At 38.7% G+C, this 72,089-nt stretch overlaps 2 protein-coding genes across 4 annotated transcripts; both read left to right on the forward strand.

Annotated features, from left to right (window-relative positions):
* The first annotated feature begins 9,928 nt into the window (after window positions 1-9,928).
* On the forward strand, window positions 9,929-13,705 carry LOC113310417 (actin). 3 transcript variants are annotated; one of them, XM_026559084.1, is made up of 5 exons: window positions 9,929-10,973; window positions 11,972-12,044; window positions 12,163-12,556; window positions 12,630-13,243; window positions 13,363-13,705. In XM_026559084.1, the coding sequence occupies exons 2-5, from the start codon at window positions 11,985-11,987 to the stop codon at window positions 13,426-13,428; spliced, it is 1,134 nt and encodes a 377-aa protein (XP_026414869.1). In that variant the 5' UTR covers window positions 9,929-10,973; window positions 11,972-11,984; the 3' UTR covers window positions 13,429-13,705. The 3 variants fall into 3 exon arrangements, with proteins under 3 accessions (XP_026414869.1, XP_026414868.1, XP_026414870.1); XM_026559083.1 differs by lacking the exon at window positions 9,929-10,973 and adding an exon at window positions 10,995-11,144; XM_026559085.1 differs by lacking the exon at window positions 9,929-10,973 and adding an exon at window positions 11,010-11,123.
* A 1,472-nt stretch (window positions 13,706-15,177) lies between these two features.
* On the forward strand, window positions 15,178-21,836 carry LOC113310416 (U-box domain-containing protein 33-like). Its single transcript, XM_026559082.1, has 7 exons — window positions 15,178-15,708; window positions 18,329-18,447; window positions 18,603-18,712; window positions 19,109-19,580; window positions 19,717-20,265; window positions 20,384-21,106; window positions 21,226-21,836. The coding sequence occupies exons 1-7, from the start codon at window positions 15,384-15,386 to the stop codon at window positions 21,406-21,408; spliced, it is 2,481 nt and encodes an 826-aa protein (XP_026414867.1). The 5' UTR covers window positions 15,178-15,383; the 3' UTR covers window positions 21,409-21,836.
* Window positions 21,837-72,089: the final 50,253 nt, after the last annotated feature.

Consider the following 72,089-nt stretch of genomic DNA (forward strand, 5'->3'; position numbering starts at 1 on the left):
CTTTATGAAGGAGGATTCTACTGGCCGACTATGGAGAGCGACACCGATGAACATGTTAGAAAATGCTTGAGCTGCCAAATGCACTGACCGGAGATCCCCACACCCAACTACACATCATAGTAACACCGTGGTTGTTTCACAGTTGGGGGTTAGATCTCATAGGTCCAATAAATCCATATTCCTCAAAGCGCCATAAATACATAGTCACCGCCACCGAGTATGCATCCAAGTGGGTCGAGGCGATACCTCTAAAGAATTACTCTAGGGAAACCATAGTCGCGTTTATCAGGGAATATATTATTTGCAGGTTTGGATCACCTATGATAATCATGGCAGATAACGACAATTCGTTTGTAAACAAAGACGTGATAGACCTACTCCGACAGTATAACACGAGGTTGCACACGTCAACCCCCTATTATCCCTAAGGAAACGGGAAGACAGAGGCTACTAACAAAACCCTCCTCCGGATCCTAAGTAGAACAGTCAATGATAATCACAGAGAATGGCATGACAAATTACCACTCTCATTATGGGCATACATGATTTTGAAGCGCTACAGGGGCATCGCCTTACTCGTTGGTCTACGACGAGGAAGCTATACTCCCGGCGGAGATAGCAATACCATCAACAAGATTAGCAATGGCTAGCCACACCACACTTGATGAAGTAAGTCGTTTCGCGCACCTGGAAACAATAGAGGAAACAAGAACGCGAGCAGAACGATTCCCTGAAGCATATCGGAAACGGATGGCTAACTACTACAACCAAAGTGTTAAAGAAAGGATTTTCAAAGTTGTCCTTTCCTTGATTCCATGTTGTCCTTTCCTTGATTCTTCTTACCTTGCTTCCTGGTTGTTTCCTGTCCTCTTCTGCCTTGTTTGTTTTTCGATTCAATACTCACTTTTTCTTCAATGGTGACCTCTTCAAAAATTCTGTTCTTGGTACAAACTCCCCTCCTACGTCTTCTTCCTAGAGATTCATGTAACCAAAATGTGTTAGATATAAACAGTTTATTATGAAATTAAGTAAATAGTTGATTAAACAGCAAAACAACAATATAGTAAACAGTTTATAGTTGATTAAAAATAATAAGTAGTACATAGTTGATTTGACATTAATAAAAATACCATAATAAAAGATGTTATGTTGCTTTTTTAAAAGTTTTAAAATACAAAATTTGTTTATATTTTAGGTACCAGGTTTTGTGAAATTATCTCCATCTCAGCAGCTTCATTATAGCCTTTTTCTTTTTCAGCATCTTGTGTGGCACCAGGAGTTAAAGGATTCTCAACCACCATCTCCTTATTTGCATCAACAACCATCTCAACAACTACTTGTTGTGGTTTTTCAGCAACTGGCTCTTCTGGTTGTTGTGGTTCTTCAGTTTGATGTTGTGGTATCTTAATAGCGGGTTGTTGCAGATTTTCAGCTTGCTTTTGTGGTCCACCAGCATCATCTTTAATTGCAGCAGCAGGTTGTGATAAATGCAGATTAAATGTGGGAACCACATATTCTTCTGCTTTCTTCTGAGTTTCTGGGAGAATGTCATCATCACCACCGGCCAAAAAGTCTCTTTCCTGTGTTTCAAGTCTTTCTTGTGTTGTTGCTATATTTGGTGTTGTCTCCAATTCCACTTGAGTTTCTGTTTCCTTGTCGTCGCTGGAGAGATTAACAGCTTTTTCCATGTCCATGAACTTGAAAGGTGAAGACTGGATACCTTGACTAGCCGTTTGGTCTTGGCTATCGAGTCTGATAACTTCTGGCACTGATTCTTTTGTAGGTGGTTCAGTTGAAGATACCATTTCAACAAGAGTCTCATTCCTTGGCAAGTTTTGGCTCAGTGGGTCGCTTGGCTCAGCTGATGATACATTGACACTAGGTCCACCTGACGACTCCTCCTGCACTTATATGTTGCCACAATCAACGAGCAATTCCTTCACGTAATTATACAAATTTTCATTGAAGTCTACTCCACTCTGTCTATTCCTCTCCTGAGTCTGCTTCATGTCTTTCAGCTTTGCTTCAATGATCTGCAACCTTGCTTCAGCACTATCGGGGGGACACGTTTCTTGTTCAATGATCTTAATTGCATCCAGAAATGCTTCTTCATACTTGTCTCTTTTCTCTTCAAGATTCATTGCGACGAGATCATATATCTCTTTCTTTTTTCTTGGTTTTCTTGGTTCACAGAATTCCATCTCCATTGCACTATAATCATCTCTAAATTTCTCATTATACTGCAACATGATTAATGACACTCATCAAGGGAATGCATAACAAATATAACAACATTTTTTATATGCAGAACCTGTGATGCAGCTAATCTAAACAATGCATAACTAGTCATGCATTTAATATTGGAACTGAATAATATGTCATGCATTGATTTGTTAAGGTGCATAACTTATCATGCATTTAAAAACACAACCATGCTTAACTCCTTTTCAATATTGAAAAATGCATAACCGGTCATGCATTCATATATTCGGCTGCATAACATGTTATGCATTGATTTATTAAGGTGCATAACTTATTATGCAGTTATCCTTTTTTGCTAACGTAACTTATTATGCATTCATTTTTAAGGAATTTAGAGATACTGTCATAGATGCATGAAGGTCAATTATAAATCATGAAATGTTCACAAACAGGTACCTTTAAGAATGTAATATTCTTCTTGAGCATTGCTTTCTTCATTGCTGCCAAGTCCCACTTCGCAGCTCTCGGTGTAGCATTGGAAATGACCTTGACGATGTCAGATGATATCTCATCTATGTTAGAATCCTCAGCCAACCAAAGCTGCAAAAAATAATAACTAATAAGATATTTTGTATCCAAGAAAGTAATATTTATTGACAGATGTTATGAAAGTAAAAAAAAAAACTAACTTACAAGAGAATATATAGTGCAACCACTGCAATTCCTGATATGAAGATTGTCTCTTTTTACAGTCTTGATTCCCTCAATCAGGTGTTCATGAATAAGATCAGGAAAAGAGACAGAGTCCATGGTTTCCAAATCCTTAACCAAACCAACATACGAAACGTCTAAATTGTCTCCACTTGAATGACAAAAGAACAAGACGACTAGCATGTAAAGGCAGATAAGGAAGACAACTTCCTCTTCATGACCTTTCTTATCAAGTTTTTCCAACACCAGCCTTTCAATATCATCTATCCACACCTTTGTTACCCGTGCTTTGGGATCTTTGCTGATAAATCCTGGCTTTTTTTTTGAATGGGAATTGCTTGACGAGGGGATGTGACTGAGTCAGCTCTATCTCTGCCTTCGAAGTCAGAATATCATCTCCTCTGTCTCCTTCAATTCTTGGAATCAGAAATGTAACAGCAAGCTCACTAGACGTTGATGCTATGGACTTGTTTTCAGACAACTTGAATGAATGTTGATTCAAATCTTCATGGTCATATGATAGAAAGACTTCATCCATCAGCTTGTTGCTCTTACCATCCAAGTATTCCATGTTTGCAGCATATAACCAGTTATAGAACTTTCCAAACACACACACATTCATCATGTTAGCCTGCAACGGATTCGAACAACCTCTATCTTTTATCTTACTAAACAAGTTACCTACCCTAAGGAAACCTGCTCTATAAGTACCTCCTTGAACTGCAGATTTGGTTTTAGGTTTAACTGCATAAACAAAAGAACAAAAAAAATGCATTTTAAAACTACTATTTTAGAACAACAAAGGAATTCATAACAAATGTAACAACATTTTTTTATATGCATAACCTGTGATGCAGCAAGTCTAAACAATGTATAACTAGTCATGCATTTAATATTGTAACTGAATAATATGTCATGCATTGATTTGTTAAGGTTCATAACTTATTATGCATTTAAAAACACAACCTTGCTTAACTTATTATGCATTTAACCACACATGCCTCTTTCTCAGGCATCTGCATAAACCATTATGCACATCTTTTACCATGCATAATCTATCATGCACTACTAGTTAATACTACATAAACAAACAGTTGACTGCATAACATATTCTGCATATTTTTTAAGAAGGCACAATATGTTATGCATTTGTTTTTTTAACAAGAATAATGTGTTTTACATACAAACAAGCAGGTAAATGATAAGAGAAGTTTATTAACTGATGCATAACAGGAACAGGAAGGAATTCAACGCACCTTGTTTATAGACAACACATTGCTTATTAGATTCTTCTTCTTATTCCTCTTCACTCTCGGATCTTTCGATTTCCTTCTTCTTCATCCTTTTCAGGTCTTTCGATTGTTTGGGTTCATGTCTTTTTCTTTTCTTCTGATGATCAACAACTTGCCTCACTGAAACAGGACAAATCATATTGAAACAAATCAATGACACCAATTAAACAATATATCATACAGAAGATACCACAAGCAAATCTTACCATCTTCGGCATCATTTGTATTATCATCCTCATTATCTGTATCATCACCCAATACTTCCTTTGGTGCAACTTTCTTTGCTTTCTTTTTTCCCTTAGTAGCTTTTTCAGGCCTAGGTGAACTAGGTGATACTTGAGGTGACACCTGATCTTTTAATCTCTGCGACTTCCTTGACGGGGTTGCTTCAGGATCTTTTCTAAACACAAATAAATAAGCTATTTAAGTTATGCAGTAACTTTGGTAAGCAGATGAAAGTTAAAATTTAAACAGATGAAAATTAAAAAGCAACACTTAAAAATAGGTGTTATGCAGTGTTTTTTTTGTAAGCATAACCTGTCATGCATCTGCATAACAAGTTACACACATTAATTTGATGTTGCATACCCTGTCATGCATCTGCAGAACAAGTAATGTAGATTTATTTTATGCAGAATCACACATGAGAACTAGTTATGCATACCAGAGCCTTTCTTACTCTTCTTCAGAGCATCTCCCTTTTCCTTGATTTGCATCTTCTTTAGTGTTTTGACATTATCAATTTCTTCTTGTTCATCTTCAACATCAGTAGGTAAAATCACATTGAGGAGAAAATTATGTTAAAATCAAAGAAGAATAAAGTGATAACTCAAAAAAAATTATGGGTATTCAAGATGAAACTCTCACCAGAAACAGTTTTCTTTTTAGGTTTACTCTTTTTTTTTGGTTCATCATCGGCAATTACTGTAACAAAATTTAAGATTAAAAAAAATAAATTAAAAAAAACAAAATCAAACACTAACAGATGAAGCTAATGATAAATCTCACCGGGTTTTTTTTGTTTCTTCGACTTCATTTTTCCTTCGGTTTTCCCTTCTTCATCTGAAGCATCAAGAACAAAAATTAAAATCGAAAATCAAATAAAATCAAATGTACCGAATACATGCAAGAATAAGATCGATTAAACTAGTTTTAGTACCTAATTTCTTCTCTTTTGATTTCTGAAGACGTGTTTTTGTTGGTGTTTCATCCATTTTGGTTCTACTGAATTCTAGGGTTAAGGTTTTTTAGAGTTTGAAATTGATTTTAGGGTTTGATCAACTTCAATCATCGGTTTGAAATGATTGATTTGTTTGAATGATGTAGAAGAAAATCTTTGCAGATCCGTTATAGTGTTTATGGAGGAATATGAATAGAAAAACGGATGAAGAATAAATGAGAAGAAGAGAAAAGAAATGGGTGAGAGGAATAAATGTTCTGATCATTTCCGGGAGTTAATAGAACTTCTCAGAACCGCTGAAGGGTAGTTGAGGAACTCTGCACGTTTTTAATAATTTTAAATAATGTTGGGTGCGACTGTAGGGAAAAGTTATTGTGGGCCTGGCGGTAAGAAAAAAAAAATCTGGGCCTGCGCCTAATTTTCCCAATAAACAAAAAAAAAAAAAACTATTCGCGTCCGGTCCGCTAAGAATTGGGTCAGGTGACGATTTGGGTCATCGGTTTTGCTCTAGAGACCATTCAACAAAAATGGGATTAAAATTCCTAGCTAAATTGGGGCCTATGCCACTTAATTGGGGCCTATAGATACATGACAAAATAGGGTCACTAACAAGTAATTTCTAAAAACCCCTTAACCACTATTTTGTTAATACCTAATATACCCTTATTAAATTAGTGATGATTAATTAAATTAGTATTAGTTAAATTAATTAGTGTTTGAGTTTTATTATAGTGTTAGGATTAGAGTAGAAATTCATTTCCTCTTTTAAGGTTTGGAGGGAATGAAGAAGAAGAGGGGAAAAGAAAAAGTTAGGGTTTGTGATTTTTGTTAGCAAAATGAAACTTTATAGTGATGATGAAGACTCTAGTAGTGATGAAGAAGTGGGTGCATCAGATTATCATGATTTCGATCCTACCGAATTGGATATTTTGTTGAAAGAAGAAGAGGATGTCAACCAAAGAATGCTTGAGGATATTATTCAAGCACAAGAACAAATTCGTCGAGAAGAAGAAGGTGATAATGCTTCTAATAAACAGGTATGAGTTGTAACGATCTACAAACATGCATTTGCACGTCTCGATCGCCCAAAAAGGGGAAAATTTCAAAATAATTTTCCAGAATCGGTTTATTCGATAACGCCACATAAACCGATTCTGTGTAAAATCCCCAAATTGGATAGCATAATCGGTTTTTGTTCATCACCATATAAACCGATTGTAGTAAATTTTTGGGGAGTTGGGTACGTGATCAAAATCGGTTTATGTTGGTGATGTGCATATTCCGATTCCTTAACTTGAATAATCACGTAAGTGGACAATCTGTTTATTTTCGTGTATATGTAATCCAATTCTTAAAGTTCCAGGAGAAATGTGAACAACAATCGGATTATATGACACGAGACGTGAACCGATTGTGGACTTTGAAATTTTCTAGACAAATCTTTAATCGGTCTTTATAGTTGCACATATAAACCGATTGTGGAAAATCGGCTTAATCGACTGTAACATATAAACCGATTTTGAATCATCAACTTGTTGATATTTGTTGTAGATTGTTGCGGCGTTCGACGAAGATCAGCCAAACCCGTAGGTGTTGATACCTCTTCCCACTATTTCACCGATTTGGAATGGGTAGATAGAAACGATGCAAAGCAATGGTTTATAGACAAGAGAATAGAGTTCAAATGCGCCTTAGTTTTAGGACGTCATTCAAGTCAAGATCGTTTGGAAATTGTTTGTGAGAGAGGTGGAAAGCAATAAAGTCACTGGGCAAAGAAAAGATTGTACGTGAAGAAGACGACAAGGGAATACATTACTAAATCAAAGAAGTATGGTTTCCCGTTTAAGATTATAGTTAATAGACCCAAGAGACCCGATGGTAGTAAGGTATACAAGTTCTCTACAATGATGAATGGTTGTCACAATCATGATGATCCGGAATCTCTTGTTGATTGTCCATTACCACCGGTAGATAAGTTAAATGAGGTCTCAGAGCTCACGAAGGATTGGCTTAAAAAATAAGATGCCAACACGAGGCGATGGGAGGAATTGATCGAGTGGGATCAATTCGAGGGTCTCCATTTGTTGGAATGAGTATTTTCCTTATATTAAAAACTTGATCTATCGGATGCTTATATTTTGTCGCTTTCTTATATTGTATTTTGTAAACTTGAACCAAGCTTAATGAATGAAAGCGGTTTTGTTTTTTTGGGAAACTTGGACTCATGAAATTTGTTCCAGAATTGGATTTTAAGTTTATTTATAAAGTCTGATTCTTGAAGTAGTTTGTTGTAGCTTTTTCAGAATCGGTTTATATGGAGTATAATGTAATCTGATTATTGGATACAAAGATTTTTAACTAAACAATCGGATTACATATGGTCCAAAATGATCCGAACATGAATCAAGAATCAGTTGATTTGTGTATTAACGTAATCCGATTATAGTTGATGTTCATCACATCAACTCAGAATCGGGGTATGTAGGTTCACACTAAAATCCGATTAGCTACAAAATCGGATTACTATGGTTTATATGTAAACCGATTCTAGGTGATTTTCAGATACCTTGATGAGCGAATTTCAAAGTTTTAGAGGTAAATCATTGTAGAGTATCTCTTAGAAGGAAGGGGTTAAAGGGATTTAACTCAATCACTTGAATTGTCTGTGTTTTGGGTTTTGTTTTTTTGTTTTTTTTTGTAAACCAAAAGGAAATTAGATTACAATTGTTGTTTGTGATTGATTAGGATTTAGTTGTAATTTTGATGGAAGTTGAGTTTTGATTAATAATTTTTGTATTTGTTAATTAAGTTATGATTTTGTATTTGTATTTGTGTTAGAATAATTAAAGTTTTTTTAAGGTTAATCTAGTAATTTTACAATCTTTAGACATCCCTTATCATTTTCAATTGGGTGGATGAAGAAATCCATATGCCCTAATTAAGTGGCATAGGCCCCAATTTAGCCAGGTTAAAATTATCCAACCAACTTTTGTAAATGAGAAAATTAGGTGCAGGCCCAAAAAAAATAATATTCTCATTGTCAGGCCCACAATTAATTTTTAGTTCCGCGACACCCATAATTATATGAAATTATTAAAAATGTTTGCATGACGGATTATGCATCTGCATGACGGGTTATGCATCAGGGGTATAATTGGCAACATAACTTGGATATAACATATCTACAAATCCGCGCCTTGGAATTATACAAATTTTATATCGTTGGAAATATTTTTAAGAGAGCTACGCAACGAGTACAAACAAGAATATCAAATTTTTGTTTTTCACGAAAAAATCGGAGGCAATCATCATTTTAGGCAAAATTTTCGAAAACTTGATACATAACCATTATGCAACCACCAAAAAAGATGCATAACACATTCTGCAGACGCATAACGAATTATGCAACAATTTTCTCCACTGCATAACAAATTATGCATTTGGATAACAAAGTTACGCATTTATAACAAGTTATGTAACCATTGTTTTGGTTGATTTTAGTGCGTACATAAAAAAATTGATGCATAATGCAGTATGCATCCATATTTACGGATGCATATCAGGTTATGCATCTATTTTCTCGATGCATAAAAGATTGTGCAACAATTTTCTCGATGCATAATGCATTATGTAGTCATATTTTCGGATGCATAACAGGTTATGCATCCATTTTCACGACTGCATAACATGTTATGTAGATATTATTGTAGGTGCATGACAAGTTATGCAACCTTATTTTTTGTTGGTTTCAATACTAAGAAAAAAGTAGCTGCATAACGTGTTATGCAACCGTTTTCTGGATTGTATATCAAGTTAGGCAATAACTTTTCAAGATACATAACAGGTTATGCATCTATTTTCATAGCTGCATAACAGGTTATGCATCCATTTTCAGAACAGAAAAGAAGGTTGTGGAGGGTTAATACAATTTAAACATTCATCAATTTACAGAGCAACATGTGGTGGTTTAGTAGTCACTATTATAAAACAACTGCATCCACTAGTGGTGGACCATCAACAGTAAGTAATGTTTGACAGTGAAGCCAAACGGTGTCTCTGATTTCTTTCATCCACATTCATTTCATTGCCCGTTCCAGCAGCTTACTTTTTCAAAGATGCCACCGCCTATAAAATAATGGGTTTAAGAACTCTTATGATTTTGATGTTTAACCATCAATAATACCCACTCCCATACTAAAATAGACGAGAATCTTAAATAGAAACATGAATTCATTCACTGATAGTAGCCTTTTTCAAAGACTCCAACAACTATAGTACTAGTAACAGCAGTAGTGGGTTTCAGATGAACTTGTGATTTTGATGTTCAACAATCAATAATAACTCCCAGACTAAAATTGATGAGAAATTTGAATTCATTCACTGTATGTACACACAATCAATCAATTTCAGTCCTCCTACTCCAATAAACAAAATGCATTATAAGTACCCATCTCTCTAGACTTCATCTTCTCCACATCACTCACAAAATACACTTCAACTTCGTTATAAAAATGCAGTAGCATCCATCTCTCTAAACTTCATCTTCTCCTCATCACTCACAAAAACGCTTTCAAACTTCATTATAAGAAGGCAGTAGCATCCATCTCTCTAAATTTCATCTTCTCCTCATCTTTCAGAAAAACATGGCTAAGATGTTGATGGTAGTCCGTGACTGTGAATCATTCAGATGTGATTTCTCCGATGTAATTTTTCCCTACCATCGCTGGCAGTAGATCTGCAACAACAAATTGTTGAAGTGATTAATCAATACGAAGCCGAGCTAATTCATATCGTATGAAATATGAAGGATACGTAGATGTTCTTTCAATTTCAACCACAGAGGGTAACCCAAATTAGGCTAAAACCACCATGTTTCTATTTTTCAGAGAAAATCCTTAAATGGGTTTGTAAAACAATGTTTGATAATCATAGATCTACAGCTAAAACTTGTTTTCAATGGAGAAATTTCGGATTTTTATGAAATCAGATTGAAATCAGATCGGATCTGAAGATGGAAGAGAAAGAGAGAAGAAGAAGAAAGAAGAAGAATACGATGAACATATAAAATCTCGCGATAAAATTTAATTTCAATAATTTAGGGTCCGAGAATAATTTTTCCCTAAAAGATGGATGCGCGCCTTCAGATTTCAGGGCGCGGGTTTCGCAGTGAAAAAAATCTGAAAAATGGATCTCCCTGTAATTTTCACTTCGTAAATATCTCTCCCAATCTAGAAGGAATGTGTAAAAGCCCAGCGAGAAAGGGATGCGTTGAAAGATATCAAGAAAAAGAAAAGGGCAGTATAGTGATTGCGGCAAAAAGGGGAAAAGAGAACAGCTGTATCCACGGTAGCCCCAGATGAACGTGACGAGTCGAACAAAGCGAAGATCTAGATTAATAGAGTTGACGGTCGGGATCCCATAAAAGTGGGACTTTTGAAATTTTTAGCATTTTTATTTGAGGTCCAAATTTTCATTTCTGGTTTCCATTTTGAAACCACATACCAAACGTCGAGGGTTGTGTGTGCGGCTGTCAGCTTAGATCGGAATAGAGTTTGTTTCTTCTTCACGATTAATCTAGGGTTTCTCAGGTAATAATCATTCTCATCTTTCTCTATTATTTTAGAGTTTCATCTTCTTCTCTTGTTCTTTATTATTGTTATTCTTTTCACGTTTGGACATTCAGATCGATTTCTTAGATCGATCTGTTGTTTCTTTCGTCGTTTTTAGATCCACAAAAGGTTTTATTTCTATCTCTTATTGTGAGTATTACGTTAATCGATTTCTACTTATGCATTCGTTTTATTAGGTTTCTAGGTTAACATCTGGTGTTTATTAAGATTGACATTGCGAGTTTTCCATTCATGGAATTGTATGTTTTTAATCGTTTGTATAGTGTTGATCCAAAGCTTGTGTGAGCTCATTCCGTTGGATGAATTTTGGGATTAATTTTATACTTGGTTGTAACAGTGATACGGATATTTAGAACTTTTCGCGAGATAAATTTTGTTCTCTATCTGATAGGATGTGTTGTCCGAGTTGATTTTGTCTGTGGAGGATCTGCATTTATAGGCTGTTGAGAATTTGGAGAGTTGTGGATATAAATTTCTCTTTTCTTAGGCATTGGAATCTTTTTATCTGAAATTGTGTGCGTACTTTAGAATTGATTCCATCTAACAGCTAAATGACACTAATGTTCATAGAAGTATAGAGACCATAGATTCCTGTCTTTGTTGTTGAGAAAATGGTTTTAGTAGGAATACGTTGAGATTCTTGCTGCATGTGATATGTGTCAAGGTCTTGAATTTGTTTTTAGGATCTTAATCTGTCAGATGTCTTAGTTTCACTTTTTTTTTGGTAAAGAAAATTGATGAATATGATTTTATCAATGTGTATGGAATACTGATGATAGATTGTGTGAGCCAAATGATACTTTTGATCTTTTTGTTATTAACATTTGTACACAAATTGGCATACATAGAGTTTTAGCTTACCACTACTTTATATAAGATAAAGATTTGTCAAATAATTATCTTCTTTCGTTTCTTCTCATCATTGTTTTGGTTTTGGATTTCTTGCTTTTCGGCAGCAAGCAATAAAAAATGGCAGATGCAGAGGATATTCAGCCACTCGTGTGCGACAATGGTACAGGAATGGTCAAGGTATGATTAGTTCCTGTAATGGGAACAGTGATATTTTCTGATTGCTTCCTGTGAAGTTGAATTATGGTCATTGTTTTTTCCTAATTCTAAGTATTTGAGACGGCTATTTGTCTTTTAGGCTGGATTCGCTGGAGATGATGCTCCCAGAGCTGTGTTTCCTAGCATTGTCGGTCGTCCCCGCCACACTGGTGTGATGGTTGGTATGGGCCAAAAAGATGCCTATGTTGGGGATGAGGCTCAGTCCAAGAGAGGTATCTTGACTCTAAAATACCCTATTGAGCATGGTATTGTGAGTAACTGGGATGACATGGAGAAGATCTGGCATCACACGTTTTACAATGAACTTCGTGTGGCTCCAGAAGAGCACCCTGTTCTTCTTACTGAAGCACCTCTTAACCCCAAGGCTAATCGTGAGAAGATGACTCAAATCATGTTCGAGACTTTTAACACTCCTGCTATGTATGTTGCCATCCAGGCTGTCCTTTCCCTCTACGCCAGTGGTCGAACAACTGGTAAGCGTCTATAGTGGTTCTAAATATCTGATATTGTTTGCTACTATCATCTTCTAACAGTGGGCTTGTGCAGGTATTGTTCTCGACTCTGGTGATGGTGTCAGCCACACAGTACCCATCTACGAAGGTTATGCACTCCCACATGCCATCCTTCGTCTTGACCTGGCAGGTCGTGACCTTACTGATGCGCTGATGAAAATCCTGACTGAACGTGGTTACTCATTCACCACCACTGCTGAACGGGAAATTGTAAGAGACATGAAGGAGAAGCTGGCATACATTGCTCTTGATTATGAACAGGAACTCGAGACTTCCAAGACAAGCTCCTCAGTTGAAAAGAGCTACGAATTGCCTGATGGTCAGGTAATCACCATTGGGGCTGAGCGTTTCAGATGTCCAGAGGTCCTCTTCCAGCCTTCCATGATTGGTATGGAAGCTGCTGGTATTCATGAGACTACATACAACTCCATCATGAAGTGTGACGTCGATATCAGGAAGGATCTGTACGGAAACATTGTTCTCAGTGGTGGATCTACCATGTTCCCTGGAATTGCTGATAGGATGAGCAAGGAGATCACAGCTCTTGCACCAAGCAGCATGAAGATTAAGGTGGTCGCTCCACCCGAACGAAAATACAGTGTCTGGATCGGAGGTTCTATCTTGGCTTCTCTCAGCACTTTCCAACAGGTCTGTTTTTCTTTCCCGTATATGATTAGAAATTGTGTTCATATCTAGAGTAAAGCTTTTGGCAGTGACTGAAACTGTAGACAATTGACTTGTGAACTTCTCTTCTTTCACGAATGCAGATGTGGATCGCAAAGGCAGAATACGACGAATCTGGTCCTTCAATCGTTCACAGGAAATGTTTCTAATCATCATGCACTGGAAAGGAAGAGCTGCAGATAAACTGAGTATTACTGAGTTATTATGTCTAGGAATCAAAATGCAGTTTGCATTATTTTTATTTTACATTTTTCGTTTCATTTTGTTTTTGGGTTGTGTTGGCGAGTGTGTGTACTTTTCCCTCTCTTATTCGGATGATGTATCTTTTGAAAGGGTCATGATGCAGTAATCTCTGATAAAATTCTTATTCTTTCATTTGTTTTTCATTCTATCTTAGAAGTGGAATTTATTGCTGCCGTTCAAGCACAACAGTAGCATCACTGTATGGCATTATACCTAGGTCTTGTTTAACTTCCTGTCCTTCGTTTTCTTTTTTCCTGAATGACCCTTCTTGAAGATTATTTCTTTACAACTCCTGAAGTGCATTTCTTCAAACTCAAAATAATTTTCACGCCGTTATCCGTAAGTGTCTTGTGTTCTGCACACGACTCTTATCTTATGCAAGTCCCACGTTGGTTTGAGCTTTTGCTGGCAGATCCCATGGCGGCATTGTTGTACTTGATTCTGATCAAACATCCTCGGGGTTGGTCTACTTTGATAAAATTCACAGGAATCATGAAATTTCAGTGGAAAAGACTGGAACTGCTATATTCACCAAAGAAAACAAAGCCGGAGCAAATATACCAGTATCGAGTTGCACATCTGCATTATGATTGTATTGATATCTAAACTAAAGCTTTTGGCAATGTCAACAGGTGATGTGCCAATATTCTCGGAGTCGGTTGAGTCGGAGGTTTCATCGCGATCCGAGATTTGCCTCGCAAGAAATTTTTACCTTGCATTGTGATATATAGGCCCAATACGGTGAACCTTGAACTGAAAGACTTCTGATCTAGTCATCGTCTTAATCAGAATGGATCAACAAAACATTTCTAACACGATTTTAAAGCAAATAACAACCAGACAAGTTGCAGAGAGAATAAAAAAATAGATCAATAAACCAAGATGTACAAGGATAACAATAAAAAATACATTGTACACAGGCTTGCATAAACAAGATCCGAAACCCTCAAACCATATACAATGAGGATAATTGCTCCCAAAATTTCCTACAAGAAAGAAGAAGATTGGGCCCTCTTTTATCCATGCAAACGTTTGGACCACAACTCCGATATTCCTATGTAAAACAAAAACGGAAAATATCAAAATACAGTTCAGCATTTGAATTAGATTTACGTATTAAGGAATTAATATTCGGGAAGAAGAATAATCTTTGATTCTCTTTAGGGAAACAGGAAACTGTGTAATGTTTTTAAAAACTACTCCGATTAAAAGGGACAAAATGAGTTCCTTCGATTTAATGAAGTGGTAAGCTTGTTTTTAATTTCAATCCAATGTTCCATCATCAAGAGCACAAACATTTGAATGATATCGCAGGTGCAATATCTACCGTATCACACTTTGATATGATGTTGATACTTATTATGTACGTCATTTTTGTTATTATTGTTTAATTAACAGGTTCGATTGCTTAAGTATGAAATAAAAACCGAAAAAGATTAAGAACCCTTAACCCTAAAACCAATCTAATTAACTGTTCCCCAAACCCAAAACCCATCCAACCTTTGAAGATAGACAAAGAGCATCAAAATCAAGATGAAATAGCCAATCAGGTAACTGCAGAGATCAGGGGATATCCATTCCACGTGTCAGAATCGTACTCGTGATAATAGTCTCCAACTTGCAGTAATTTAATTGATTATATATTGGCTACCTAGTCCAGTAGGGTCACATGAATTCCACTGGAGCTTCAAAAGGGATCATTCTCTAAGATCCCAAAATGCCAATTATAACTTTACTCTCAAACTATTTTTTATTCCATTTATTGTGTGTTAACAACTTAAATAATGAAATCTAGTTCAAATTACAGCTTTTTAAATTTGGTTAATAATTTTTTTGCTTAGCGTCGGATTTCCGGTACGAAATGGAACTTCTTAATCCATCTCCACCTCCCCAACAGATCGGTGGTCATTTTGCCGGTTTGATAACTCCGGTATCGTCGTATTTTAGTCTTAACAACTTCGATCAAAGAGCTTTCATGGCGATTATACCTCCACCCCGACGACGAGAAACTGTAGAAGTGAGTGGTGCTAGTAGTACTTATGGTGATGATGATAAAGTTTATGTAGTTGTTGTGAATTCGATTGATATGACTGTGGCTTTACTTCATTGGACTTTTCGGCAATTTAGAAATCGAGAAATTTGTCTCGTTCATGTCTATCAACCTTCTCCTACGATACCAACTCTCTGTAAGTCCTTTCATTCTTCTCTTTAATTTCTTTCTTTTGTCTCTGTATATTACTTCTGATTAAGATTACTTGTAGTGTTTTTTCTTGATAAGATCTTTAGTTTATAGGTTTTCGCTTACGGTCATAACCACGCATGAGTCCTCATCTTCAGCTTGATTTGAATTAGTTGGTGTGTTTAACATAAGAATATCATAGACGATCTTAATTAATGTTAATACTGCCGTTTAGTTCTGTTGGATTTTTCTCCTCTTCATTTGGTTACATTTTGTTTTAATGGAGTCCTGCGAGAAATTTCGGGGTCCAAGTCTGTCTTTCCTTTGGGTCGTCGGTACGTACTTTTAATGTTATACTGTGAAGATGCAGAAAGTCTGTCACACAGTTTACTCAAGAAGTCTTCCTTGAGTCGTCTCATTTGAAGACTTTAACCCATGAGCCATATTTTTCCTGAGAAAAGAGTAAATGGTATATGAACTAACCACAGTTCTACTTACGACTGTATCACATCGAAAATGCTAGGTGTCCCCCCACTATTCTCCTAATAGATGTCAACCAACTATCACACCAAGAAGTCGAGGAGTTCTCCTTTTACAAGTTAGGGTCAATTAATACAGCATCTTGATTTTAGTGTTGAGAAACACATATTATCCCTCTCAAGTCTCAACAATAGCATTTATAGGGAGGGTAAGTGTCTTTTGGACCCAATAGCATCCTCTGTAAGCTGGCCTTGAATTAGGACAAACCTATAATACGCAGAGGCGTTGCACCAACACCCCATTTAGGAGGTTGCCCCCCTAAGATCCCTTTTGTGCCGGTAAATTAGGGCTTCCGCCAACCCGATCGGACTTCGGACCCATTAATTATTTTGCGAGTGGGTATCCAATCTGTGAACAAGGGGATCTGCAGGCGCCAATTTAGAAATCCATTTGACACCACACACTAGGTTGAGGGATAAATGGGGATGTAAATATAGAAAGATATTTAAACTTAGGTGATAAATATAAGTTTCCCGGGCAAACCTAAAGTATACACGCTCTTCCTACATTACTCTACTAACTAAAGCAAAAACCATTTTATTTTTGAAGTCATTCATGATCTTGTTAAAGAAGTATAACTTTAAATTTAATGATGTTGTCATAAGAATTCATCGCATCCTGAAGATATTAATTCACTTACCCATTGTACTCATGGATTATATTGAGAAGGTTGGAATTATTGTCTAAAGAAACATTTTGGTCGACAACTGAAAGAATTTTTGATAGAGCCTTGAGTCAGAAGAAAGACTTTGTTTTTGGTGTTTCATTCAAGATTTCCAGCATTAGTAAACTGTGATAGTTGGTGTTTCAATTTGAATATGGTTTTATATGACCAATAGATATGTAATGTTTTGTCGATTTGTAGAAGTTTTGATGCTGTGGAGTTTCCATGTCGATAATGGATATTCATTCTGTTGTCTTTAGCATTCTATGAGCTTATCACTAAGATTACATTCATAAAATTAAGTTTACTAGCTTCGACATAGGCGTACTTAGAGAAAAACTCAGGGAGAACATGATTGGAAGTCGTAGTAACATTTCTTTTTTCCTTTCTATTCCCTGGAGAGCACATTTGTAACCTACTCCCAGTAAGTCTTTAAGTATGCTGCATGTGATGCAAACTCAACATAAGCTACCATATTTGTGTCTACACTAGGATTCGTTTTTTGTATGATGCTTTTAACATTATTTGAATTACTGGGATGTTCTGCATATGTATTAGCTGTCGCACCTAACACACGCCTAAGTGAATTTGCATTCGAGTTTTCTCATATATGCACGCAATATCAGCTACAAGGAGGAGATATATAGGATTTCACAGGTCACTTTGTTGTTGGGTTAGTTTTGAACGCACAGCTTAATCAGAATGCTGAAGTATCCACGAGCAAATTTAATCGCAGAACATCTGAATGCTTAGAGCTGTGCTTCTTCTTCTTCATTGCGTTGATGCAGTTAAGTGTTTGAATTGATTTGGGAAACAAAGAGTGCACCGCATAATTAGTTACCTATTTACCCACCCTAAGAAAGCATTTTCTCCTGCCTTAAATGAGATTGGATTAATGGTGTTATTAATTTAAGTCAACACAATTACTTAAACGTCCTTTGACCGTACGATTGGTAATGTGGATACACGCTTCCTAGACCAGAACATGTCTTCTTCATCTCAATTTGTTTAATGCCAGCAGACCAATCTCCATAAGCTGTTGACAAGATGATCAAAATCGCAAACGTCACACGACCGATCAAATTACCCTATTAACCTTCTAAACTATGTGGAAAACCCTAATTATTTCCATTTTTGCTTCCTCTTTGAAATTAGAAAACAAAAGTTATTATTGTTAAACTAATCTGAAGTATTATTATAACGAGGCTTTATAGTATTATAATTTCCATTCAAAAAGAACAATACTGGAATATCCTGTTTAACAAAAACAAAATTAATCAGGTATACATGAAAGAAAAGATGATCTCTAGAAAAGAATGATCTATTGGTGCGTTGTAGAACTGTTCTTCAACACATTTCATTTCTGTATGAAATTTTTGTGGGAATATTCTCAGTTTTTCATTTTATATACTTTTTATTGTAGTGGGAAAACTTCCTGCAAATCAAGCCAATCAAGAATCGCTTGCTGTCTATAGAGAAGAAGAAAGACAAAGGAATAGCAAACTTATCTCTAATTACCTGGGCATTTGCAACAGATCAAAGGTATCAACCCTCTTCTTTCTCAATTAAGAAATTTCTAGGATTGGATTGTTTGAAGATTTTTTGATTCGTAGTTGAAATGCGTATCTAGTATTTCTTTCTAAGTTGTTGCTGTGATTTTTGTATAGAATTTAATGGAAAGGAATAAAATTTTGCAGGTCAAAGCAAGCACCATTACAATTGAAGCTACAAATTTACACAAGGGCATTGTAGAGCTAATTACGAGACATGGCATCAAAACATTGGTTATGGAGACGATGCGAGACAAGTAAGTTCTTTTGGCATTACAATTGGAACCTAACTGCAACTTACTTAAACAAATTTCTTGAAATATATCTAATATTAAGTAAAGGATTTGTACCTGGTATTGGCACTTGAGATTACTATATCTAGCAAATTATGTGACCTCTAAATGGATGAGGTTCCGACAGGGGTAATAGTCATTCCCATTGTGACCTCACTGAGCTGAGTTTCAGTGTGTGCGTTTGATTAGTTCTTTTATGCTGAAATTTGGTCTGTTTATGGCACTTCATATCCCACAGTGTTCCTGTCAGTGACATGTTCTTTATAAAGTATTTGTTAAGGTTTCATTGTTAAGGAAATATAAATTTTGGTTTGACATTCTTTTCCCTAGTAAAAAAGTTCTTACATGGGTATATTACAGTTGCGCGAAGGTGAAGAAGAGCCATGCTGCCAAAAAGGCACCTCCATTCTGTGACATTTGGTTTGTGAGCCAAGGCAAACTTCTCTGGACAAGGGAGGCTACTGAAAATGCTGTAAATTTTATGCCAACAATGATTAGATCACCCAAAGCATCGCTTACAGACGCCACAAGTTCATTCGCTACTGGGAGATGCCGTGATGGGATTATCAGACAAGATGAGATAGAACCTCTATCCGCTTCTGGATCAGTTGCACGAAATACATTAAATTTTAACAATGTCACCGCTACATCTGGGTACACACCTATTGAAATTAGAGGGTCATCAGGAGTTGATTCAGATGCTGAAGAAGAAATGTTATGTAAGAAACTTATTGAAGCCACGACGGAAGCTGAAAAAGCTAAGGATGAAGCATTTGCAGAGTTACTGGAGCGCAGAAGATTGGAATCGGAATCTGCGGAAACCATGAATAAGGTAGTCCTGACATTTAATTTAACTCTGCTCTTTTCTATTATTTTTCATACTTTTGAGATTATTTTCTAATCTTTACAGTGTTGCAAAAGTCTTGAAAGCATTCTCAACAATGTTATATTATGTCTTCTCTTTGCAGGTTAAACGTTTTGAAGCTGCTTGTACAGATGAAGTTCAATTGAGAAACCAAATCGAGGATGAAATAAGCAGTATAAGAGAAGAGAAAGAAAAGCTCTTAGTGCAGAAGGAAGAAGTCTCCGAGGAGCTACAAAGAACAATGAAAAATGTTGCTGTCCTTAGTAATCGTGTTCAGGAGGCAAATGCTCGCCAAGTAGAAGCTACTAGAGAACTAAGGCTTATCCAAGCGTCCCTTGCAACTCTCCGAGTTGAAAAGAAGAAAGTTCAACGGCAGAGAGATGGCGCCATGCGAAGAGTGGATCAGTGGAAAAGTCGTGGGCTAGTGGGACCTTCAAACTATGATGAGTTTTTCCTTTTAACCGACTCAGAAGAGTTAACAGAGCTTTCTTTGTCAGATTTGGAGACTGCAACGTGCAACTTTTCGGAAAGCTTCAAGATTGGACAGGGACAGTATGGTTGTGTTTACAAAGGAGAGTTGTTGGACAGAAGTGTTGCTATAAAGAAGCTGTATCCATTTAAGATTCGTGGAAGATTGGAGTTTCAACAAGAGGTAAAGTTCTATTTTTCTCGTATCTTTCTAGAAGAAGGAAAAAAGTATGTTGTAAGATGGGACCTTCAAGAAAAGTTACTTTAATATTATCAACTAACATTTGGTATCATGTATGCAGGTACACGTTCTGAGCAAATTAGAACATCCTCATCTAGTAACTCTGATTGGAGCATGTCCTGAAGCTTTGTCACTAGTCTACGAGTACATACCCAATGGGAGCATCCAGGACCACCTCTTTAGCAAAAACAGCAAACACCTTCTTCCTTGGAAAACTCGAACGCGTATTGCAGCGGAGATTGCAAGCTCGCTCTTCTACTTGCATTCTTCCAAACCTGAAAAGATTGTTCACTGTAACCTTAAACCCGAAAATATCATGTTGGATTCTGAGTTCCACTGTAAGGTAGGGGATTATGGGATATGGCGGCTTGTCCCAGAGGATACTGCTCGTTGTCCGAGTTTTGGCAGAAGTGCGGAGCCAAAGTCTGCCTTACCATACAGAGATCCAGAGATGCAGACAAGTGGACATGTAACAACCAAATCAGACATCTACTCATTCGGGGTGATAATTTTACAGCTAGTAACAGGGAAGCCTCCGGTAGGTTTAGTAAGTGAAGTTCGTAGAGCCGTGTTATGTGGTAGAATGGTGTCCATATTGGACCAATCGGCTGGAGAGTGGCCTACATATATTGCCAGGAGGTTGGTGGAACTAGGTTTACATTGCTGTGAGATGAACAGCCGAGATAGGCCAGAGCTGACGCCAACTTTGATCAGGGAACTAGAGCGTTTACCCCTTGCGGAAGATCGTCCGATTCCCTCTTTTTTCGTGTGTCCTATCCGCCAGGTGAGCCTTGACTTTAGTTCTAACCTCTTGGGGTTAGATTATAATTTTTCTATTTTACTGAACAAGAAAATTAAAGATACCTTGTCTTAGTTACTTACATATAAATGGGACGGCTACAGGAGATTATGCACGATCCTCATGTGGCTGCAGATGGGTTCACATATGAAGGTGAGGCTATGCGTGGATGGTTGAAGAACGGACGTGATACTTCTCCTATGACTAATCTGAAACTAAGTCACTTGCATCTCACTCCTAATCATGCACTTCAACTTGCTATCAGGGATTGGCTGTGCCAATCTTGAAGGTAGAAACGCATTCACGTATGCATAAACTGTGGTCTGAAATGCATTCACGTATGCATAAACTGTGGTCTGAAAGTTGGCGTTTATCTGATCTTGGTATCTATTGTATATCTGAATGAATGAATGCATGCTAAGCAAGCATGTGTATAGTGAGAAGCCACTTACTCGGTAATGCAAACCATATAGGATTCAGATTCTATTGTAAATCGAGGTTTTCAGGACTTAATTTGCCCATTCAAAAATTAAGATTTTCCGGGCAAAGTTTGTCTACCTGAAATTTCTATTCCAAGTCCCCCACATTTTTTTTTTGTATGTATAGAAAAGCATATTTAGTGATCAATATGTAAGAAACTGGATTGTAGTCATGGAGGTCTTGGTATAACTTACTAATGTAGGAGCACTATGTACAAAAACATCAACATTGCCTATTTTCAGTTGCAATTTTGGATAAAGTTTTTGATTAAGAACTGCGTTGATTCATGTTCCCTGCGAAATCTAATTCAACGAACGGCGTAATCGATTGTGGAGCCGGGAAATATCTTTTTTTTTTGCTCAATTGGACCGGCGGTCAATTTTCTTTTGTACTTGCAGTTAGAGCATAAAGTTGTTTCTCATTAGAGTGTAAACTCGCATGATTAGTAAGTACTTCTGCCTGAACCAGAGACGAAATCGTTGTAGCTGTTTTGGTTACTCTGACAACTTAAATTTAGTAAAGATTCGCCCAGGAGCTGCTGCTGTTGATTATCTATCTATTGTGGGTCTTTCTTGGTTTGCTTGTGACCATCGAGTCTGCAATTGTTTTTGTTTTCTTTACCATCATGATGATCAAAAGGTTTTCTTTTCAACTCTATGTAATCTAGCTGGAGGAATGTATTCTTTAAAGATATCGACCTTTCCCTGAACTACAGTACACCTGAATCATTGATCAGGTAAATTTAAAGTCGACAGGCGAGGCGAGTTTCACGTAAATTTCCAAGTCATTAACCTTAGACGAGTTTCATATCCGTCAAATAATCTTGCCTGCTGCGGCGCTGCCTCATTTTTTTTTTTTGCAATTATATATAAGAAGGATTAGGGTACAATTTGACGTGGGTATCTGGTGTCCACTGAGTCATTGAATATAATTTGACTAATAAAAATTGGGGTTGCCTGGTCCCAAATTTTAGTTGAGAGATCTCCCATTTGACTTCCATCTGCCGCATGATTGGCCATGCCATCTGCCGCCTGGTTTCCTTCTCGATAGTTGTGTTGGATAGTTAATTGCGGATTTTTTTGCATCCTATTTTTTATTTCATTAACCATTCCTGCGATGTACCACGATGGAGCAGTAGGGGATGTGATGAATTGGAGAAGGTTTTCCGAATCCGTCTCAAATAAAACCTTTTGCCATTTCCTTTTTATCGTCATTCTGGTTGATAGGAGCAAAGCCCAAGTTTCCGCTATTAAGGAAATCGTAATTCCTAGTGATTGAGCCAGCGCTATCAAAGTTCGTGCTTCCGAGTCTCTGCAGATGAAGCTTGCACCTGCAAAACCTGGGTGGCCCCTGGCCGCCCCATCCATGTTGATCTTTATCCAGTTCAGGTCCGCGTTGGACCATCCTACGGAGATAATTGATATCCTTTTGGTGTTTCCAGAATGATTAGGTACCAGAGAGTCACCAGGTAGTACATGAGGTGATAATTTTAAAGCCTCGCAGTATCCATGTTGTTGTTTTATGGCCCAAACTATAATTTCATCTGTTGTTGTTTGTTTTTACCGGTATACCAAATCATTCCTTGCTAGCCATAAGGTCCATAGTAGAAAACAAAGTGAGGATATGCAAGGTTTTGAAACAAATTATTGTAAGAGTTGGTGAATGGTTGTTTGAGGAGTTATGACGATTGTGGGGGTTACAGGTGGAGTTAGGTGTGTTGGAATGCTGAGTGTGTAAGGAGTTCCAGGCTGCAGCCATTATGGGGTAGTGGAGTAGCATGTGGTTCACTGATTCTTGATTAAAGTTGCATTTTGGGCAAATGTCTGAATTGGCCAGTTGGATACAATGTGGTAGACGTTATTGGGAAGTGGAGTAGCATGTGGTTCGCTGCCTCATATTGTTGTCTCCTAAACAATAGTTTCAATAACAACTGGAATTTGAGATAGTATGCGACTGACCTGTCTTTTTATTTATTTAATAAGAAATCATGGAAACCCGAAGGTTACATGAGTTAGGTATTGGTTTCATAATTCAAGTAACACAAAAAATGAATTACCAAACCATGTGTTTGTCAAACGTTCCATGAGGCTTACTGCCGTCAAATTTTTGGATATACAGTTTTCAGAAGCTGTAATTAAGTTAAGGGTTCTTGAAGCTACTAAGAAAAAGGTGAACAACATAACTAAAATCTCTACAAGGTTGCAGGAAAAACCTAAAATTTCACTTTGATTAATAGCCACTTGAATTTTTCATGCCCTTTTAAGATGGTATCCGGCTGATGTTTAACTTTAATTAAGTTGAATTTAGGGGGAAGAAAAAACTTTTCGCTTTCCCACGATAAAACCAGCTTTCTTACCTTAAAAATATTTTTCTTTGTTGTTTTTCCTTCGACCATGAGAGGATAATTTCTAATTTATAATCTCTGATATGGCTGACTAATGATAATGTTCTTAGATCTTCTTTGAAATTATGGGGATATGAAAATACCATAACCAACTACTATTTTTTTTCTTTCATTTCGAAATTTCGAATTTTTAACCGAAATAAGAATAAATTCTTATATAGTATTTGAACCCATTAACAGACAATACTGGTGAGCACCACACATCTGAGTGAATAAGATCCAGAGGACCATAAATATTTTTTTCTTCTTAAATATGCGGTTCAATATTATGCTTGCATAAAACTTTTCTGTGATATAGATTAAAGTTATGATTTTGATGCTTGTTTTCTGTAATACTCATATAGTTGAGTTAGCATCCATAAATCGTCAAAATGCGTACTTTTTTTCCTTCGTCTCAGGTCTTATCTTACGTGGTTTTTCCTAACAAGGTTTTAACGAGGCAACATTTTATTGACGTTAAATTTTTTATGTAAAATTTTGATATTGTGCTCTTTTTCCTTCGTCCATATATTTTTTTCCCGTTGGGATTTTAATGATAAGGTTTTAGTGAGGAAATTTATTTCAACATGGTGGTCATCCAAGGGGGAGTTGTATCAGTTTTCGTTATTCGTTGGATTCCCGCCCTTAACGAGGTCAATATGTTAGACCAAATCTGCATACATCTCTTAGAAATTTGGATGTCCTTCTGAACCACATAAGGTTTAGTCAATACGTTTTTTGTTCACGTATTGAAATGTGTTCATATCTTTGCACTTTGTTGAAGAAACTACATCAACTGCTTCTACAAATCATCTCTGAGAAGCTAGCAATCGAAAACACGAGTCCTCAATGCATTTAAAGAAGCATCAAAACTCGAGAGCACTACTATTAGAAGACTAGCACAAAAGAAAACTTCATCAACTAGAAATTTCTTCATGAAAGAACAAACAATCTTTTGCACTCAAGAAATTTGTTCATCGAAATTGGAAAGTTTCGTCTCAAAGATTTGCAAGCCCAGATTTAACCGAAGTACTTATCAGGGGGAGGATCATACTAAGAATTATTTTATTGGACTATCGTGTTGTAATCGTTTTCCTATGTCAAGGTTTTATCCCACCGGATTTTCCTTGTCAAGGTTTTAACGAGACATCATTGTTATGTACTCTTTTTCCTTCGCCTAGGTTTTTCCCTTTGGGTTTTCCTATCAAGGTTTTAATGAGGTAGTACACAACTAATGCAAACTTTATATATGATTTCTACTCTTTTTCCTTCATCTAGGTTTTGTCCCTTTTGGGTTTTCTTGACAAGGTTTTAACGAGGCAACATTGTAGTAGTGTGGTGTCATCCAAAGGGAAATGTTGTAAATAAATATCTGGTGGATTTACACCAAACTTGCTCCCCCCTATTATGTCTCCTTCTTTATCCTTCTACATTCTCCACTACTTTGTAACTCCCACAACTAGTGATATGGCACAAGCGGAAGCGATAAAATGACAAGGAGAATCCACTCTTTAATGGTGATGATTGAAATTCCAATCCAGGAGCAAAGACTCTAATCCAATAGTTAAAGGAAAATAACAATCAATCTCTTAAGAGAGGTAAACAAGGTTTTTAACCAAATACTAGTTTTCATAAACGTGAGCCGCAGCTAAAGAGAAATGACAATAGAAATGGCTTTATATAGCCTACAAAGATAAAACCCTAAAGTCTAGAACTTTCCTAAACAAGATAAACATAATAAAAAAGCTTAATTATCCTAACAAAAATAGTAAATATCCAAGATTTGTAGTCAAATCTTGGACCGAGTAAGCCAGGGCTAAATACGTCCCGTATCAGGCTCCCCTACTGCGACGAAACTCGTCTCGAGTTTACAACCAATTCGGCAAAACAGATACAAATTACGTGACTGTTCTTGAATCGGTACTTCAAAGACATAGCTTGCTCTCGAGTTATGCATGGGCACAACAAAACGACTGAAAATAAAGTGACGAGGAGAGTCACTCCATTCTTGTGTATGGAGAATAAACTGATGCTTTTGTCGAAACCCAACAAAAGATATTTGAGATCCTAATGCATAATCACGAGGGCATCCATCAAATACAGGTCGCACTTCACAACATTTGGCAAAAGTATCTTCATATTGACCGGGATAAAAATAACCAGCATCCACTATTTTTGACTCATTAGCTGAAACTAACACGACACCCTTATCTGCAAAACCAAACTCAACCGTCTTTGAGTCCAACATACAACCACATGTATTCCCTTGTAAATCCTTATCAACCATTGCCTCACTTTCCCTGTTGATGGACGGGATACTTACTGATCAAGTAGCGAATGATGATAAACCAACCCAAAATTTAACTGCCAAGATGCTTTCGGAAAACTGATTGTCGAGAAGGGGCGCAACCCAAACTGAGTCCCGCCGCAACTTTGATGAAGAAACTTTTTTTTTTTTTAATAAAAACCTAGAGATCACATGAATCCTCAACTGATTCTTCTAGGAAACCACAGATGAACATCACAGGAAAACCCTGCTCTGCTAACCACCTGATATGGCACAAGCGGAAGCGATAAAATGACAAGGAGAATCCACTCCTTAATGGTGATGATAGAAACTCCAATCCAGGAGCAAAGACTCTAATCCAAGAGTTAAAGGAAAATAACAGTCAATCTCTCAAGAGAGGTAAACAGGATTTTTAACCAAATACTAGTTTTCATAATCGTGAGCCGCAGCTAAAGAGAAATGACAATAGAAATGGCTTTATATAGCCTACAAAGATAAAACCCTAAAGTCCAGAAATTTCCTAAACAAGATAAACATAATAAAAAAGCTTAATTATCCTAACAAAAATAGTAAATATCCAAGATTTGTTGTCAAATCTTGGACCGAGTAAGCCAGGGCTAAATACGTCCCGTATAAACTAGTGTGATAACTTAGGTTTAATACTTCAGTAATGGACATGCACTCCATTACTCTTCTAGTTTTAATGTTATCTTTATTACATTCTCTTGTGCTTTCCTATAAACTGAGGCTCATTTCCTTTGTAATGGATAACTAATGAAAATTCTTCTTCTTTCTTTTTATTTTCTGTATCTCCTTTTAGTTTATAACATTATACTATATTTATATTTGAAGAAATCTAGGAGGCATAAAGTAGTTGAATTTTAAACCTTATTGGTGTTAGTATAAGCACCCGGATTTGGCATAGCCGATGGTGCAAGAATGGGGGTTTCAGATGACACAAAACCGAAGCCATAATTAACGATGATGTGGCAAATGCGGTTTCCCAGAGCGAATGATTAGTGGTTGCCTAAATAAACCTCATTGTAAATGTACACGTGTACGGATAATGACGAGAGTCTTGTCAGAAAAGGTACTAGGGCACATGTGTAAGGAATCCTAATGTCAGGCATTGCTTATAAAAGGAGGTTAAGCCTCCTGAGAGACACGGAGCTTTTCAGAGAATTGTACTGTGTATTGTGATTAATCTCCTTGTAACCCTTCATCAATTTTGGGATGTTTACATTTGGAGACTTCACTGGGAAATAATCCTCAATACAACCACACTAAGTTCTAAAAAAGAGAGAGAGAGAAATGGATCTATCGATCACAGAAATTCCCAGTGCGTCCGGCGTTACTCCAGGCTCGGGTTTTGTTCTTGCCAAGACGACTGGAGGGACAGTGACAACTCCGACGTCTGAAGGATCGCAAACACAACAGCAAGTTCCTGAATTCGGAATGCCGGTAATGGAGGATTCGGGGGCACAACGACAAACTTTACAAATAAGGGTAAGTCAACCAAATGTTGCTGGAGAAGTACAGAGACAAGTCAAGGAGTGTACGAAGCAAAGTGAAGTCCCGCAAACACAAATTGGAATAGAATGATCAAGTCCACATACGGGGATACACAGGCACTCGTTAGCTCCTGCACAACAACTTGAGGTACAACAGATGCATCGGGAGTTAGCAGAATCCGATAAAAGACATTTGGTTTTAATGGACAGGCTAGCTGAGCTCCAACCCGAGGGAGGTGATGATGACCTTGATCTCTTCATATTGCCGCAACACCCACTTCTATTACAGAGTAGAACTCAACGAGACACTTTCGGTAGACGAATCTCATTCTCTAGACAGAATGCACAACGAAGCGAGACACGATGTATTTTTCGGACACAGAGAGAAGGCTTCCGCAATACTGATAGGTAACCTAATAAAGAACAAGATAACATTGTACTAGCCGGAGAACATATCACCAAATATCTTAAGGAATATTACGGGTTAACACCTCCTGCAATGAACTACACTTTCCAAACCCCTTTCACTCAAGGGTCATTAGAAAAATCCATGCCAGTAAAGTACAAACAACCTAAATTTCAATTATTTGACGGTTCAGGAAATGCGACAGAGCATGTGTTCCGTTTCCTCATGGCTTTAAATGAGCATGCCACGAATGATTCCATTTATCTAAGAGAATTCGGAAAGTCACTTACTTGTTCCGCCTTTACATGGTTTGTGGGATTAGAGGAGAATAATAATTCTTCCTGGAATGACATGCACAATTTATTCATGAAGAAATTCTACTCGTGACAAAAGCAACTAACAATTTCGAATATTTGTAACCATATTTACAAGACTGATGGTAAATACCTGGATTTTGCGAGAAGCTTCAGAGCTGAATGTTTGCCAAGTAATGTTAAATCCCAGAAAAGTAACTCTCCAAAATTGGTATTAGCAGGCTGCCCCAGGAACTCAGCTTCATCCCCGGAACCGTAAAAATGGAGACTTTTGCGGATTTTTAGGAATCTTGCTCACGAGCCGATGACACGGAAGAATTAAAAGCTTACTAAACAGTAGGGACATTCTATAGATTATGCTAAAGAAGAAGGTATAATTCTAGGCAAGGCAAAATACCAGCAAACTTTAGAGACGGGAAACGATACAAAAGAGGTGGTGACATATCTGATGAAATTGTGGAACCTCCGGATTTTCCATGTACCCTAGAGACAACTATTGAATTATTAGAAGAATGGAGGAAGGAAGAGGACAAGACTCTCCCATCTCCAACAAAAGATCCTTCAGAGCAGGATAAGAGACATACTAGATACTACTATTTTCACAAAAGAATCGATCATGCAATAAGGGACTGCCGAACATTCAAATGGAAAAATATAACAGATAACAAAGGGGGGAGATAGACTTCGGACAAGATACTCATATCCAAAAGGATTCATTGCCGCATCAAGTGTTTATGTTTACACATGAAATCAATGAACACATGAATGAGGAAGTATGTATCGTGTCCGAAATCGATAACTATGAGTATATTGCAGCCAGGGTAACGCAGAAACCCCTTTTTGCAAACTTCTTCAATACATTGAATTTTACACCAGAACATTGACAAGTTTCCGCAGTTATATTGATAAAAATTACAGAGAATGAAGGGATGCAGCAATACCTGAACCAAAAATATCCACTACCTACAGATGTCATCACTTTCTCGGAGAAAGATCGAACAGTGCATTGCGACCACACCATACCTTTATATGTGACAGCGGGAATACGAAAACACAAGTTCAAGAGAGCTTTCGTTGATACTGGAACTTCGCTAATCTGATCCCATTACATATTGTAGAAAGCATTGGAATCAAGGAGAAGGAGATTAACAAGTTCGCAACCAGAATTCAAGGCTTCGAATGACTCATGCAACATGCTATGATAACTATTTAGCTGAAAGTACAAGTCAGGCCTATTCGGGCTAGCGAACCGTTCTATGTCATGGATGTTCATCCGGCTTATCACTTATTATTAGGAAGACCATGGGTGCATAAGCATGGGATTTCACCATCTGATTATCACCAATTAATAATATGATTTCAGGTGATTTTCCTCTCGCGTGGTTAAAAGCTGAACAAAGCTCTCTTCTGAGAGCTTTTGGCCCCACCAAAGTATATTTCAGCCAATAAAATCATCCCGTTTATTCATACCACCAATACTTCATCCAGTAGCACCCCGATATTTATGTATAAGCATACGCTATTTTCACAATTCTTTTTTATCGTCTCTCGGCTTCTCCCTTTCCCTGTTCTTATTCTCTCTTTCTCTTCACGCTGTTTTATACTCATGGATTATATTTTTGTTCACGCTGTTATTTTCTTCATTGATTATATTTTCTTCTGATGATTTATTTTGGTTTATTTTGCAGGTACAATAGGTAAGATTTATATCGAAAAAATGTATATATAAAACCCAACTAAAACGCAAGGTGAAAACCCTAATAGGTTAAAAAAATCATTACCTTCTATTCCATTACGAACCTTGAAAATCGTTTTCTTAGTATAATTCTGAATTTACAATTAGTTATGTGGTTGCTATAAAACCCTAATTTAGAATGGGTTAACAAGTATGTGCTTAACAACCAATTGATTCAGTTTTTTGTGGGCTTGCCATGGTTTTTTTGAGTTAGACCAAGCACATGCGCAGTTGTAAAACTCAAATATCGTTGTTCTCCTTACATTCTTCTCTTAGGCTACACTAAATTTTTTTCTCTCTTCTGACTTCAAGGGTTGTAAGTAAGTTTTTGGTTTTCTTACGTTTTTATAGAAAGAAGAGAGTTCGCTTCTCTCTAACCCTAATTGTATAAAACTATCCAATTTTCATATTTATGGATATTTATTTTTTATTTATTTTTTCTTAGCATTGATTTTGATTTGATTATATGAGTTGCTTTCTTAATTATTGTTTTATAAATATGGGGTTTCCTGACTTTTTCAGATCTTTTTCAGTTCAAGCAATAAATTGAGAACTCCTTTGAGATTTTGGATCATCCATGCTAAGTGTCAATAGTATATGTTATGAGATTTGTGTCTTTTTGGCTCAATTGGACTGTTCGAATCTTCATTAGCGTCCTATGTTGAGAGCCTGCAAATTTTACCCCTGATACTATAGTAAAATAAATAGCAAAAAAAATTCTCATCATGGGTTTTGCTGTGGATGCTCTAATTTAATTGTGCGATTTTGTGTGTTACTGCAGTTTGGCCAGATGGGGAGTGCAAGCAACAAAAAGAGAAAATGCTACGTCGACAGGCAGAAAATCGTCTAAAATGGAAAAGGTAGAGGAATTATATAAATGAAGATAGCTGAAGAAAGAGAAGGGGGAGAGAGACGAAGACAATGGGATGAAGGATGATCAGCGGAAGCAGAGGTCTTGAATCTAAACGACAGTTTCTTGGAATATCTCACTAACGCCTAATAGTATGAAAAAGTAAACTTATCCAAGTTCCGTTCTATTTTGTTGTCATCGTGTCCAAAAATGTGATGCTTTTGGATCTACATTTCATAGTACATTACTACATGGGTTAACTATTTCTTACTTTTTATTGTCATAACTTTCAACAAATACTTATAGGGCCAGTTAGAAGTTAAAACTAGGGCTGCACAAAATCGACTCAACCCACCAACTCAACCCACACCCGCCTGAAATTACCCGCACCCGACCCAACCCATTTAGGAGCGGGTCGACTATGGGTCACAACATCAAAACCCATCGTATGGTGGGTCGACTGTGGGTGACAACTTCCCTCACCCGACCCAACCCACCCACCCACCTAAATATTTCTAAATTAATGCTAACCCTTAGATTACCTATTCTAGATGAACCACATCCATTGAAGTGATAATATATAATTCCTAAACCTAATCATCGGTAGCTTCTCTTCATTGAAGAGTCTTCAATCAGTTCCCTTCAACGGCAGTCTCAGAGGCTCAGTTTATTTTTTCATTTTCTCTTCGCTTTGTAAATCAAACCACAGCATCACCAACAGCAATCAATCAACATCGTCACCAGTAAACCAACAACCAAAGGTGAGACTAGGAATCATTGTAATTTGTAAATACTAATTAGGGTTTTGTTTCCTAAGATTGATTTTGGGTTGGCTTATTTCAATTGGGTTCTTAATGTAATGTTCATTCTATTTTATGGTGGGTAACCCACCACCCACCCGATCCAACCCACCGTAATGTGGGTCGGATGAAAATCGACCCATTGTAATGTTGGGTTGGTTGCGGGTGACAACTTCTGTTACCCACCATCAGTGGATTGGGTCACGGGTGAGGCCAACCCCGACCCAACCCGACCCATGTACAGCCCTAGTTAAAACTAATTAATGGCTCGAAATATATTTAAGCGCGTGACTTATATGTCTAGCGTTAGGCATATGTCACTTTTCTTGCTTTACATGACCTTAATGATTTTATACATTCACTTGAAATTGAGTTCAAGGTGATCTGACACAATTCCTACTATTTAGTTGCCTCGCGTTTTTGGGGGCCACTCAAAAGGATTTTGGGGCCAATAATAAAACAAAAAAGGTCACCCAAAGGGAAAATGTAGCCAGCCCTTATCTCGCGTAATTCGTAATGGCAAAATTACCCTTATATTTTCGGAGGATATGATAACATTTTTATCCTCCGATTGCAATCGGAAGCCAAAATATTACCCAGACTTCCGATTGTAGTCGGTGCAGTATTAGAATGATTTATGTTTCATTTTTTCCATTTCTTTTTCATTTTTGAGTTGTTAGAGTTATAGAAAAGAAGGTGAAGGAAAAAAGGGAAAACCCATTTTATCACTACAAAAATGGATGGATATGAAGAAGAAGGTGAGAATCATGGCGAAGAACAAAATGTTGAGGGTTCACGACCGTTTAGAGAAGACGATTTGGGGTATATGTTGAATGATCCAAACTTTTGTGGAGAGGAAAACCTAGACGACCCTTTCATGGAAGAAAATGAAGAATTGCCTGATATTGAAACTAACGATGCATGTAAAACACATGTATTGTGTTAAGAAACTCAAATACTCGATTTCCATGCGTTTGTGTGCTTTTGTAAACAAGAAAAACCGATTATTGCATGCATTGAATGCTATGAACTACCCAGATTCGGTAGATAATTTCTCGAATAAACTTACGAATATAACAGACTGAGTACCAAATATGTATATTCGGTAGTTCCAAGATAGTAGTTTACTGCCGAATATGAGAAAAAACCCCAAACTGGTTTTCCATAAAAATCTACATTCGGTAGTTATGTAGAGTTATTTACCTCCGAATGGCCCCAAAAACGAATTCCTCAAAAAATTTCAAAACTCAGTATTCTTATCCTTTACAATTGGTAATAGTTTAACATTATTTGACTACCGAATATAACAGTGTCCTCAAAATAAAATTTCCGAAAACTTTAAAATCGGATGTTTATCGATTAAAGTTATCTCCAGGTTATTTATATTCGGCTGTTTTACTATATATTTTAGATTCCGATTATATCATTTTTTGCACTCAGTAAACTGTGTACATTCATTTGCATAAATCGTATGTTTTGGGTAACCGATAGGATTCCGAATATAGTATATTCGGCAGTTTGACTTATTTAATAACCTCCGATTATTGTATAATAATTTGTTGCTTTCATATGCAGGTCGTTGAAGAGTTTGTTGATGATTTCTATTTGAGGCCCGACACTTCCCTATACTATGCAAACGATTTGGTATACTCATTACTACTTTTCTTTTTTTTTTTCAAAATTTATATGTTAAATGGTTATGCTTATTAGATTTGTTTTGTTTTATGCACGTTTAGACATTTGGAAGTAAGAAGGAGGCAAAGGAATGTCTTATGAACAAGGCAAAAGATAACATGTGTGTGGTAGTTCAAAATAATCATGTTAGTGACACTCGATTTGAAATAATTTGTGAGCGAGGTGGGACGCGAAAGATTCATGAGGGAAAGAATAGTAAGTACGTACGGAAGACGAATAGGAAATATTGAAGCAATACCAAGAAGATAGGATGCCCATTTAAGATTGTCTTCTATAAGCCCGATGGTATTAAAGGTAAAGAGTATAAAATGTATAAAGTTGATAACGGTTGTCACAACCATGATGATCCGTTGGATTTAATTGGACATGTAATGGTTGCCAAGTTAAAACCACATCAAATGCAGACGGTGAGGTCTATGCGGATCCAAAAAGCGAGTGCGATCTTAAGTAAAATAAAGGCGGACGACCCCGACAACTTGTCTTCTTTGTCTACAATTAAGTCGGCACTAGCTACGATCAAAAGGACTGAATGGGATGGTAGAACGGTCATGCAACAATCGGAGTGGTTAGCGGAGTTACACGACTACACCTTGAGAAGGGAAGAAAAGGATGGTATAGTGGTTCGTATTTTCTTGGCACATCCCGAAATGATCCAATTGGCTCAATGCTTTCATCAAATTTTGTTGATAGATGCTACTTATAAGACAAACAAGTATAACATGCCGTTGTTGAACATTGCTTTCCATACTTCGGACAAAAACACGTTTACGATTGCATGGGGTTTAATGGATCATGAGAACAATGTGAGTTTCATTTGGATGTTGGAGACGTTGAGGTCCATTTACAACGGTGATAATTTTCCAAGGGTTATTGTAACGGATAACGATCAAGCCTTAATGCATGCAATAACGGTAGTGTTTCCGGAAGCCCCAAACTTGCAATGTACGTGGCACATTCAATGCAATCTCAAAACCAATTGCCATCATCATTTCCAAGCTAAAAGACCAAGGAAGGGTACCAAGAGGTCAAAGGAAGAGGATGAGCGCATTAGTAAATTAACCGTGGAAGAACGTAAGGAAGAGGATAGGTTATTTGAAGAAAAGTGGAAGGAGGATGGAATTATTTGGAAAATGTTCATGAAAGCATGGGACAAAATCGTTTGGTCGATGACCGAGGAAATTTACGAATGTAACTTGAAGAAATTTGAGGATGAATACGGCACGGACTACCCAAAACCGGTTGAGTATTGTAAAAAACAATGGTTAACGATTAAGGAGAGGTTTGTGTTTGCATGGACATATGAATATCGTAACTTCAAGAACGAGGCGACAAGCATTGCGGAGGGGTCTCATGGTCGACTAAAGAAAATACTAATTGGTAGTCAAAATGGAGTTGTGTCGATCCAAGAAGCAATCCATGAATTCACCAATCGTGATCTCGTAAAGATTAGGAAATGTATGCAATTTAGTGTACACCAATTCCCGATGGAACATATTAAGGAAAAATTGCTTCTAAGGGGAGTTGTTCATAAAGTTTCAAGATGGGCAATAAATCGCATGATGAAACAATTGAAGTTATATAAAACTTATGATGACGAGAATACGGTTTGTGTTTGCAAGGATATGATAGGTATTGGACTCCCGTGTCGTCATAAGTTGGGTAGGTATGTTGAAGTGATTGACATCAATGATATTCATCCATTTTGGAAGCAATTAAATTTCACTCCGAACACCCCGGTAGTTGATGGTCCGTCTTTCTTGGAGTCGGAATTGTGTGCACGAATAGCCGAGCGTTACGCTACATCAAACGGCACCAAAAAGCAAATATTGATGCATAATTTGGAGGAAGCCCTTCACCCTTGTTTAAGGGAGGTTGATGAACCTATTAAGCAAAAAACACCGGTAGGCCGAACACCGAAGTGTCGAGGACCATCCAAAGAAAAGAGTTGAAGGAGTATTTGTCTAATAAAAGAATATTGTCTAGGCACGAGCGTTCGGAAGCCGAATTTGAAGATGAGCCGGAACCTAAGAAAAGAGGTCGTCCAAGAAATGATCAAAGTGGACCAACCACCCGACAAGTAAGGCCAAAGATCTCTACAGAGCCTTCTCAAGTAAGTCAACCCAATGTTGTCGAAGAAGTTGTTGAGAAATGAACGCCTCGCAACAAACCCAACCAATGGAAATTCTTACTATAAAAGAGGACAAAGGTACTCTTCGTTGCCCTAGAGATCTTAATGGAAGACCAAATCGATCCACATATACAATATACAAAGAGTATTTGGAACAACTCCCTCCACTTATCATTCCATTTGTTTTGTCGACCGACGAGGTTGATGGGGATGGAAATTGTGGGTTTCACGTTGCTACGGAACAAATGGGTTACTTTAGAGAGGCGGATATCGAAGATGTCACCCAATGCCAATATTTAAGAAATAAGATGGCGGTACAACTAGTGAAGGACAAGGGTTTTTATATGGAGATGATGAGGCGAGGAGATAGATACGACAAAGAACAAGAGTTCAAAGACTTAGTTGCGCGTGTGAAGTGCCGAAAGGGATTGAAGACAATCGGATCCAAGTATTGGATGACAATGCCTAAATTTGGATATCTCCTAGCGGACGTTTTGAATTGCGTGGTACATTTCTTTGTTCCTCCTATGTATGGACTTAGCATGACGTTTGCACCCACAAGAACGGCTTGCGACGAGTCGGTTAAAGATAGAAGAATCGTAATGGCATTTGTGAATGAAATGCATTTTATCGGTTTAAGAGTAAAGAAAATTGTCCGTTACCTCCGTTGAGTAAGTGGCACGATTACTTCCCGATGAACCATTGCAAGGATTGGGTGAAACAATATGAGTCCAACATGGTTGATTGGGATCGCGTTATGGACAACAACTTTCCCGCTGAGTTACTCGAATTGATCCCCTCGGATGATGACGATGTTTGATCGTTTTTTTTTCGAACATGTAATTTGTACAAGTTTTTTGGAAACTTTTTTGTGAAGATATATGATTTAATCGGTCGCAAAAAAATGATACATGTTGTTCCCGAATGTAGGAATCGGGCTCTTTGATACACGTTTTGATTCCGAATATTATAATCGGTTGGTAATGATACACGTTTTGATTCTGAATATTATAATCGGTAGAACTCTTAAATATCTATCTACCGATTTGGTGGGTATTTCGAGGCACGGCTATAATTTTTTTTGAAACTATGTAATCGGAACAACAGTATTATAACACTTCAATCCGATTAATCATATTCGGGAATTCCATATTTTATCAAACCGCCGATTAATATTAAAAATTTGAATTTACAGCACTCAAACATCACATGTTATTCTTTTTTCCCAGTCCGAGATGCAACAATCAACGCGGCTTCGAAATGTAGAAACGACTCTCCTCTCCACTTGGAATAAGCATCTTGTGCCGCAAACCTGTCGTCTCTGTGCCTAGCAAGAATACGGTTGTACTCGGTGCACAATTTTATAACATGGTGCACCCTTGAAGAAACATGGGATGGTTCATAATTGTGGCGTGGCTTCTTGTACTTACCAACAAAAGGACCCAATGAAACGTTAATCCAAAATATACGATCGTCCTGCTGTTCTTTGGGTAGATCTTTCACAATGTAATAATTTTTTATCCATTCGGTCTCTTCCTCAACTTGTTTTAATCTTTCTCTATGATGGAATTGTTCTTCACCTCGCTTCTTAGCCTTGATTTCCTCTTCCTCCTCCTTCGTTGCCACTAACGATGGTTTAATTTTTTTGGGTTGTTTGTTCCTTTTTTGTATTTCTTCTTCCATTGCTGCAATTGATGTAGTTGTTCGCTTGCATCTTCGAAGTATGTTGTCGATTGATGATGGACTTGCCATTGAAAAGGTTTTTCATTCTGATTTTTTACTCAATAATAACTGAGAGGGGTTACCCTCCTTATATAGATTAGAGTTCCAACGACTCTAATTTTTGAAAATATGGCCGTTGAGGTTTCGTATCAATGATGCACCACAATCGGTTGCTAACGATACACGTATTCCCTCCGAACAAGACATTCGGTAGCGAACTTAAATTTTTATCTACCGATTAAGTTGGTATTTCTAAAAACGACTATATTATTCGGAGGATAATTTTTTTTTGTAAAGTCCCGAATGTACGATGGCCCAAAAATCAGAATTTGGGAAAAACTGATACTTTTCAAATTTTGAACTTGAAATAATCGGAAGTTAACTTAGTTACCCGAACTTCCGAATATGGGTTGTCTAACCTTCTATATTGGCCCTTGGAACCACCTAGAGCCATGGCATGGTTTGTTTTGAACTTGTAATATTCGGAGGATAATTTTTTTTGTAAAGTCCCGAATGTACGATGGCCCAAAAATCAGAATTTGGGAAAAACTGATACTTTTCAAATTTTGAACTTGAAATAATCAGAAGTTAACTTAGTTACCGAACTTCCGAATATGGGTTGTCTAACCTTCTATATTGGCCCTTGGAACCACCTAGAGCCATGGCATGGTTTGTTTTGAACTTGTAATATTCAGAGGATAATTTTTTTTGTAAAGTCCCGAATGTACGATGGCCCAAAAATCAGAATTTGGGAAAAACTGATACTTTTCAAAATAATCGGAAGTTAACTTAGTTACCCAAACTTCTGAATGTACAACACAAATCATTGTCATTTATCTTCTCTTCTTTACTTTACGACCGTGACTACCTCCCAGTCCCGCACGAGCACGGGTTTGAGCACCTTCAGTTGGAGCAGATTCAGTTGGAGCACCTTCAGCGCTCGATGAAGCTCGAGTTCTTTTACCCGTCTTTGATACTTCCACCTTGGGCGGATGCCTCTTCATGACTTTCTCCCCAAACTGGGCAGCATAATCTTCGTTATCCATATTATCAACTAGATCTCTAGCCTCTTTGATCTTCTCAGCTGGCATGGGATCTCCGCTCTTCAGGCATGCAGTTAACATTTTGGAAACACGCTTGAACCTATTCACCTGTTTTTTATACGTAATGACATAACATCAAACGGTAATTACCTAAGATTTATAGGAATAATATAAAATGAACAAAAATATAAGAACACGCACCAGTCTATCATAACCAGCTGGTTTGTCTTTGATGATACAATTATAACTTGAACCCGCCGCAGTAGTGTTGGATTTGATTTCACGGATAACCAAAGGATGTGATACCTTGTTATACCAACTCATATAGTCTGGAGAATTTTCATCGCCTCAGGTGGTTCGTCTACCAGTGTCGATAATGAAGTCATTCCTCTTATCCCAGTTATCAAGAACAGTAGGTGGGCCTGTGTGAACAATCGTGAGATTATCACCACTAGAAGAGCACAACTCCAACTACAATTTGTAGTAATCCCCCATTTTCTCCACGGGTTGATGTTGTATATACCCGTGTTGTCGCATCACCCTAGAGGGGTTATACATCACATATCCTGTGGAGTGCCACAATGGTCCAAAATAAAGGGACAAGTCCGACCGAACATTTATATGCCCACTGGATCGATCTTCCTTGTATGAATCAAAGCATACGTCTGAGGCCTTCAATTGGTCCAAAATCTCCCTCATGCGAATCAACTGCTGCTATTTTGTCCTAGAACGGTTGTCTTCAAATATATACTTTGTTCCTCTAGGAGTACCTTTGCACCACCCCGGGTTATCTCCGGCCAACTTCAGGATAGGGAAGTGGTCATAGATCCACGCCTATATACATAAGAAACCAAGTTTTAGTAAATAGATTGTGTATATTCGGTAGTAATTTCCAAACATTATTTCCGATTATACATAATCGGAAATACAACTGAGTACCTATCCACCGAATACCAAACATTCGGAAATAGATATGGATCATTTCCTAACGAATATGCGTCATTTGGAGTTCAGTAACCTATAGTTTTTCTGGCCTGTATATTCGGTAGTAATATCAAAAGAATATTTTCGATTATATATAATCGGAAATAAAACTAAGTACCTAGCCACCGAATAACCAACATTCGGAAAAAGAGATGGATCATTTCCTACCGAATATGCGTCATTTGGAGTTCAGTAACCTATAGTTTTTCTGGCCTGTATATTGGGTTCTAATATCAAAAGAATATTTCCGATTATATATAATCGGAAAACAAATTAAGTACCTATCCACCGAATAACCAACATTCGAAAAAAGAGATGGATCATTTTCTACCGAATATGCGTCATTTGGAGTTATGAATATGCATCATATGTATTGTCTACCGAATAACTATAGAGTGGGTTATAGAGTTAAAGAAAAAACCTGCAATAGAGCCACGTTCCCGGCAACTTGGCAGGTTCCTAGCCTCGAAGACTTTCTCAACTCTTCCATCAATAATGCTAGGCATGCCGTGCCCCAAGAATAGTCACCGACTTCATGGAGAGGATACAAAAGTTGTATAAGGTTGGCGTCGATCCGGTTGCCAGAAGTATTGGGGAATATGACACATCCCAATACACAAAGGAGATATGCGGTGGCAGCGTGGTTCACTTGCTCATCAGTTAAAGTTCCATTCCTTTCCTTCTCCAAGGTACCTCGGAACATATTCATCAAAGCTGTAATGTTGATCTGTCTTGTTCTGTAACTTGCATGCCTCCTAAACTCTGCTGTTGTTGTCTCTTCATCCCAACCTAAGCACTTTTTAGTTAGAGAATAAAGTTGTGCCAAACTTAACTGCTTTGTGTAGTTAAACTTCATAGTTGTGCCTTGGTCGGGAAGGTTAAGAATCTGCACAACATCATCCGGAGTAATCGTCATCTCCCCAAACGACATATGGAAAGTATCGGTCTCAGGATACATTCTCTCCACGAACGTCGATATGGCCACATGATCATGTTCCAACAATGAATTCTCGGCGGCATTAGCTAACCCCGAGTTGGCAACAATTGACTTGAACCTTTCACATTCACCGGATAAAGGCCACGCAAGCATTTTTGTTGGTGCGGCGGTAGGTTTGAGTAGACGGATCGCATCTTGATGATCCTATTAAAGTACATAAAAAAATCCTTAATACAAATATTACGATATAACACATAGACAATACATTAATAAAAAATAGTAATTTTATTATCTCGGTTTCGTATATTTCTCTGGCCCATGAGTCTTTGTATCCAAATAGCAATTTTCCTCCATCCGCCGGTAGCCCAAGGATTGTGCCTGCTGGAATACCCTTCTTCTTCAAGTGCTGAGGGACAATATGTGATGCTTTCTTAGCAATATCCTTCTTTACACCATCTTTTCCTTTTTTGGATTTTTGGGTACCACTTGGTTGTCCTTCTTCTTCTACTCTTGGCACTGGATCAACTGGTTCAATTTCATGGTGGGGTGTAACTTGTGGAGCAGTTGGTTTTGCACTTTGTTGAGCGGCTTGTTCAATACTTGGTTGCACCCCTTGTTCACTGCCTTGTTGTTCTACACTTTGTTCAGCACTTGGTTGCACTCCTTGTTGACTGCTTTGTTCTTGTAAGCTTTGTTGAACACTTGAATTATCTTTGGCACTCCTTTCCCTCCTAGCACTAGCTGTCACTTTCTTCCTCCTTTCTCGACTTTGTCTAAACAACAAAGAAAGGAACAATATTTACAAACTATACAATCAGAAGACAAAGTATGGAAATATAACCCGAATGTACACATTCGGACGTAAAAAGACACATATTGTTCCCGAATACAAAACAATCGAAAGATAACTAAACATATTTACAACCGAATATGCATCAATTGGAGTTCAGAAGGTCTAAATTTTTCATCCTACACAATCGGAAGAAAAAGTACAAAACTATAACCCGAATAAACAAATTCGGAAGTAAGAAGACACATATTTTTCCCGAATGAAAAACAATCGGAATATAACTAAACATGTTTACAACCGAATATTCATCAACTGGAGTTCAGAAACTCTAAAATTTTATCCTACACAATCGGAGGTATAAAACATTATATTGTCTTCCGAATAAATACTGGCCCCAAAATGAGATTTTTCCTATATCAGAAATTTTGAGATTTTTTCAATATATATATATATTCGGTAGTGAGTGTACTTCCGAATACTGTGTGTCTACTTAAATATATTCGGGAGCTAAAAAATTCTTTAAACTACCGATTATTACCAGTTTGTATCCAGGAAGATATGGCCAACAGTATTCGGCCGATAACCATCAAATATTTCTCCCGAATACTGTCGATGTTCTTGAGAAATGAAGAACACGACTACATTCGGAAGTAAATAAGCATGAATATCGCCCGAATCTGGATAAATAACCGAAAACCCTAGAAAATTTTTTTCTCGATTCGTCGAATTAAAGCGAAATAAACCCCAAAAATTATAGATTCTTACCTAATTGGGTCCATTTGAAGTTGACGAAGTGTTTGACTATCGGAATTGCCACCACCGACTACATTGACGGGTACTTCTTCTTCGCGTTCTTCTTCATTTGCAGCAAGAATTTCTTTATTTCTTGCTAAAGTCCCAATCTTTGGATCGATACCCCGAGCAACGTTTTTGGTTCTAGGTCTGTGGGTTTCATTTCCCTTATCCATTGTTTTACAAACGAATCGACGATGTTTTGATTTTACGATTCGCGGCGATGTTTCGGTTGAACACAAGAACGAGGGAAATTTTTTTTTTCTTCCACAATCGGAAGATAATATGAAACTGGAAGAAGAAGAGTTGAAATGAGTAGAATTTTTTTTGATTTGGTTTTTATACAGTTTTATCAGAAGGGCATTTATGTAACTTCAATATCATATAGGGTACCCCTTAACTAGAGTCTTTGGCTGTGTATAAATTGATGGCCCCTAAATCCTTTCGGGTGGCCCCTAAAAACGCGAGTTTTAGTTGAGCTTAATTTGGTGGGTTTTTTTAGTTGGAGTTTGGACAGATAGAGTAGCGGAGTATCAAGGTGACTACGTATTAAAACATTGCTATGTTTTATTGTTTTCTTTTGATCTTATATGGAATTTTCATATGCTTATGACTAGGGATTGCATATAGGTGAAGGGGTTTGTTGCACTGGCTTATTTTTCTCTGCAGGAGACGACAATGTTGTAACAATGAATCCATGATGCAACGATCTTTTGATTATGTGAGAAATTACAATTGTTGACATATGTTCCGGAGCTTGCAGTAATCTAATATACACAAAACACGATGCACTATTACCGAAGAGGAAAGAAACTAATACCTATAGTGACGAAGGCTCCAGTTTTCTGTGTAGAATGGACTTTGGTTGTTCTTTGTATCTTGCTGATTTCAGGAAACGGAAAAGAAGAAGATACTGCTAAAAAGGAAGAACTATAAAACTGGAACTAATTTGGTGTTAGGCATACATCTGTACCGCTGTACGTAGTAATACTAACCTTCTGTTTTGGAGTGAATTAACTGAAACTGAAAATGCCATATATGTTCTCTTTCGATAATTGCCGTTATAATCACTGTTTAGTTTAATAAGCGTTTTTTTTTAATTTATTACTTTTACTGTTTTACTATTTATATCGCCTATTTATCACAGGTTTTACTGGCACTAATGCACAATTTTCTCTGCAAAACGTTTAGGCCCGTGCGCAACAACTAGTATATTAAGTTTATATTAAAAAGAAAGCAGAAATGTGTGCCGGCTTCGATCGATCCTTTTACCACCGAAGAAGCTCATTTGGCTTAGCGGACCAAGAGAAGTAGTCACACATATTCATTCGACCCCAATTCCTGACTGGGAGACTATGTATGTCATCAAAATCAAGAACGCTCCAACGGGACGGGCACAGGTCCATCAAGACAAAAACGGCAATTTTGGAAGATTACACGCTCAGATGGGGGCATGTCTATCAACGCTAGAACCAATTCGAGACAGTAACAATATAGCCTCCAGTAAGACCTTCGGAACCATAAGGGAGGAAAGCATGGGGTTTATATAAGTAATCCAGGGGTTATTATGTGAACAACAATGCGAATAAATGAAAAGCTTTAAGAAATCAAATAAAAAATGTTTAATCCATCGATCAATAGAGGACACCAGGTCAACCTCCCTGGAAAGGTATACCGAAAACACCAATCAGGGGTTAGAACCTAGAGGTGTGTAAACAAATCATGACTGGACAACCTCTTTCATACAGCCCGAATGCTGAAATGGGAGGGGTCTGGATCCAAATACATACACCAAGAACTGACCCATACGAAAGATGTAAACCGGGAGTTTATAAAGAATCGGATGTGGATTGGGACTAAGAAGGGTGCAAGCCCTGAGGCCAGAATTAATTCTCTTTATGAAAGGTGTGGGCTTAGAGGCCCAGAAAGCACCAGATAAGAAATTAACTTCTAAAAAAAAATTACAACTCCTAAACAAAAGGAAAAGAGAAACACAAACTGCAAGCACAAATATCAAAATAACGTAAAGTACGATAACGATAGTATTTCGTTCAGCCATCAATCGAAAGAGCAAAAGGATTCACCCATTATTTTGTCTTAATCTAACAAAGACAACTCCGATTGTACTTGCGAAAGAGCATGACTCGAAAGATGCGGGACGGAGATGATGTATTGAATAAGAAAAGAAACATTATCCCGACGAGACATATAGAAAAGCCGAAGCTTATCCATTTCCAGATCTTTACTTGTCTTCGCTTGCCACGGTTTCATCATAGACATTTCCGAACATACTAACAAGCCATGATATTCAACAACAACAAGCTCGAAATGATCTAAAGATATATGTAACACAGTAATCAATTTCGAAAGAATCACAGCTTCAAGAACCAACCGAGTAAGGGATGACATTTCTAAGCTCAAAAATAACAATAACAAAAACAAACAATTGACCAAATATGGGAAAACATGAGTCTCATTATATATCATAAGCAAGATCAGCACGGTCTACAAGGCAATTATAGTATTTCAAAATCCAACGCAACAACCAACAATGTCCCAACAAGGGAAATATGAAATGCATCAACAACAGTAGGTAATGATACCTAGGTGAATCCATCAAGTTATTTCTTCTTCTCGGCCAGCTCTTTTCTCTTTGACTCCTAACTCTTTGTCGTTTCTGTAACATCTTCGGCAGTTTTCGTCGCTTCGGCAGCTAGACGAATCTGTTCAGTTTGTTGTTCCTTTAATTTCTGCGTCTCCGGAAAAATGTTTTCTTCCAGGCAAGTTGTGTACACATATATCTCACTATCAGACACGTGTATATAAAGAGGCACGTGGAAAGCATGCAGGCCAAAAACATCGAAACATGATGGGTCACGAAACACCAAATAAACCCCGAGGAGTTACTTTATCTCATCCCCAAAAGAGAAGCCAAGATCAACGGTGGAGAGAAAGTTAGCTGACACGGACTGACAGGGGCAGAAGACACTTGTCTGACACGAGCAGACCCCTCAACTACCCACATTAAACACTCCGAGCAGTGTATGTGTCGACCAACCTGTGGAACGAGCGAGGATGCCCCTGCGGGATCAAGGGGGAAACGCAGACCTCCGCGCGATGGACGCAAGGACACAAGAAGATAAGGTTCCAACGGTCTTCAGAGATGGGACCCACGTTCTAACCTTATAAATACCCAATCTCCACCAAGAGGAAGGGGGGGAAAAAACATCAGGAAGGGAAGGAAAGAGAGAGAGAGAGAAATAGCAAAGGTAGGTTAATCCCTGAGAGGAGAGAAACATGTAAACCCCAAAAATCATTCAACTGTTCGTGTAACCGTGAAGAACATAGTAGAATAACAAATCCCGTGGATGTAGGCCTTAGTGCTGAACCACGTAAACCTTGGTTTTATTTACATTTCAGCACTTTACATTCATTTAGCTCCACACGTGTTTGCTTATGTGTTTTGTTTTCCTTAATACTTATATCCCATGCACAAACGCCACGCCTGGAGTGGTTGGAGGAGGCCATGATAAACCCGAAGGTTTTGAGCCAATGAATCAACACCAGGTACCATCATCATAATCTCTTAGATGTTAATGATTGATTGTGAGCGTTCGGACCGCGTGGTTGTGTGCTCACAATTTGGCGCTAGAAACAGGGACTTCGTCCCGGTAAAAGATTTATCTTGTCCTGTGATTTCATTTTAATTGGCATATGATTGCTCTGATTTATCAGCTCGGACCGTATAGATCATTCGTAACTGTATTATGTTCAAAAACCCACCTTTGTCTTCGATAAGAGTTATTGTTCTAAGCGGGTTATTGTTCTAATCCATCGGATTTACAATTTTCGTAGTTTTTATACTAAGGATCCTTTAATAAAACTTAACCCGTATTTATAGCCTGCGGGTATTAATTCCCTCTTGAAAAATTGTATTTCGCCAACTAACCCGCTTCACGCGGATATTCCCGTTTTGTTGTTTGAAATAACTTATGCAGAGAACGTGTTGTGAGTAAAGAAGGCAAGTTTACGCGAGATTTCATTATCAACAAAAGGGCACGTGATGGAAAAGACGCAGGAAGCAGGAAAATCCAAAGCTTTGTCAAAAGAAACCCCAGGACAACCCCGATCATCACCCGAAGCAAGCAGAAAGGAGATAAAGCTAAAATGACCAATCGAAGGCAAGATACTGCAGAAATCACTTCACCCATGAACGCTAATTCAGTTGCAGCGGCGGCTCTCAGAGCAGCAACGATAAAAGTACGGGGAGGCTGCGGTAGTCCGAAGGCTGCGGAGGCTAGCAATACCTTCGCCATGAGTCAACTTAATCAACCAAGAGAAAGGGTGGATGAATCCAGAACATTCCAACCCGCGCACCTCTAACCTTTGGAATGCCGCTAAAAATAATCAGAATCAAACCATACCGGCGGCTCTGGCACCGCAGAGGGGCGCTCACTCCAATTTGGAAACACCAGCAACCGAAGCTGAACCCCTGCCACCTTTAGTACAGACCATGGAGGAGGGCGGCACGGCTGTAGCGGCACGCGCTGGGACTCCCAATCAGGGGTCCAACCAATCACACCGACTAATGGCTGAGCTTGAGGAACTGAGGAAGAACCAGCAGGTTTACGCAGAAGCTGTAGCTCTGTTGGCCAGAGAAAATCAAGATTTAAAGGAGCGGATTGCTCTAAGCACGAAGACCAGCCAACAACTTGATGAAGCAAGCTCCAAAGCACCAGAGCCAAACCAAGACTGTAGAGTCGTCCTAGCGGCTAATGAAGACGCGACAAGGAGACGTAGCGTATCCGACCCGGATTATGACGATGGAGAGTCAGACGGTAATGAGCGAAGAATTTAGAGCACCAACGCGCAATGGAGGAACTACGAGATGAGATGATGGCAGAGATCAGGCAATTAAAAAATAAACAAGGTGGGGGAAGGTTAGGAGGTCATGAGAGAAGCTAACTCCACCCCTAACGCATCGCTTGGCCAACACCCCTATTCCACTGAAATGCCCTGTCCCGACGTTCGAATGCTATGATGGATCCAGCGACCCTGCTGCACATATTCGGTACTACAACCGTGTCTTAGCTAGATGGGGTCAGAACGACGCCGTACTCTGTAGATACTTCCCGTCAAGCTTGAAGGGATCGGCGTTATCATGGTTTGATAATCTGCCACCAAACTCCATCCACTCATACGACCAACTCGCAGAGAAATTCTTAAGAACATACATGTACAACAAGACTGTAAACACCGGGATGGATAAGCTCTTTTCACTAGCAATTGGCTACAAGGAAACCACGAGGGAGTACACAAACAGATGGCATAAGATCTGCCAAGCCATAGGGAGCGTGGACCCAGTGGTAAGCATCAACTGCTATAAATGGGGCTTAGACCGAATGAGTCCCCTATTTGTTGAAATTCACGGGAGCGTGCCCAAGACAGAGGAGATCTCCGAATAATTATCGAGAAGCACGCTCGACTTGAAGAAATTCAACGGGAAAACCCGAGGGCATATCCGCAGAGGTCTCACCGCACCAATTCAGCGGAACAAACCAATGGGGCCAAAAGGGGTTGCTCAGATGAGAGACCTCACGAAGATAGGAAGGAACGGAGGGATGAACGAAGAACAGGCGACCGAAAATTCGAAGATCAAGTTTACACGAAACTCAACGCTAGCTATGCTCGTATCCTACGAGAGATCAAAGGGAGGGAAAACTTAGAGTGGCCATGGTCTAAGGGAAAGCAGCCCCCGAGATCCGAGAAGTCTAAAGATTACTGTGAGTATCACTGTTTCAACGGACACCAGACCGAAAAATGCAAGAACCTTAAAATAATGATCCAAAAATTAATTGATGCGGGAGAGCTCAAACATTACATACGAAAGGAGGTTACCGAGGACAGATCCAAACGAACCAAACCAGTCCAACTTCCGGAAGAAAACCGAACAATCAACACCATCTCGTGTTCCGAAGCCACAGGACCCTCACACAGCGCAGATTGGAAAAAGGTTACGGAAGCAATTCGAAGACCGCTGCGAGTTATATAAGGTCGATGGGATAGCGTGGACGAACACGAAGAATGGATGGAATCTCCTATCATCTTCGATGCCGAGGATATCGAAGAAGATATGGAAGACCATAACGATCCCTTGGTCCTAACATTACCAGTAGCTGGATGTAACCTCAAAAAGATCCTCATAGACGGGGGAAGCTCTGTAAATGTCCTATTCTATGATGCATTCAAACGGATGAAGCTCCATGATGAACAGTTGATGACCTCTTATCACACCATCTACGGATTCAATGGAGCAGCCACGAAGCCCTTGGGAGACATCGTGTTACAGGTTAACGCAGGGCCCATGAAACTGGATACCCGATTCAGTGTGGTGGACACCCCTTCCCCCTACAACGCCATTATTGGACGACAATGGGTACACAAGCTCAAAGGAGTTGCGGCAACATACCACCAATACCTCAGATTTCCAACACCTGAGGGAATAATGGAGATCAAGGGAGATCGAATCGCTACGCGAGTGCCAGGCCACTCAGGATCATATCAACAATGAGCAAGAAGAGCAGCGAAAAATCCGAAGAGTAAGAAATCAAGAAACCGCGAAAGAAAGCCGTAGACCTATTCCTTAAGGAAACTACAGGAAAAGGCTTGACGAAAGATGGTAATGTCCAAGGCTCGGAAACAAGTACCTCAACAACCAGCGAAGAGCAGAAACACGCTAAATAGCAATTAAAGAGCGCCCCAGTCCTCGGAAACCCGAAGCCTGTGTTCACACCAGTAGAACCCGTAAAGGAAATCAACATAGGAACGGAAGAAGACCCGAAGATGGTCAAAATGGGACCATCATGGACGAAGGAAGAGAACATTCCTTAACCAAATTACTTAAGGAATATGCGGATGTGTTCGCCTGGAAGTTAGGAGATATGCCGGGATTGACCCAAAAGTAATCCAACATGAACTACGCATCAAACCGGGCACCCCCGTTCAGGCAGAAAATACGAAAAGTGGCTCCAGAATATCATGAGGCGGTAGAAACAGAACTTCGGAAGCTACTAGATGCAGGATTTATCAAGGAAGTCAAGTACCCTACCTGGATCTCCAACATGGTCATTGTTCCTAAGAAAAATGGAGGGGTTAGAATATGCATCGACTTTACTAATCTCAACAAGGCATGTCCAAAGGACAGCTATCCCCTGCCGAGCATAGATCAACTGGTTGAAGCAGTTGAAGGGTACGAAGAGCTGTCATTCATGGACGGATATTCTGGTTACAACCAAGTAGCCCTGGCAGAAGAAGATCAGCCACACACAGCGTTCTATACCCCACATGGCCTTTATTGCTATACCAGAATGCCTTTCGGCTCCGAAACGCAGGGGCAACATACCAAAGGATGGTCGATGCTATCTTCAAGCCATGGATTGGAGGAACCCTAGAAGTCTACGTGGACGACATGCTCGTCAAAAGCAAGCTGCGTAAAAATCACCACCAGGACCTGAGGAATATCTTCGAAGCAATGAGACAGCATCACATGAAAGTGAATCCGGAGAAATGTACTTTCGGTGTCACCTCGGGGAAGTTCCTCGGGTATCTGGTGACAAAAGGGGCATCGAGGTAGACCCAGCTAAGATTCAAGCCATAGTAGAGATGCCGTCCCAAAGAATCTGAAGGAAGTGCAGAAGCTCAATGGGTCCATAGCAGCGTTGGGCAGATTTATTGCACGGTCTTCGGACAAATGCAAACATTTCTTCAATATTCTTAAAAAAGGGAGCAGGTTCGAATGGACCGCTGAATGCGAGGAAGCATTCCAAAAAATCAAAGAACATCTAGCTCAATCCCGATCCTGCAGAACCAGACCCTGATGAAGTTTTGGCACTGTACATAGCAGCAAAGAGGACGCAGTCAGCGCGGTATTAGTCAAAACCAATACAAAAGATAGAACACCTATCTATTACGTCAGCAAGACACTCAATTCGCGGAAAGAAATTATACTAAGATTGAACAACTCATCCTCGCACTGGTATGGGCTACCCAAAAACTGAGAACCTACTTCCTAACTCACCTCGTCAGGGTACCATGCAAAGCACCATTGGAAGCAGTCCTCAAAAGCACGGGAAAAGTGGGCCGAATAGCCAAATGGAACACCCATCTGGACCAATTCAACATCATTCATGAAATTCAACATTCTCAGAAGTCCCAAGTCTGGCAGATTTCTTAGCAGACCTCCCCCTGACAACGACGAAGAGATTAAGGGAATACCAGAAGCCGAGGAAGAAATCAAGGATCCAATGGATATCCTCGAACCTGCGAGTCATAGACAATGGGAAGTCTTTGTCGACGGATCTAAAAATAAGGAAGGAGCAGGAATAGGTATTGTCATTATCACCCCAACTGGAGAAAGGATTATACAGGCACTTAGATTGGAATTCAAAGAGCATACCAACAACATTGTTGAATACGAAGCTGTCGTACATGCCCTACGTATAATAATAGAGATGGGGGTAACCGATGTAAGGCTGACAAGTGATTCGCAGCTTGTCATACGGCAAATAGGGCTCGAGTATAATGTGTACGATGACACCCTCTTCAGCTTACATGGCCTTGGTCCAAACATTGGCATCACAAATCCCGAACATTAAGTTCCGGCACTTATGCAGAAGGGACCTCAGGCACGCGGATGCCCTAGCATATATATCACATGCTGAGGGATAAAAATGCCGAAGAAGCTATTAAAATAGCAAGGGTATACGAGCCTTCGATTGCATCTCAATTCTCCTTCGCTACCAATCAAGATGTGATGGAAGAAAATATCGAAGACCAGGTAGGAGAAGACATCCATAATGACTTTGATGAAAGGATCCTGTCAAGAGCAAATCAAGACGAAGACTTCAGCAACGAAGATGACTGGAGGGTGACAATACATGCCTTTCTCGAAAAAGGAAGCTTACCTGCGGATCGGAAACAAGCTAGGAAGATGCTCTCCAAAGTGGGAAGATATGATCTTCGGGAGGGGGTCCTGTATAGAAATCCTTCCTTGGACCATTACTACGCTGCTTGTCCCGGAAAGAGGGGCATCGAATTCTAAATGATATCCATTATGGTGACGCGGGGAATCATAGCGGCATGAGATCACTAGCTGACAAGCAAAAACGCAAGGATATTACTGGCCGACATGATACAAGATGCGCGAGGATGTCCCGACGATGTGAAGAATGTCAGCGCTTCGCGAAAAAAATCCACGCGCCGGCAACAATGTTAAACTCGTCGATAGCCCGTGGCCATTTGCAAAATGGGGCGTAGACATCGTCGGGCCTTTCATCGAAGGATCAGGGAAGAGACGATTTTTGATAGTAGCCACGGACTACTTCAGTAAATGGGTGGAGGCTAAGGCCTTGGCCAGGATCAGAGACGCGGATGTGTTCACTTTCATATTCCAGAACATCATTTGCAGATTTGGTATACCTGCTGAAATTGTATCTGATAACGGCAAGCAATTACAGGGAAAAAATATAGACATGCTCTTCGACACTTTCAAAATAAGAAAGAACAAGTCCACCCCCTTATACCCTCAAAGCAACGGACAAGCGGAAGCTACCAACAAGACCCTCGCCCTTATACTCAAAAAACAATTAGACGAGCATAAGGGAAGATGGTGCGAACAACTGCACAATGTCTTATGGGCATACAGGACAACACGAAGATCCGCACCGGGGAATCCCCGTTTCTTCTAACTTATGGAGCTGAAGCAGTCATACCTACGGAAATCCTCATGCCAACCACGAAGACCGAAGCTTGGGAGAAAAACCTCACAACAGATATGATGTTAGAAAGGTTGGACGACTTGGAAGGAAGAAGGGAAGTAGCATTGCAAAAGATGGAAAATTATCAACGAAGACTAGCAAGGGAGTACAACAAAAAGGTAAAGCTACGGAATTTTGTAGAGGGACAGTATGTGTTGAGAACAATCCCACGGTATCAGCAAGAAAAGAAATGGGGAAAGTTAGCACCTACATGGGGAGGACCTTTTATGATCCACGACATTGCGGGTAACGGTTCCTACTACCTTCGTAATCTAAAAGGCGAGGTCCTCCGGCATCCTTGGAATGCTAATGGCTCAAACCATACTTCCCATAGAAGCAACGCAGATTTGAATCTGCTTGGAGTGTACCAGAAGAAGAAGGGAGCCTGACCGCTCCACATTTTCTATCTCTGGAAGAGGAATTGCAGACCTCAACTTATCAATCAAACAAGCTTTCAAATTATCAAGTCAGTGGAATCTACCTACAATATTGGGGAAAGTAGTTAATCTACAATCTCTCAGGGCTCCCCCATCAGTGTCCATAAGTGTAGGACCAGGGGGAAGGCACCCAGCAGAAAGAGATACCCAACCAATCTTAAGGCAACGGGTCGACGGAATGGGTGTAAATATTTTAATCCCATATCCTAGAACGTTGCCCCGGCCCCCACCGTCTGGGAATCCTCTGGCCCAGGATTCGCCAGCGGGGTGACAGGTCTCAAGACGATCACGAAGGTACCTTCCTTCAGTATCGCACTCAAAAACACTTAAAAACTTTTGTTTTGATTTTTCACAAATACTTAAAATAAAAACAAACAACATTGTAGGTATATCAAGAAGAGGATTCATTTCATAAAGGTGATTACAAGAAGTGAAAGGCCAAAGTCAAGGATACACAATCAAAAAATATTCCTTTTACAGGATCATCAGCAAAAAATATCCTTGTTACATGATTACAAAAAGTATAATGATGCCGCGGACCCTACAAAACGCTGCGATCTCTACCTAGTGGCGGCCCCATCGGCAGGATTATTCCGAAGACTTGATGGGACGCTCCCACCAGAAGAGGGCCCGAGGAGCTGGGCAAGGCAGAAGGAACGGGACGACGAGGATAGTTCTTCACGAGACCATGTTCATTCCTTAGGCCAAGTTCTATCCTCTCCAGCATCTTGTTCGTCTCCTCAGCCAATTGACAACGAGCCTTGTGTTTAATAACTGTTGTCCGCTGTTGGGCTTGGGATAATAACGAAGATAGCCGATTCACTTCTCTAGAAGCAGCACCAACGGCCTCCTCGCTGCGTTGCTAAATTCTTGAAGTGATTGGTCTGTTCTTCCTGCTGCGCTAAGGAAGATTGAGCCTTTTCAAGTTTTTCATTTGTGACGCGAAGGCGTCCCTCGAGCTCTGAAAAAGACAACACCACGGAGTTAGCGTAGAAAAAAACAAGGTCACACTCGATGAAATGGGATTATACCTTCGACACAAGCCGAAGCCTCTTCATACTCATTAACAACCGCATCTCGCGCTTCATCAAGATGATCATATTCCGCGGATAATTTCTTATAGTCTAGTTGAAGGTTGGTGAGAGTAAATTGACAGGCATCTAATTCTACCTGCTTCATCGAGTCCATATGACGAAGGTGGTCGACCTCTTTATTTATCTCTGAGACCCCTTTGCTGAGTCTGTACATGCACACTTCGAGATTCCTCTCAGACTCAGCATGACGAGCTACGTCGGCACGAGACGCGGAAAGAGCATTGCTGAGAGCGTAGACTTCAGCACAAGCGTCATCTCTTTCTCTGACAAGACAGAGCATATTATCTGGCCCAGGATTCGTCAGCGGGGTGACAGGTCTCAAGACGATCACGAAGGTACCTTCCTTCGGGATCGCACTCAAAAACACTTAAAAACTTTTGTTTTGATTTTTCACGAATACTTAAAATAAAACAAAACGACATTGTAGTATATCAAGAGAGGATTCATTTCATAAAGGGTGATTACAAGAAGTGAAAAGCCAAGCCAAGGATACACAATCAAAAAATATTCCTTTTACAGGATCATCAGCAAAAAATATCCTTGTTACATGATTACAAAAAGTATAATGATGCCGCGGATCCTACAAAACGCTGCGATCTCTATCTAAGTGGCGGCCCCATCGGCAGGATTATTCCGAAGACTTGATGGGACGCTCCCACCAGAAGAAGGGCCCGAGGAGCTTGGCAAGGCAGAAGGAACGGGATGACGAGGATAGTTCTTCACGAGACCATGTTCATTCCTTAGGCAAAGTTATATCCTCTCTGCATCTTGTTCGTCTCCTCATCCAATTGACAATGAGCCCTGTGTTTAATAACTGTTGTCCGCTGTTGGGCTTGGGATAATAACGAAGATAGCCGATTCACCTCTCCAGAAGCAGCACCAACGGCCTCCTCGCGGGTTGCTGCTAAATTCTTGAAGTGATTGGTCTGTTCTTCCTGCTGCGCTAAGGACGATTGAGCCTTTTCAAGTTTTTCATTTGTGACGCGAAGGCGTCCCTCGAGCTCTGAAAAAGACAACACCACGGAGTTAGCGTAGAAAAAAGACAAGGTCACACTCGATGAAATGGGATTATACCTTCGACACAAGCCGAAGCCTCTTCATACTCATTAACAACCGCATCTCGCGCTTCATCAAGATGATCATATTCCGCGGATAATTTCTTATAGTCTAGTTGAAGGTTGGTGAGAGTAATTGACAGGCATCTAATTCTACCTGCTTCATCGAGTCCACATGACGAAGGTGGTCGACCTCTTTATTTATCTCTGAGACCCCTTTGCTGAGTCTGTACATGCACACTTCGAGATTCCTCTCAGACTCAGCATGACGAGCTACGTCGGAACGAGACGCGGAAAGAGCATTACTGAGAGCGTAGACTTCAGCACAAGCGTCATCTCTTTCTCTGACAAGACAGAGCTATTATCCTGGACCCCTGAAAGAGGAATGGATCGAGCCGTCTGTAATTCTTCTTCCAACCGCTGAATCCTAGATTCCAACAAGGAAGTGCGCTCACGGGCTTCTCACAGACTATCACGGGTCCACAGCAGTGTGCCATTAAATAAAGCACGATCATGGTTGTACAGATTTTGCATGTCGACCATCTGAACATGCCGCGCGCGCCATACCTCAGCCCGAGCATCCCATTTCTTAGCTTCACTCTTAATTTTCTCAACCAAATCTCTAATACGAGATTTTTGCCGAACTCTTTCGTTTCGAAGCCATATCAGCTCGGGGACGCCACCCACTGAAGATAGGGTGGGGAGACTCAGACAGAACAACTAAGAGATAAAAGAATGACAACATACGGCGAGGAAAAGAACCAAACCTGTGAAAGCGGAAACTTGGCTACGAGTTTGCTCTAACTCCGCGCGCACTGCAACAAGTTCTGACCGAAGATCAGCCTCTGCTTCACCAGCTTTTCTTTTTCCTTAAGGCTTTTCTTCAGCTCTTCAATTTCCACCTCAGCCGCAGATAATTCCTTTTCTCGATGACGAAGCTTAGCCTCGAGCTTCAGAGATTTCGCTTTGAAGAACTGATACAGCACGTGGTTACAATGCTCGCTCCTCATCATCTACACATCAAGATAACAACATTATTTCACCGAAGCGTCTGATCGTCACGTAGAAGTGTGTACGAAAATTTACCTCAAGCACACGCTGCTGCGGAAAGCCATATTGATACCCGTCGGCGATGGCCATCATATCGGCAACGGAAGTAGGAGGCTCCGGCACGAGGGTAGCTTCGGGAACAGTCAACCTTTTTCCCCAGGCTTCAGACACCTGCGCCTTGAAGACATCTCCATCATGCGACGGGTATACGCGGTGGATTCCTTTTCCCCAGCAACCACAGGAGCGGGATGAGAGACAAACAGAAGATTCTTTTCCTTAAACCAATCCATGATGGCGTCCTCACCCTCAGACGTCGGCGACTGGGGAAGACTATCGGCGGGCGCGTCAACGACAGATTTTCCTTCTCTGACTCGACCCCCTCAGCATGCTCCTCCGCGCCTACATGCACAGCAGGCTCCTCCGCACCAACATCTTCTACAGTAGCATCCCATTACCATCACCACCAAGAACATCCCAATCATCATTGGGGGAAAGTAAAGAGAAGTCCTCGGGAAAATCGAGGGCTTCGTCAAAAACTCCCCCGTGGAATACATCCGATCAAAAGAAAATTCTTGAGAAGTGGGAAGGGTATCCGCGACATCACCAGCAGGGACGGAAACATCCCCGATGACAACGTCATCAGCCATCACAACTTTGTTCCTTCCTTCATCACCAGCGTGACCAGCGAAGACCTCTTCTCCGACATTGATAGGGGAGGTACCAGTACGTTCCTCCCCATCTGTAATCTCGTCCTCAGCAAACTCTTCGTTCACTGGACTAGTAACTTCTTCTTGGGCTCAACCTCGCCCATCACCGTAGTAGAAGACTGCTTCGGCCTAATCTTTTTCTTCTTCAATACCTGAAACCAACACCACAAAAAGAATTATTTTTCCCGTCTGATGGAAGTTCTAAAAAAGAAGCGCAGCTAGAATCTGCGTACCTGAGCAGCTGAGATATTCTTCGGTGGGAGTATAGCACCGGAACCATCCTCCTCGTCTCCCTCTGACGTCCAGGGCATAAGGAAAATTCATGCCCGCAAAGTTCAGACGCCAGGGGCAGAAATCTCCATAGCGAACAGGAGGAGATTCGCGCGGCTTACTATTCTCGGTAGGCCGCCAACCGCGGGGACCGGGAATCCAACCGTAAGCCCACGGACCAACTATCTCGATAACGGTGGCGTGCCACTCGTATCATGATCGCGCTTGATCCTCCTCGCGCGGGGAAGAGTTTCCGACGACTGGACGCCTCCGTGCCAGGAACATACTTCAGCTTGGCATCGCTGACCTCATTTAACAGACGAATCTCGCCTCGAGGAGCAGGGAGATTCCGAAGGCTGACACTCCACGGCTTGCGATTCCTACTATTGACGTAATCCCGAAGGAGTTATTGAAATTCTCAGGAGTATACCATTCCTTCTCCATGGGATTGGGACGTAACAAGTCATCGACGTTTCCCCCTTACTCCGCAGATAGCATTCCTTCAGGGCGCGGAGATAATTCCCCGATAGTTGGGATACGGAACGGCTGAGTATTGGTGGAAGAACCTCACGACTAGCGAGTCGTAGTAGAAGGAATCACCGGATTTGTACAACGGCAGCATCAGACCAGCCTCGAATGCCCCAACCGTCGTTAACAAATGAAACTCATCGAATTCGTACTTGGAGATAAGCTCATACGTAATATCATCCTCAGGGGCATAGAAACGAACCCCGAAGGCTTGAAGCTCATGCTTTTCCTTGAATATTTCAAGATCGATATGCTTGAAGTTACTTTTTTCCTGCTAACAGAGACACTGCGTATCAAGGGAGCAGCCTCATCCTCCTCGGCAGGGCCGGATGAACTAACGAACGCTTCCGAAGCTTTTCTCTTCACGGGGGGATTCTTTGAAGATTCAACCCTAGGAGCTACCTCTTCGTATTCTTCCCTTTAAAAGTTGGAGAAGACCGTAGATGATGCTCGGGCACTAACGAACGTAGAGGAGGAATGTCAAAAGCAACAGCGCGGGGCGGAGCCTGCGTACTCCTAGTATCATCACGAGGACGAGCCACTGAGCGATCAAAGACTCTTCGAGAACCAGACGGAATTATCGGGGAATCTCTTCCCTAGAGGACGAGGCTTTCGCTCCAGAAGAAACTCGACTCCGACGAACATCATCTTGAGACTCTCGACGCGGAGGAGATCTCGATAACCCAGAATCAGGAGTCTGATAAGTAGGCCGCGGACGGTCAGACATGGCTGCGGAAAGAATAAAATCAAGAACAAGTTACACACCAAAACACCAAAATCAAAAAACACATCCATAGCAATACAACCACGATAACGTAGCAACCCTAAAATTAGTATACATGCTCAATATTTCACCCTCGAAGTAATGGCTTCCTTAATTTAAGATGAAGAACAGGGGCAAACTAGTATGCAAGCATCAGAAGAAGTTCTTCATCACAAACAAGGAACAACAGTAGCAGAAATTCACAATCAACACAGCATAAAACGGTGGAAATAAAGAAAAGAAAAACTTACCGGCAAAAACAGCAGTAGAAGAAACAAACAGGAGAAGCGGGCGTGGTTAATGCTAAGGTGGAGAGAATTTAAGATCACAGGGCAATGAAGACTGACAAAATTTAAGATCACAAGTGCAATGAAGACTGACAGAGAATTTAAGGTCACAGGTTCAATGAAGACAGACAGAAATTTAAAGGAAGAATGAAAACTGAGAGAGTGTTTAGGAAGAATGAAATTAAATTTTCTTCTATCCTTAAAATACCCGAAAGAAAGAGAAGGAAATTAAGGGAGGAATGGGAAAACGTGCCCGTTACATAAGCAGTTAATGCACGAATAAAAGACGTGCCCAAGTATCTAGGAGAAGTTATTAGGAGTGAGAAGAATATGCGACGATAGTTTTTCTTCAAGGCACCCATTAGTCATTCAAGCCCGAAGAAAAGGGGCAAATTGTGTACACATATATCTCACTATCAGACACGTGTATATAAAGAGGCACGTGGAAAGCATGCAGGCCAAAACATCAAAACATGATGGTCACGAAACACCAAATAAACCCCGAGGAGTTACTTTATCTCATCCCCAAAAGAGAAGCCAAGATCAACGGTGGAGAGAAAGTTAGCTGACACGGACTGACAGGGGCAGAAGACACTTGTCTGACACGAGCAGACCCCTCAACTACCCACATTAAACACTCGAGCAGTGTACGTGTCGACCAACCTGTGGAACGAGCGAGGATGCCTCTGCGGGATCAAGGGGGAAACGCAGACCTCCGCGCGATGGACGCAAGGACACAAGAAGATAAGGTTCCAACGGTCTTCAGAGATGGGACCCACGTTCTAACCTTATAAATACCCAATCTCCACCAAGAGGAAGGGGGAAAAAACATCAGGAAGGGAAGGAAAGAGGAGAGAGAGAAATAGCAAAGGTAGGTTAATCCCTGAGAGGAGAGAAACATGTAAACCCCAAAAATCATTCAACTGTTCGTGTAACCGTGAAGAACATAGTAGAAACAAATCCCGTGGATGTAGGCCTTAGTGCTGAACCACGTAAACCTTGGTTTATTTACATTTCAGCACTTTACATTCATTTAGCTCCACACGTGTTTGCTTATGTGTTTTGTTTTCCTTAATACTTATATCCCATGCACAAACGCCACGCCTGGAGTGGTTTGAGGAGGCCATGATAAACCCGAAGGTTTTGAGCCAATGAATCAACACCAGGGTACCATCATCATAATCTCCTTAGATGTTAAAGATTGATTGTGAGCGTTCGGACACGCACGTGGTTCGTGTGCTCACACAAGTAATTTCCCTCGGGAGGACCATACAACGAGATGACCGCTTCTCCTTGAAACCTTTGAACATCTCTTCAATCCAGTCTATATTGAACTTCAAGAAGCGAGGCAATGCAAACCTACTTTCCCAAATTCTAAGGGTATCTTCTGTTGGGCAATCGGTTCCCACTTCAGTCATTGCTTTTGCCACAACAATCAGAGCCGAAGCGCTGGAGATCAAACTATTTCGATCCGCAAGAACCATTGTCGAAGCTACATGATCATGCTCTTCTACGAGTGCTTTATAATAATCTTTTAGCTCTAGAGAAATGTGAAAATTATAGACATGAACGAAATGGGAATAAGTGTTGGCAGCAGAAGCAACATTCCCTTGAAATCAAACCAGGACGCTCTGCCAATTAAGGACCCGGGACTGTAAATGGAGATAAGAGTCGTTTGAGCGGGACTTTCGAAATACCACAATCCTAAGTCACCAGGAACCCCTGCATGTCTTCGCTTTTTCGAATATCCATTGACAGGCATAGGCTGTCAATGGATATTCGATATCCGGTAGCCATTTCCGAATATCCGGATTCTATTAGGTTAATATCCGACATAACGGTTATCGGATATCCGTTTATTAACATAACGGTACCGGTTAAGGGAGTTTCCGTTAGGTTAATATCCGATACCGTTAGTGTATAACTATATCATAAAATTTTCGGAAATTTTCGATACCTAATACCCTTTAGGTTTACTCTTTAGCCATTTGATTACGTCTCTCCTAAATAAATATCGAAAATTATCGAATATTAACGGAAATTAACAGAAATTATCGGAAATTATTGAATATTAATGGAAATTATCGGAAATTATTGAAATTTTTTTGTATCATGAGTAGATAACGGAAATTATCGGAATAATATCCGATAGCTTATCCTTAACCTTATCGATATGGAATTTTTGAATTCCGACGGATATTATCGGATACCGGATATCCGATAACCCTTAACCTTATCGGTATTGCCAATATCCGGCGGATTTTTATCCATTGACAGCCCAACCAATAAGTACACTGATTCTGTGTAAAAATAAGAGGCCTCCTTGAAGAGGGAACCGTTAGGAGGAACGAAAGATTTGGACAACACCTCGTCTCTTCCGGCTTAAAGACAAATCGAGGGTAATAGTCAGCCAAAGCAGCTTTACCTCGGGGGGGGGGGGGGGGGGGGGGGGAAGGGGTCTGAATGGTGTTGGAGAAAAATGAGTTAAATAAAAATGTTTTGGTCTTGGGGTGGTTTGATCTAGTGATCTATGGGTCCAAGAATACTTGCTCATTTTATGAGTGAATGAATCTCTCTTTAGTCCCACATTGGGTATAATAGAGAAGGAGCTCCACTATATAACTATATTCTTATGGATATGTTGTAAAACAATATGGGTGGAGCGGGTGGTAGGCAAAAATACATATGCGCGTATACCATGCACTAAGTCCCTTTTCTACACGGATTTATTTTTTGGCGAGTTTTCTTTAGAAAATTAATTCTTAAGAGTTTTATTTATGAGTAAATTCTTTTTACGTGTTTTACTTTGGTGGGCAAAAATACATATGCGAGTATGCCATGCACCAAGTCCGTTTTCTACACGGATTTCTTTTTTGGCGAGTTTTCTTTAGAAAATTAATTCTTAAGAGTTTTATTTATGGGTAAATTCTTTTTACGTGTTTTACTTTGGTGGGCAAAAATACATATGCGCGTATGCCATGCACCAAGTCCCTTTTCTACACGGATTTCTTTTTTGACGAGTTTTCTTTAGAAAATTATATCTTAAGAGTTTTATTTATGGGAAAATTCTTTTTACGTGTTTTACTTTGGTGGACAAAAATACATATGCGCGTATGCCATGCATCAAGTCCCTTTTCTACACGGATTTCTTTTTTGGCGAGTTTTCTTTAGAAAATTAATTCTTAAGAGTTTTATTTATGGGTAAATTCTTTTTACGTGTTTTATTTTGGTGGGCAAAAATACATATGCGTGTATGCCATGCACATATGCCATGCACCAAGTCCCTTTTCTACACGGATTTCTTTTTTAGCGAGTTTTCTTTAGAAAATTAATTCTTAAGAGTTTTATTTATGGGTAAATTCTTTTTATGTGTTTTACTTTGGTGGGCAAAAACACATATGCGCGTATGCCAGGCACCAAGTCCCTTTTCTATACGGATTTCTTTTTTGGCGAGTTTTCTTTAGAGAATTTATTCTTAAGAGTTTTATTTATGGGTAAATTCTTTTTACGTGTTTTACTTTGGTGGGCAAAAATACATATGCGCGTATGCCATGCACGTAGGCCATGCACCAAGTCCCTTTTCCACACGGATTTCTTTTTTGGCGAGTTTTCTTTAGAAAATTAATTCTTAAGAGTTTTATTTATGGGTAAATTCTTTTTACGTGTTTTACTTTGGTGGGCAAAAATACATATGCGCGTATGCCATGCACCAAGTCCCTTTTCTACACGGATTTTTTTTTGGCGATTTTTCTTTAGAAATTAATTCTTAAGAGTTTTATTTATGGGTAAATTCTTTTTACGTGTTTTACTTTGGTGGGCAAAAATACATATGCGCGTATGCCATGCACATATGTCATGCACCAAGTCCCTTTTCAACACGGATTTCTTTTTAGCGAGTTTTCTTTAGAAAATTAATTCTTAAGAGTTTTATTTATGGGTAAATTCTTTTTAAGTGTTTTACTTTGGTGGGAAAAAATACATATGCGCGTATGCCTTGCACGTATGCCATGCACCAAGTCCCTTTTTTACACGGATTTCTTTTTTGACGAGTTTTCTTTAGAAAATTATTCTTAAGAGTTTTATTTATGAGTAAATTCTTTTTACGTGTTTTACTTTGGTGGGAAAAAATACATATACGCGTATTCCATGCACCAAGTCCCTTTTCTACACGGATTTCTTTTTTGGCGAGTTTTCTTTAGAAAAATTAATTCTTAAGAGTTTTATTTATGGGTAAATCTTTTTTACGTGTTTTACTTTGGTGGACAAAAATACATATGCGCGTATGCCTTGCACGTACGCCATGCACGTATGCCATGCACGTATTCCATGCACCAAGTCCCTTTTCTACACGGATTTCTTTTTTGACGAGTTTTCTTTAGAAAATTAATTCTTAAGAGTTTTATTTATGGGTAAATTCTTTTTACGTGTTTTACTTTGGTGGGCAAAATTACATATGCGCGTATACCATGCACCAAGTCCCTTTTCTACACGGATTTCTTTTTTGGCGATTTTTCTTTAGAAAATTAATTCTTAAGAGTTTTATTTATGGGTAAATTCTTTTTACGTGTTTTACTTTGGTGGGCAAAAATACATATGCGCGTATGTCATACACCAAGTCCCTTTTCTACACGGATTTCTTTTTTGGCGAGTTTTCTTTAGAAAATTAATTCTTAAGAGTTTTATTTATGGGTAAATTCTTTTTACTTTTTTTACTTTGGTTGGCAAAAATACATATGCGCGTATGCCATGCACCAAGTCCCTTTTCTACACGGATTTCTTTTTTGTTGAGTTTTCTTTAGAAAATTAATTCTTAAGATTTTTATTTATGGGTAAATTCTTTTTACGTGTTTTACTTTGGTGGGCAAAAATACATATGCGCGTATGCCATGCACGTATGCCATGCACCAAGTCCCTTTTCTACACGGATTTCTTTTTTGACGAGTTTTCTTTAGAAAATTAATTCTTAAGAGTTTTATTTATGGGTAAATTCTATTTACGCGTTTTACTTTGGTGGGCAAAAATACATATGCGCGTATGCCATGCACCAAGTCCCTTTTCTACACGGATTTCTTTTTTGGCGAGTTTTCTTTAGAAAATTAATTCTTAAGAGTTTTATTTATGGGTAAATTCTTTTTACGTGTTTTACTTTGGTGGGCAAAAATACATATGCGCGTATGCCATGCACCAAGTCCCTTTTCTACACGGATTTCTTTTTTGACGAGTTTTCTTTAGAAAATTATATCTTAAGAGTTTTATTTATGGGAAAATTCTTTTTACGTGTTTTACTTTGGTGGACAAAAATACATATGCGCGTATGCCATGCATCAAGTCCCTTTTCTACACGGATTTCTTTTTTGGCGAGTTTTCTTTAGAAAATTAATTCTTAAGAGTTTTATTTATGGGTAAATTCTTTTTACGTGTTTTATTTTGGTGGGCAAAAATACATATGCGTGTATGCCATGCACATATGCCATGCACCAAGTCCCTTTTCTACACGGATTTCTTTTTTGACGAGTTTTCTTTAGAAAATTATTCTTAAGAGTTTTATTTATGAGTAAATTCTTTTTACGTGTTTTACTTTGGTGGGAAAAAATACATATACGCGTATGCCATGCACCAAGTCCCTTTTCTACACGGATTTCTTTTTTGGCGAGTTTTCTTTAGAAAAATTAATTCTTAAGAGTTTTATTTATGGGTAAATTTTTTTTACGTGTTTTACTTTGGTGGGCAAAAATACATATGTGCGTATGCCATGCACGTACGCCATGCACGTATGTCATGCACGTATTCCATGCACCAAGTCCCTTTTCTACACGGATTTCTTTTTTGACGAGTTTTCTTTATAAAATTAATTCTTAAGAGTTTTATTTATGGGTAAATTCTTTTTACGTGTTTTACTTTGGTGGGCAAAATTACATATGCGCGTATACCATGCACCAAGTCCCTTTTCTACACGGATTTCTTTTTTGGCGATTTTTCTTTAGAAAATTAATTCTTAAGAGTTTTATTTATGGGTAAATTCTTTTTACGTGTTTTACTTTGGTGGGACAAAACACATATGCGCGTATGCCATGCACCAAGTCCCTTTTCTACGCGGATTTCTTTTTTGGCGAGTTTTCTTTAGAAAATTAATTCTTAAGAGTTTTATTTATGGGTAAATTCTTTTTACGTGTTTTACTTTGGTGGGCAAAAAATACATATGCACCAAGTCCCTTTTCTACACGGATTTCTTTTTTTGCGAGTTTTATTCAGAAAATTAATTCTTAAGAATTTTATTTATGGGTAAATTCTTTTTACGTGTTTTATTTTTGTGGGAAAAAATACATATGCGCGTATGCCATGCACCAAGTCCCTTTTCTACACAGAATTCTTTTTTGGCGAGTTTTCTTTAGAAAATTAATACTTAAGAGTTTTATTTATGGGTAAATTCTTTTTACGTGTTTTACTTTGGTGAGAAAATTAACATATGCGCGTATCCCATGCACGTATGTCATGCACCAAGTCCCTTTTGTACACGGATTGCTTTTTTGGCGAGTTTTCTTTAGAATATTAATTCTTAAGAGTTTTATTTATGGATAAATTCTTTTTACGCGTTTTACTTTTGTGGGCAAAAATACATATGCGCGTATGCCATGCACCAAGTCCCTTTTTTACACGGATTTCTTTTTTGGCGAGTTTTCTTTAGAAAATTAATTCTTTAGAGTTTTATTTATGGGTAAATTCTTTTTACGTGTTTTAGTTTGGTGGGCAAAAATACATATGCGCGTATGCCATGCACCAAGTCCCTTTTCTACACGGATTTCTTTTTTGGCGAGTTTTCTTTAGAAAATTAATTCTTGAGAGTTTTATTTATGGGTAAATTCTTTTTACGTGTTTTACTTTGGTGGGCAAAAATACATATGCGCGTATGCCATGCACGTATGCCATTCACCAAGTCCCTTTTCTACACGGATTTCTTTTTAGACGAGTTTTCTTTAGAAAATTAATTCTTAAGAGTTTTATTAATGGGTAAATTCTTTTTACGTGTTTTACTTTGGTGGGAAAAAATACATATGCGCGTATACCATGCACCAAGTCCCTTTTCTACACGGATTTCTTTTTTGGCGAGTTTTCTTTAGAAAATTAATTCTTAAGAGTTTTATTTATGGGTAAATTCTTTTTACGTGTTTTACTTTGGTGGGCAAAAACACATATGCGCGTATGCCATGCACCAAGTCCCTTTTCTATACGGATTTCTTTTTTGGCGAGTTTTCTTTAGAAAATTAATTCTTAAGAGTTTTATTTATGGGTAAATTCTTTTTACGTGTTTTACTTTGGTGGGCAAAAATACATATGCGCGTATGCCATGCACGTATGCCATGCACCAAGTCCCTTTTCTACACGGATTTCTTTTTTGACGAGTTTTCTTTAGAAAATTAATTCTTAAGAGTTTTATTTATGGGTAAATTCTTTTTACGTGTTTTACTTTAGTGGGCAAAATTACATATGCGCGTATACCATGCACCAAGTCCCTTTTCTACACGGATTTCTTTTTTGGCGATTTTTCTTTAGAAAATTAATTCTTAAGAGTTTTATTTATGGGTAAATTCTTTTTACGTGTTTTACTTTGGTGGGCAAAAATACATATGCGCGTATGCCATGCACCAAGTCCCTTTTCTACGCGGATTTCTTTTTTGGCGAGTTTTCTTTAGAAAATTAATTCTTAAGAGTTTTGTTTATGGGTAAATTCTTTTTACGTTTTTTACTTTGGTGGGCAAAAATACATATGCGCGTATGCCATGCACCAAGTCCCTTTTCAACGCGGATTTCTTTTTTGGCAAGTTTTCTTTAGAAAATTAATCTTAAGAGTTTTATTTATGAGTAAATTCTTTTTACGTGGTTTACTTTGGTGGGAAAAAAATACATATGCGCGTATACCATGCACCAAGTCCCTTTTCTACACGGATTTCTTTTTTGGCGAGTTTTATTTAGAAAATTAATTCTTAAGAATTTTATTTATGGGTAAATTCTTTTTACGTGTTTTATTTTGGTGGGAAAAAATACATATGCGCGTATGCCATGCACCAAGTCCCTTTTCTACACGGAATTCTTTTTTGGCGAGTTTTCTTTAGAAAATTAATACTTAAGAGTTTTATTTATGGGTAAATTCTTTTTACGTGTTTTACTTTGGTGGGAAAAATAACATATGCGCGTATCCCATGCACGTATGCCATGCACCAAGTCCCTTTTCTACACGGATTTCTTTTTTGGCGAGTTTTCTTTAGAATATTGATTCTTAAGAGTTTTATTTATGGGTAAATTCTTTTTACGCATTTTACTTTTGTGGGCAAAAATACATATGCGCGTATGCCATGCACCAAGTCCCTTTTCTACACGGATTTCTTTTTTGGCGAGTTTTATTTAGAAAATTAATTCTTAAGAGTTTTATTTATGGGTAAATTCTTTTTACGTGTTTTACTTTGGTGGGAAAAAATACATATGCGCGTATGCCATGCACCAAGTCCCTTTTCTACACGGATTTCTTTTTTGGCTAGTTTTCTTTAGAAAATTAATTCTTGAGAGTTTTATTTATGGGTAAATTCTTTTTACGTGTTTTACTTTGGTGGGCAAAAATACATATGCGTGTATGCCATGCACCAAGTCACTTTTCTACACGGATTTCTTTTTTGACGAGTTTTCTTTAGAAAATTAATTCTTAAGAGTTTTATTAATGGGTAAATTCTTTTTACGTGTTTTACTTTGGTGGGAAAAAATACATATGCGCGTATGCCATGCACCAAGTCCCTTTTCTACACGGATTTCTTTTTTGGCAAGTTTTCTTTAGAAAATTAATTCTTAAGAGTTTTATTTATGGGTAAATTCTTTTTACGTGTTTTACTCTGGTGGGCAAAAATACATATGCACGTATGCCATGCACCAAGTCCCTTTTTTACACGGATTTCTTTTTTGTAGAGTTTTCTTTAGAAAATTAATTCTTAAGAGTTTTATTTATTGGTAAATTCTTTTTACGTGTTTTACTTTGGTTGGCAAAAATACATATGCGCGTATACCATGCACCAAGTCCCTTTTCTAAACGGATTTCTTTTTTGGCGAGTTTTCTTTAGAAAATTAATTCTTAAGAGTTTTATTTATGGGTAAATTCTTTTTACGTGTTTCACTTTGGTGGGCAAAAATAAATATGCGCGTATGCCATGCACGTATGCCATGCACGTATGCCATGCACGTATGCCATGCAACAAGTCCCTTTTCTACACGGATTTCTTTTTTGTAGAGTTTTCTTTAGAAAATTAATTCTTAAGAGTTTTATTTATTGGTAAATTCTTTTTACGTGTTTTACTTTGGTGGGCAAAAATACATATGCGCGTATACCATGCACCAAGTCCCTTTTCTACACGGATTTCTTTTTTAGTGAGTTTTCTTTAGAAAATTAATTCTTAAGAGTTTTATTTATGGGTAAATTCTTTTTACGTGTTTTACTTTGGTGGGAAAAAATACATATGCGTGTATGCCATTTACCAAGTCTCTTTTCTACACGGATTTGTTTTTTGGCGAGTTTTCTTTAGAAAATTAATTCTTAAGAGTTTTATTTATGGGTAAATTCTATTTACGTGTTTTACTTTGGTGGGCAAAAATACATATGCGCGTATGCCATGCACCAAGTCCCTTTTCTACACGGATTTCTTTTTAGGAGAGTTTTCTTTAGAAAATTAATTCATAAGAGTTTTATTTATGGGTAAATTCTTTTTACGTGTTTTACTTTGGTGGGCAAAAATACATATGCGCGTATGCCATGCACGTATGCCATGCTCGTACGCCATGCACGTATTCCATGCACCAAGTCCCTTTTCTACACGGATTTCTTTTTTGACGAGTTTTCTTTAGAAAATTAATTCTTAAGAGTTTTATTTATGAGTAAATTCTTTATACGTGTTTTACATTGGTGGGCAAAAATACATATGCGCGTATGCCATGCACCAAGTCCCTTTTCTACACGGATTTCTTTTTTGACGAGTTTTCTTTAGAAAATTAATACTTAAGAGTTTTATTTATGGGTAAATTCTTTTTACGTGTTTTACTTTGGTGGGAAAAATAACATATGCGCGTATGCCATGCACGTATGCCATGCACCAAGTCCCTTTTCTACACGTATTTCTTTTTTGGCGAGTTTTCTTTAGAATATTAATTCTTAAGAGTTTTATTTATGGGTAAATTCTTTTTACGTGTTTTACTTTGGTGGGCAAAAATACATATGCGCGTATGCCATTTACCAAGTCCCTTTTCTACACGGATTTCTTTTTTGGCGATTTTTCTTTAGAAAATTAATTCTTAAGAGTTTTATTTATGGGTAAATTCTTTTTACGTGTTTTACTTTGGTGGGCAAAAATACATATGCGCGTATGTCATACACCAAGTCCCTTTTCTACACGGATTTCTTTTTTGGCGAGTTTTCTTTAGAAAATTAATTCTTAAGAGTTTTATTTATGGGTAAATTCTTTTTACTTTTTTTACTTTGGTTGGCAAAAATACATATGCGCGTATGCCATGCACCAAGTCCCTTTTCTACACGGATTTCTTTTTTGTTGAGTTTTCTTTAGAAAATTAATTCTTAAGATTTTTATTTATGGGTAAATTCTTTTTACGTGTTTTACTTTGGTGGGCAAAAATACATATGCGCGTATGCCATGCACGTATGCCATGCACCAAGTCCCTTTTCTACACGGATTTCTTTTTTGACGAGTTTTCTTTAGAAAATTAATTCTTAAGAGTTTTATTTATGGGTAAATTCTTTTTACGTGTTTTACTTTGGTGGGCAAAAATACATATGCGCGTATACCATGCACCAAGTCCCTTTTCTACACGGATTCCTTTTTTGGCGAGTTTTCTTTAGAAAATTAATTCTTAAGAGTTTTATTTTTGGGTAAATTCTTTTTACTGTTTTACTTTGGTGGGCAAAAATACATATGCGCGTATTCCATGCACCAAGTCCCTTTTCTACACGGATTTCTTTTTTGGTGAGTTTTCTTTAGAAAATTAATTCTTAAGAGTTTTATTTATGGGTAAATTGTTTTTACGTGTTTTACTCGTTTTTGAAGAAAACAAAAACCTAACTTGATTTGGAAGTATTTCATTCTATAAATACAAGTCGAAATTTTGTTTTCAAAACACACAAGAAGTAATTCTTTCTATTATCTTCTTCCTTTGGTTGTGCGGCGTTTTTACTTTCCATCCCCGTTGCTGAGTTCGAAGAGAGGGTAACTTGCATTGTGCTGAGTTCAAAAATACATATTTTGACCCATGCGATAAGCGCGTATGCCATTCACCAAGTCCCTTTTCTACACGGTTTGTTTTTTGGCGAGTTTCCTTTAGAAAATTAATTCTTAAGAGTTTTATTTATGGGTAAATTCTTTTTACGTGTTTGACTTGTTTTTGAAGAAAACAAAAACCTAACTTGATTTGCAAGTATTTCATTCTATAAATACAACTCGAAATTCTGTTTTCAAAACACACAAGAAGTAATTCTTTTTATTATCTTCTTCCTTTGGTTGTGCGGCGTTTGTACTTTCCATCCCCGTTGCTGAGTTCGAAGAGAGGGTAACTTGCGTTGTGCTGAGTTCAAAAATACATATTTTGACCCATGCGATAAGCGCGTATTCCATGCACCAAGTCCCTTTTCTACACGGATTTCTTTTTTGCGAGTTTTCTTTAGAAAATTAATTCTTAAGAGTTTTATTAATGGGTAAATTCTTTTTACGTGTTTTACTCGTTTTTGGAGAAAACAAAAACCTAACTTGATTTGCAAGTATTTCATTCTATAAATACAACTCGAAATTCTGTTGTCAAAACACACAAGAAGTAATTCTTTTTATTATCTTCTTCCTTTGGTTGTGTGGCGTTTTTTTACTTTCCATCCCCGTTGCTGAGTTCGAAGAGAGGGTAACTTGCGTTGTGCTGAGTTCAAAAATACATATTTTGACCCATGTGATAAGCGCGTATGCCATGCACCAAGTCCCTTTTCTACACGGATTTCTTTTTTGGCGAGTTTTCTTTAGAAAATTAATTCTTAAGAGTTTTATTTATGGGTAAATTATTTTTACGTGTTTTATTTGTTTTTGAAGAAAACAAAAACCTAACTTGATTTGCAAGTATTTCATTTTATAAATACAACTCAAAATTCTGTTTTCAAAACACACAAGAAGTAATTCTTTTTATTATCTTCTTCCTTTGGTTGTGCGGCGTTTTTACTTTCCATCCCCGTTGCTGAGTTCAAAGACAGGGTAACTTGCGTTGTGCTGAGTTCAAAAATACATATTTTGACCCATGCGATAAGCGCGTATGCCATGCACCAAGTCCCTTTTCTACATGGATTTCTTTTTTGGCGAGTTTTCTTTAGAAAATTAATTCTTAAGAGTTTTATTTATGGGTAAATTATTTTTACGTGTTTTACTTGTTTTTGAAGAAAACAAAAACCTAACTTGATTTGCAAGTATTTCATTCTATAAATACAATTCGAAATTCTGTTTTCAAAACACACAAGAAGTAATTCTTTTTATGATCTTCTTCTTTTGTTTGTGCGGCGTTTTTACTTTCCATCCCCGTTTCTGAGTTCGAAGAGAGGGTAACTTGCGTTGTGCTACCTCAAGTTATATCGGCAGTCTTATCCTGGACACATCTTCGCTGTGAGGGTTTAGCATTACTCAACTCGAGTATACCCGCGAACTAATGTGTTAAGGACAACTTGTTAAACCTGTGATAAGCGCCTTCGTCAAGTTATTTCAGTAGAGTTGTTTCGGATTAGTTCTTTACATATTATTTTGATACGTCTAACATGTTGTTCATTGTTGCAAGATCCCAACAAATGGAAGCTACACCCTGATCATAACCTGACCGTCTAGCCACTCTGTCAACATTGTAACTAACAGAACAGAACTTTCCATCGAAGTAACCAAGAATAAAACCCGGAGTCGTCACAACTATCCCCCCCCCCCCCCGGGGAATATCTTCATACGGACGCGCCCCGAACAATGTCAATTTATCCACAATCAAAGGAAGATCCTGACTCTTCTTTTTAATATGGATGTTGTCATATAAAGCAATACGAGGATGACGCAATTGAGCCGACAGAAGATGACCAAAGGAACTAGTGATAGCGGTAGGTCTACTCCTCTCCGAAGCCAACTTTTGCGTCCCTGACTGACTATCGGAAAAACGATCCCAGAACCACAGTAGGAGAAAGCTGGTGGTGACAAAACTTTCTACTGTATGTTCATGGCTATTCACAAACTATATATCCGAGACCAAGGTATCCAAATGACGATACAACCGGCCTAAGAACATCAGAGCTAATGGATATTTGGCCCCCATGGACATCATAACATCCATACGAAGAATGTCATCTTTAATGGTATCTTTCGGTGAACACTCGAATAAATCATGAATCAACCAATACATTAGAGAAGCGGCAAGTTCAGCATCATCACTCTGACCATGATTCAGGGGAATATAAGACTTCAACAAGGAGGGCAATTTCTTCTTATCAATCACCTCGATTAGCTGGGGCGCCCAGTAAATCATCCAACCCGAAAGGAAGACATTTTTATGCTCTTTAACAGGGACACGAGGATAACCAGTTTCTATCTTACGAGCTATGGCTTTTCGGAATTCTACCAGAGTATTGAACAATGTCGTGTTCGCGGATGTCATAGTTGTTTCAGGATCGGCCTCCTCGAAGCTATGGGAACTATGAATAGGTAATCCTGTGAGAGCAACAACATCTTCCAAAGTTGGTGACACTTCCCCCCAAGCAAAAACGAGGGTATGAACACCCGCAACCCATCGAAGACAAGCAAGAGAAAGATCCTGATTAGCTCGAAAGATACTTCGATGGGTGGACATGTTAAAAGAGTCTTCAATGTTAAGATCTAGGATGTGTTGCAAATGACATGGTTTCTCTTGGATTTGATGATAACTTCCTTAGTGATTTCTATTCACCAGGATTCTTATTATATAAAACAATAGTATCCCTTTTGGGAATACAAAAGTTATGGCGGTGCTCATTACAATAATTATGACAGGAGATATTCTCCTTAATAAAAATAAGTAAAGCA

The sequence above is a fragment of the Papaver somniferum genome, chromosome 9, assembly GCF_003573695.1.
Source record: "Papaver somniferum cultivar HN1 chromosome 9, ASM357369v1, whole genome shotgun sequence".
NCBI classification, from domain to species: Eukaryota; Viridiplantae; Streptophyta; class Magnoliopsida; order Ranunculales; family Papaveraceae; genus Papaver; species Papaver somniferum.

Coding starts and splice junctions, on each gene's coding strand:
- LOC113310417 (XM_026559084.1), top strand. CDS start 11,985: ATGGCAGATGCAGAGGATATTCAGCCACTCGTGTGCGACAATGGTACA. Junction 12,045..12,162: donor ATGGTACAGGAATGGTCAAG/GTATGATTAGTT, acceptor TTTGTCTTTTAG/GCTGGATTCGCTGGAGATGA. Junction 13,244..13,362: donor CTCTCAGCACTTTCCAACAG/GTCTGTTTTTCT, acceptor TCACGAATGCAG/ATGTGGATCGCAAAGGCAGA.
- LOC113310416 (XM_026559082.1), top strand. CDS start 15,384: ATGGAACTTCTTAATCCATCTCCACCTCCCCAACAGATCGGTGGTCAT. Junction 18,448..18,602: donor GCATTTGCAACAGATCAAAG/GTATCAACCCTC, acceptor AAAATTTTGCAG/GTCAAAGCAAGCACCATTAC. Junction 21,107..21,225: donor TCGTGTGTCCTATCCGCCAG/GTGAGCCTTGAC, acceptor GGACGGCTACAG/GAGATTATGCACGATCCTCA.